General features: G+C 39.4%; 1 protein-coding gene, 2 long non-coding RNA genes and 2 pseudogenes across 4 annotated transcripts in view; 3 read left to right on the top strand and 2 right to left on the bottom strand.

Annotated features, from left to right (window-relative positions):
* Positions 1-15,799: 15,799 nt before the first annotated feature.
* LOC148652289 (uncharacterized) lies at positions 15,800-18,843 on the top strand. The gene is made up of 2 exons (XR_015925272.1): positions 15,800-17,189; positions 18,477-18,843. It is a non-coding gene; the product is annotated as an uncharacterized LOC148652289 (long non-coding RNA).
* A 2,441-nt stretch (positions 18,844-21,284) lies between these two features.
* On the bottom strand, positions 21,285-26,567 carry LOC148652288 (deoxyribonuclease-2-alpha-like; annotated as a pseudogene). Its single transcript, XR_015925016.1, has 4 exons — positions 25,907-26,567; positions 24,490-24,650; positions 23,735-23,926; positions 21,285-22,056 (listed from the first exon to the last, which is right to left on the bottom strand). The product of XR_015925016.1 is annotated as a deoxyribonuclease-2-alpha-like (transcript).
* A 7,751-nt stretch (positions 26,568-34,318) lies between these two features.
* LOC148652287 (deoxyribonuclease-2-alpha-like) lies at positions 34,319-43,542 on the top strand (annotated as a pseudogene).
* Positions 43,543-45,143: 1,601 nt separating this feature from the next.
* Positions 45,144-48,232, bottom strand: LOC148652286 (uncharacterized). Its single transcript, XR_015925051.1, has 2 exons — positions 46,793-48,232; positions 45,144-45,510 (listed from the first exon to the last, which is right to left on the bottom strand). It is a non-coding gene; the product is annotated as an uncharacterized LOC148652286 (long non-coding RNA).
* A 22,664-nt stretch (positions 48,233-70,896) lies between these two features.
* The window catches only part of LOC148652285 (uncharacterized), a 5,125-nt gene continuing 3,932 nt past the window's right edge, over positions 70,897-72,089 (top strand). The window contains exon 1 of the mRNA XM_088597525.1: positions 70,897-72,089. This exon is cut by the window's right edge and continues 1,330 nt beyond it. Within this exon, the coding sequence (XP_088453651.1) occupies positions 71,014-72,089 (1,076 nt within the window). The 5' untranslated portion in view covers positions 70,897-71,013.

Genomic DNA, 72,089 nt, shown 5'->3' with positions numbered 1-72,089 from the left:
CTCATTCTCTCATTCATAGTCATGGCCTACACTATATTGGTCTAAATACGTCAAAAACTTTTAAAAGATACAACAGATAGAAAATCAAGGTACTGTATATTTATATACAGTCACTACAGTTTTTAACTTGTACTTCATAGCAACTAAAATGTTAATACACTTTTAAATGATTTGATTTGATTTCCTTCTTACCTTGATTTTCACTCTCTTCAGGCTCCATTGATAAATCACATGCAGCAGACAAAACATCCATGACAGACTTTACAAGCAAGCTGGAAAGCTGATTAATTGCATCATGGTACATCTGTGAACTGGGCACTGATGGTTCAGTACTTTTCTGTGGTCTGTGATCCTTGACAGTCAGAGACACTTTCTCTGAAATCCTTTGGGAAGACTTCAATTCCGTATTTGTATCACAGTCTTGAAAAAGTGAAACATCCTTCTCATTTGTGTCAAACGTTGGAGAATCGGGAAAACTGAGGCACTGCTTCAACAGCCTTTTCACTGATTTCTCAGTAAATGAATACAACAACTGCACAGAAAGCTCCGGGGACTTTGGATGGGATAAATCCTGAACTACTAGGGGGCTCTTTAAAATTGGATCTGAATTAGATTTGTGAGCTGTGCCCAATTGTACTGCAATTCCCGATTTCAAAATTAAATGGAAAACATTTTTGACAAGTTCTTCTGAAAATACACGCAGAGATCCACTCGAGACAAGTTGTTCCACTTTCCTTTCAATAGGACTCATTGTAGGACTCTCTGTGGAGGTCCTGACTTGGTCCTTAGGCTCGTCTGAAACCCTTGTCTGCAGTGGGGGGAGATTGTGCTTTTCTGTGGCTCCTGGTACTTGAGATGCCCAGGACGCCTCTTCAGCTGAAAGCTTTTCAATGTTCAAATTAACATTATTGGAGTGGGTTTGAAATGCTATATTCTCAGTGACGAGACCAGCAGCACACTCCGATTTCTTTTGGCTTGCTCTAGACTTGCTTTTTGTATCTGAGGCCACCGTTACATCAAGTTTGCCCATAATAATGTCAACAATACCCATGGCAACAATTTCAATGTCAGACACTGCACACTCTGCACGGGCTATGTGTTCTGCTGAGAAGTCAAGCTTTGGTGAAATGAGAGGGCTTGGCTGGTCTCCTTCCTCAACATTGTCAACTGTTGTTTTCTCTGAGCCTCTCTTTTGTTCTGCAGCATTTAAGTTGTTTTGAGCTGTAAATGAATCATCTATCACATTGCTTCTGCAAGGAAGTTCCATGAACTCTTGTTCACCTAGTCCCATGTCATTTGCAGTAGAGGGTTTCTTCCAAACACGGGACCGGGGAACTCGATTGCTTTTACATGTCAATTCATTTTCTTGTTCTGCTGTAGGTGTAGGTTGATCCTGAAGCTTTGATGAAGCATCAGTCAAGGGTCTATAGGGAGTGTCCCGAGTCATGACTTCTGTGTCATCTGTATAAGAATCAATCACCATCCCAGGCACATTTATGGGTGGGAAACGTTGAACAGAATATTCTCTACGGTTACTTTTAGTGTATTCTTTATGGACAGTGTCTTCTGCACTAGACATCCTGTCTTTCCCATATTGTTCACCAGAGAGGTGCATTGTTTCATAATCTGGCTTTAAGACCACATCTGAAACTTTAAGATTTTCAAATGTAGATAAAACAGAATCCACCAGTTCACTTGCTTGAAGGGTTTCTTCTGAGGGTTTTGCTCTTGCTCCTGAGCAACATCCTTTGTCATCACCCCTATTTATTTCACTCCTGATTGTTTGCAATATCTGACTGCCAACATCCTTGGCACAGATGATTAAATTTGCCTGATTTTCCTGAGTAGTCCTGCTTTGCCTTGAGAAATCAACGTTCATTAACACACCTAAAGGTTCTGAATCTTCACTAAGATGCTTACGGGGTGCCGAGTTTGTTACTGACATGCTTTTCTTAGTCAAGTGTGGTTCACTAAAGCTCAGGTGTGAAACCTGGACTGAAGGAGGAAACATCTCAAGTGAATCTGCTGATCTCTGCTCTTTAGCAGATAAAACTTTCCTTGCTTTGAACAAAGACAGGCTCTTCTGATTCCAAAAGTGTTTCAGTTTGTTCTTCACAGTTTTGAAGAGTTCCTCAGTCATTGTCCTAAGGTGCTCAGCTCTTCTAGTATCAGTTTTAATTTCTGATGTTCCTGGTAACAGGGCTGTATCAGAACTTTCTATTTTATCTTTGTAGTCTGTTGAGAAAGAAATCTTCTCAAAGCATGTAGCGTAATGTAGTTTTTCTAAAACATCAACAACAATATCTGAAGCCAGTTCAGTGGTTTGCACATGAGAAGAAGAGTCTGAGGACATTGCTTCTTGAGCATGTTTTGTTGCATCCGGTGTTTTACATACATCATCAGCTGTACTGTTTGGTTGCTCTGGGAGATGGGCAAGTCCAGAAGATATAAATTTTGCAGCTGCTTTTTCAATAATTTCACTTATTATCCTTGTTGCTGTACGATGGAATACAGAGCTGGAGGTCCTCGGCATCTTCTCTGATCCTTCACCTTCTCCATCTGATATGATGCTCTCTCCAGAAGAGGAAACACTCAAATTGTCCTCAACCAAGTTCATGTCCATTTGCCCAATTTGCTGTTTTGAAGAAATGTTCTCAGATGACACCACCTTTGGAGGATATCTACAAATCTCCATTGTAATTTGATTAGGGACTTGTCCTGTTGCCTTATCAATATCAGATAATATGATTTCTTCAACAGGAGATATCTGGGATTTTGATTGATCTTGAATACTCTCCTCTCTTATAAATGTAGAAGCATCTCTCTCCCAGTCTTTAGGATATGGTGAAGGGCTTTTAATGGTGTCTAAAATATATTGCTCTTCAAGGTACTCCAAAACTGAAGTAACAACCTCTCTAGCCAGAAGGCTTTCATCTGAAGCCTTCTTTGCCACTGTTGTGCAATAAATCTCCTGGTCTAACTCTTTTTTCATTGCTTCACAAATGGCTCCAGCAGTTTCTACTGTATAGGTGCACAAATCTGAAATATCTGACACAGAATCAGAAAACACTGAAGTTTTTGATGAAGAGCTCACGCTTGAGCTCTTTGCATTGATTTGAGCAGGAGAACTGGAACTAGATACATCTTCTTTAGTCTGGGTGAGTAAAGATTTGAGCTTTCCAAATATAGTCCTTACGATGCCTTTTGCAACTGAACTAAAGTCAAAAGTATGATCAATGGATCCTCTTTCTGTGCTGCCTCTAGAAGTTTGAGGATCAGCAGCAACATTTTTATTGGATTCTTGCAGATATTTATTTGTTTCAATACAATTCAGTGCAAACAAAATATTTTCAAAAACAGAATTTACAATGTCCTTGGCAATAACAGTGACCCTATTGTTGGGAATCTGAGATTTTGGACTTCTTTTTTCCAAAATGGAGATTTCTGCAGCTTCTGGGAGCAATAATGACTGTTTTGAGTTACTCTCATGTAAATTGTTACCCACAGGGGTGAAATCCCACTTTGTTTTTTCAATGATCTGAGATACTATCTGCTCAGCAATTTCAATGATTTTGGCTTTAGAGATCCCAAAAGCAATATCACTGTTTGCTCTTTTCATTCCCACACTTGATTCCGAGGAGTGAGACTTTAATTTGAAAGATGGGGGGCTACTGCCATTTGTTCTTTTCTTAGTCACTTTTGCCTCATCTCTCTCATTCTGCAGGGCATCAGGACTCTGAAGAAGGTAGTTCTTCTCCACAGATAAGCTGGAGGAGGGTGAAATCGTTTCTAAATTTTTCAGAATTGCTGACACAAAGTCACTCATTGATTGGTTATCGCCTGAATATGTTTCTTTCACGTCACTCATCTTATTTTCAGTATTTGCTTTGCAGAATTCACTCTTGACTTCTTGTAAGACAGTACTGATTATTTCTGTTGCCGTGACAGCTAACTCCGCCTCATCATATTGTTCTGAGTGGAGTCTCTGGGATTGTCCTATGGCATGTAGGTCACCACCATGGCCACCCAGGAGTCTACAGGTTGACCCTGACTCAACAGCGCTTGTGAAAAAAGGCTGGAGTCTTCCAGAGACAACTTGTATAATCTCACTGGCAACCTCTGAGGCTACAGATTCTGTCTGTGCTTCTAGATTAACACGCACAGTCTTAGGGGTGGGAATTCTTTGCTTATTTTCTGACAAGGCAGAGATGACAAGTCCAAGAACACCATCCACAAGTTCAGTGGCAAGGTTATTCGATCTGCAGCGGGTAATCAAGACACCTAACGCACAACACTGGGGTTCCATCAGCTGAGCAGGAAGCTGTGCTTCAGTGAGGGCTCTGCTAAGGACATCCTGTACTATACGTTCTGCTTTTGTAATTATACTTGACTTAGTGATTCCAAAAAGGTCCTTCAAAGGTTCTGAGAGGGGCTTTCCAGCATCTTCTCCTCCATCAGCAACCACAATCTCCTTCGAGGGTGTTCTGGATTTAAAGCAGGGTGTATTTTTCCCTGTTTCTTCTCCTGAACTACCCGAGGACGAGAGGGGTGAAGGGAAGGGAGTGGAGATCCTGCATCTCGTTGACCAGAAGCTACTGCTCCTACTCTGGGACTGCCATGTGGACCCTGACTCAGTACCAAGCAGAGAATGAGAACTCAGGGTGGCCTCCTCACTACTGCTGAAGTAAACCGGGGACTCAAAGGAGCAGTGAGACACGCTCCTGCTCCTCTCTTCACTGTAAAGCGAGATGGCTGGAAGCAGCACTCTGATGATAGACGCTGCCACCCACACCACTATATTCTCCGCCATTTCGTTAAGCTCTTCGGTTGTTATCTGTTTTAAAGCAATAGTACAAAAGTAACCACAGAGCACGAAAAATGTTCAGTATACAGTACACCTATCAATATAAGACCTACTTTTACTTACTTGTCAGGGTTCATTGTTTCCCATGTTAACATTTAGAAATTTGCAACCAAATTTTGAATGCCAGCACAGACGCAACTAATACAAATATACTGTTGTCTATACAGTATAGTAAAAATCTATTATAGATATACTGTTGTATGTCTAGAAAAATATATACAGTACAGTATTTCTAATATATAAATGAAGCAAGAACAACAGAATACCAGTCTAACCAAAGAAATAGAATGGTCAGTATTGCACATTTTAAGTGGATCCCTTAATTTATAAATAATTAAATGTGCAGACCCCTGTTTCATTCCAGAGGAGGCAGTGTCAAAGGGTTCTTTTGGCATCGAGTCTATGGTAGAAAGTGAAGTCACCCCCTTGGAACCTTGACAGCTTAATATTCTCTGGCAAAGAGGCGCAGACCTTTGGCATAGTGGAATATCTCTGCTCTGAGGAGTGGCTATGTGGCTCTAACGCCAGGGCAGCCACAATCAAAACCTAGTGGGAGCTGAGCTGAACATGTCAGGGAAGGAACCACTAAGCAACAGCTAGGTGGACTACATTTCAGGATTTACTGTACTGAAGGAACAAATTAACATATTTCTTTACATTTGTTCTTTAGTTATGACACTGTGCATTTTAACCTCAAGGAGCTATCTGGAAAAATAAAATGCATCCATTACATTCAGATAAGCAGTGTACCTTACCTGTCCATATAAACTTTTCTCAATCACCTTCCTTTCACTAAAAAACATTATGATAAAAATTAATTAGTGTGACATTGCTACTACATGGACAAAATACGAACTATATTTTGCAATAATAAAAAATGGTGACTAATTAACAATATATAGGCATCTTTTCTAGTGGCAGAACAATTAATCTATTTTAAAGCATATTCCTGTGTAAAAAAGATGGCCTCCTAACCACGATTGTGTTCGTACTTTTTCAATTTACCTACTGGATGTCTAAAACTTGCTTAGGTTTTTACTTTAATATGAGAGGCTTATAAAATAAAAATCACCACAACAAAATAGCACATTGGAAATGATAAATCTTAAACTTCAAACTGCAACTGTTCCATAACACTTTAGCGAGTATGGTACAATCGTGTTCCTATGTGAAGCAAGATCACTGGTAATTTACATCATTGTGTTTTCAACAACAACTACTTGGTCAGGCGCAATGTATCTAACCAGTTTCATACTGGGTACCTCATAATTGACACATGACAAATACAGTTAAATTCAGAAAATAAATAGTAATTCTGCATTGAAATGTGCAGAAATATGTCATGTTTATGTTTGTACCCTGTTAACTTCATAGAGATTAGACCTTAGAGAATTTAAAGATTCTGTGAAACAGGAAGTTTGACCAGAGGTGCCCAAACGTTTGCATACAACTGTATGTTGTTGCTGCATCTTTCAGGACAAAGCCCAAAATGCGTTTCCAACACATTTGATGACTTAGTGTTACTTAGTTGTTACTGCCCTCTGGTGGTTGTTGATTGAAACATAACATCCATTCAAACACGACCAGACATTTCTCCCACTGTCAATACTTCAGCAAAACTTCACATTTTATACCGGTGCCACAACAAATTGTTATTATGATAGAAATTTGTTTTAATATGACTAATATATTATTGTTGTAATGCAGTATGATCAGAGTTATACATAAGTACAATACAACAGTTTATTTTTGCGAAGGTTCAGTGTTCAATGTCAATGTTCTAGTCATTACAACAAAGTCAGTCTATGGTAAACTATATCTAGGATTTGGAAAAATGCACATGAGCTAACACAACAATATGCACATGTTCTGTACTGTTAACAGACTGATTCATGCATTCGCAAAGAGAGAAAAAGCAATTTCACGAACTCAGCTTGGGAAGTGAGCTCAAAATAGAAAACAGTTGCTCTTTAAACATTTACGTATCACCATACTTAAAATGCTTAAAATAAAAACTTTATGTAAGCACTGATGCTTAACATACCACAACTGCAGAATGTAGGACTTACCCATCAGACAGCTGACTGATCAGAGGGACTTCATGAAACCATTTGGAATCAGTAGTCACCTCTTCAGTGGAGAGAAAAGAATTATTGTCGCATTAGAATTCTCATGGCATGCATAAAAAAGTGATCAATCCAATTAACATCCAAAAAAGGCAAAAAACATGTATTTATTCATAGATACAATTAGGATGCTGATTAAGATTTATTTATCTGTTTACCCATATAATTTAAATCATTTTCACACCTTAGCTCACAACACTTTTACTGCACCAGACTGTGGCACAATGGCTGCCCAGAGATCCCCAGACTTAATTGGAACCTTTTTCAGCCTTAACAGTAGATGTTACCAAAGCTTTCAAAACCCAACACTTGTGAATTAATCATTGACATGTTTTTATCTGAATTAGCTATACAAATAAAACTGAATTGAACTAAACTGATTTTTTGGATTATATGTTCCATTGTCTTTCACAATATCTTTCAGTATCTCAGCACCCACTGAATTTCTCTGCAGCTGCATTGGAAAATTTGTCAAAACATAACTTTTTTCAAAACCTTTATTTTTTCTAGAAACAAATGAAAATACTGACCTTTGGTGATTTTAGAACTTTTCTCATTAGCAATGGTAACATCTCTATTCTCCGTGCTAATGATCTCAGTAGAAGCTGTGCCACAAAGAAAACATCCTTTTAGTTGAATAGTTATTTCAGATAGTTTAGATCAATAGATACTGTAAATGTTTTTATAACAAAATGTGGATTACAGAAATGTTGAATATAATGTATGTACATGTTGTGGCTGGAAATTAAACAATCTGAAGATAATGAAGGATTCCTTCTTAATGTATTATTTTATGATACCTGCAACTTATTGCGTGTTTCCCTTTAAAAAGTTTTGATCTCAGTACATACATATTATTCTTTTCATACAGCCATATGATTGAAAAGCTTTGGAATTTTGTAATTGTAGGTGTTTATTAAACAAATTCTACAGTTCTGTAATCAGTAGTAAACCTGAAGATGGTCAACCTGCATCATTCCTTCTAGCCAACAAACTAAAACACATTAAATTGTGAACTTAATCATAGTTGCACCACTGCAAATTATTGGATCTAGAAGCTTACCCTGTTTTCCAGACTGAAGTATTTCATTAAAATATTGCCTTTTAATACGGTCTTGCATTTCTCTCTCAAAATCCTTCCTTTCCTGTAAACTCTCATTTAGCTTTTGCTGCTGGAGAGCAACCTTCCTTTTATAATATTCAAATGCCTGAGAATGACAGAAAACCTTTCACAAGTGGCTATTGTTTAATGAAAAAGGAAAGCCTCTCAACAAAAGATGAAAAGGTCCATCTCATTGTTGAACATCTTGTTAGCAGTAGAAAACTTCCCATCCATAAGGTCACTACAGGAGACTCCAATCTCATCTCAATCTACAGCACCTGAAGCTGGGAAGCTGGGTCTGGTCAGAGCTCAGAAGAAGAAAGGCTGGGTCCGACATTACTTGGATGAAAGACTCTGTGTGTAGTTCAGAACCTTGCAGGCTGGATATAAGAGATTGAAGCAGCAATGTCTCTCCTCTAATGCTTAGGTAATGAAGAGGAGAGATCATCAACCACCCTCTTGGATCCTCTTGGGGAGATACCCCTGAGGGATACTTTAGAACAGCCAATTATGCAAAGCAGCATGTCTCTGGGATGTTACTTGGAATTAAAACCCACAACACGCAGAATAAATGCCACACAGGGAGGTGCCCAAGGCTGGAGATAAACCATGGGCTTTGGAGATGCAGTGCTATAACCATGAATTGGAGGCACCAAACACTACCAGAATATGGTGTTTTGGCACCTCTGTAGCATATCTTGGCATAACCACCCTAGAGTAGATGCACAATATAAGAGGTGCCAACATACCATGATTATTGTGGTCACCGAGGATCCAAAGGTATTAGTTTAGGTTATTAATTTAAACCTATAGGTGCTCATCTTGGAAATACAACAAAATATAGCTGCAAGGTCAGTGTCAAGTCCGGAATTTGCATGAAGAAAAGTTCACCTTAAGAGGATGAATCCAAACATTCATTACTCCAGTACCTTTTTGTGCCTTCTAGCTCTGGTCTGATTCTTCAGCTGGGCCTGTCGCACCTCCCTCCGGGCATCTTCCTCTATTCTCATATGTAAAGCCCTTTCTCTGATTTTCCACATCTGTAGAGCCGTCAGTGAAAAGGCAAAGCCGATGAGAAACAGCAGAAAGCTAGATTGTGTTGAGCACAGAACAGCTACGCTACTAGATATTTATATTTATATGTCACCTGCTTATAGGTGGTACATTAAATATTGAGGAATCTGTTAGATCATGTGGAGCTGAATCTCTCCCCTTTTTACAATTTAGCAAATGAGGCCTTTGGGCATTTTTCAGCATATTAGGAGCATTCAGCAGCTGAATGTGGTCTGGGAAGCCCAAAGACAAAATAACTGGGAAAATAACATACCATACAGCAATGTACAGTGAGAATGTGAAAAAAAAACAAGAAACATGATTAAGCTGATGTAGAAAACCGATGAGGCTAAATACTGTATATTGATAATGCCGGTGATCTGAAAGCTGATAAATCAATGAAAGGGGTGAATAAACTATGTGTTTCAAAAGTGAGTTAAGCTACAGTGTGAAATGTAGGATTCATAAAAGCGTATGAAAAGTGTCTGAAGTCTAAGTGTGACAATACAGTAACATGATTCACTAAGGGTATCCACTCTGCAGAAATCTGTTCGGCTGGAAGAGGCGTATACACTATAAGGTGAGATAATTTTTTTAATGAGCATTTTGCAACATAAATGCTTAATTACTTGTCAGAAACACAACATCTTTTAAAACAGTTATGCTAGAGATCCTGTTATCTTTTGCTTGCTCCCCAATCATGCTGTATTTACAGAGGTGTCACAAGGTCACTTGCCAGAGTGGATATAAATGTCTCTAATCAGTTTAAGATGCAGAAGGAAACCAGCTATTAAAGATCTCCCATCCAGGTGATGACCAGGTGCAGCCCTGGGTCAAAATAAATCAAACTGTATTCTCATACCTCAGCCTGTCTGCATATCTCCTCTGTTTTCGGAGCTCCTGCCTGGTGCCTTCATAAACAACAACAGCAAAGAAAGCTTCATCCACAAGGCAATGTCAGACAGCAGCAGAGGAATTTGTGAATGTGGTATTTCCGTAGAGCAGATGTTCATCTTTTGGAAAACTTTGACTCAGTCAAGACTTCCACTTGCTTGCACAATTAATTAACTTAAGGCAAACCTTTACTTACAGTTGTATTCTTGACATCTAATGTTTCAACATAACAGTAAAATATTTACACATATTTACAGCGAAACAAAAAAAAATGTGATACAAATACAACAAATCAGGAATCCAAAAGGCAGGAACTTGCTGTTAAAGAGTGAGGAGCTTCCGTATGTTATTACCTGTCTCTGTTAGCCATAAACTGGTCTGAAATATTCTTGGATCCTTCCTCAAGGAGCCATTCCCTCACATCGGTGAAGCTGATATCCCTGGGAATCTCGTTCTGCTCCTGGAGCTCCAAGAACTTCTTCACTATTGTTTTCTGAAAGCCAGCACAGCCTTTTAATAGAGTGCCACACTCCCTTCATTGCAAGGTTCTCCTAAGCACTATTATAGCCGAGTGTGCACTTCAAAACCAACACTGACTTTTTCCATTAGATTTTTAATTTGAACTCACACCGATAGAATGTGTTTGCATATGTATAAGAGTGAAGGCTGAGCTACTGTAGTTTGTTGATCTAAACATTTCAATTTAAGATGTATATCTTGGATACAGTGGTTAACCTTGTTATCTCGCAACACTGGTGCCAGAGGCTCTATTCTGAGCCTGAGGTGATTTGTCTGTGTGGAGTTTGTATGGTCTCCCCATATTCACATGGGTTTTTCACGGTTTGCTCTGGTTTGCTCCCACAGTCAAAAGCCATACTATACTGGTAGAAAAAAAGGTTTCTAGGAAAATTGGTTCTAGAGTGAATTTGTGTCTGTGTGTGTCTTGCAATGGACTTAATTCTGGTCAAGGGTGTATATCGTCTTAAGCCCGTTGCTTTCTGGGATAGGCCCCGGCTCCCTGCAGCCCTTAGATGAGGCGGTTAGATTAGATGACGTGGATGGAAAGGGATGGATGGAAGTTCAAGTCGTTTTTCAGCCTTGTCTGGCAAAGAAGACTTATAAATTCTGTTTTGGACTACACACAAAAGCTGCCTGTATTAACATGTGTTTGGAAAAATACATTTTTTTGCACTGAAAATGGATTAAAGTCTACAGAGCAGTACAGATAAGCAGTGAATGCTCCGATTCGGGTGGTACAATTAGTGGTTTTCCACAAAGAAAAACATCCAGATATATTGCCCAGCCTCAATGAATAAAAAAACTATCTTTTTTTAACTCTGTTATCGTGAACAGAGAAGACTACAAGGCGACCTGTTTCAAATATTCAAAATCCTCACAGTCAAGTCTGCTTGTTGAACGCTGACTTCTTTCAAGAAACAGCTGGATGAGACTCACAGACCAATTAGCAAGTAATTACCAAACAGGCTAAAGAGCTTCCTCTCATTCGTAACTTTTCTTATGATATGAAACCCATATCCTGCATGCTGAAAGGACTATATGGGCTATAAACAACACAAAGTATCATGAAAAGATGTACAGTATGGCTGAACTAACAAGAAGAAGCTAAAATAGGCTAGAGCAGTGACAAACATAAGCAACAACATCGTCAGCGTCAAAACACTAAAACAGAAATGAGCTTCATAGCAATTAGAGAAGAAACTGAAAGAAAACATTGAAATTGATCCTTAGAATACAAACACAGTCAAGGTAGAGACTTCCTTGAAGATGACATGATGACAGCAGTATATTCAAAAGTGCATAATGGAGAGATCTTATGGAAGCCTTCATCTAGAAACGTTACTGATTGAGAGCTGGATAAAGGCAGAAGTCTATGATGAAGAGTCAGAATCAGATGGACGGTTGTTTAAAAACATCACACTTACCTGTTTAGTCACATAATTTTTGTCATACTGCAACTTCACATTGCTAAGGTAGTTATGATATTGATTGTATTCTTTCAAAGAGCAGAGGACCTGAAAACAGACAAAACATGTTTCAAGTACTGTCTAGGAGGTTAAATGTTTTTATTTTTATTTTACAAATCTAGAGCACAGTCAAGTACTCTGTGTTTGAATATTTATTGAGCATAAGGACTTTAGCACAAACCATAGGCCTGCTTTGATTACATCTACTATTACATGCTTTGATTACAACCAAAGGCCTGCCCACCGAATAACTCTATGCTGGAGTGCAGACATGAGTTAAATCACGCTACTGGAAACTATTACAGCTAAATGAGCTAGAACCTGGTCTATTTTTTTTTGACAACACCTCACTCCTTCACCATACCAAAAAAGCCTCATTCTTTGCACAAACTCCAAACAGCCTTACTTTCTCCTGCTCATTGATTAAGCCTCTGTTCTGCAGAGACTCCTGCATGCCCTTGCGATGGTAATAGGTGCGCAGGTGGGGGTCATGGAGGCTGTTGTACTTCGAATCCAAAAGGAAACCGTGGGGATCAGTCAGAGTGAAGTCAGGAGATGGCTGGTGCAGCTGAAATAGAAGGTAAGTATTTTATTAAAACATGATATGTACAGGTAAACACAGATATGTATCCCCCTATGTTTCTGAACATAAAAATGAGAATGTTTTTTTTCTCCCCCCTCCGAAGGCTGTCGCCAGTTTCTTGGAAGACTACTCCAGAATCGCTGTTATCATTTTTTTCTATGTTCTTGAAAATCAAATTCCAATTTCTCAGTCATTGTAGCCAACTAAAAATGACTACATTGCAAAAAGACAGTAAGCACAATAAGCTTTAAGGCATACAGTACAGCTGAATTTCAATAATGTGATCAATATACTGCGTCTAGAAAAATATATAACCTTACTCCTGATGTTATATGCACAAAGATGTCAAGGGAAGACAGTTTGCTTACAGTTTTATCATTACAGCAACCACATTATACTAACACACACAGAAATGTGTTAATGTGTCCCAGGTATCATTTCATATTATACAATTTTACATGTTGGTTTACCCTTAAAAAGAAAGAAAACCATGAATAAACATGTCATTTTTTACAATTTAAATGTTTGGATTTAAATAAGAATAAATGTATTCATGCTTTTCATTTTAGGTTACACTTACTTTCTCCGAAAGAGCAGTCCTGCAAAATTGAGGTTTAGACCCTGGGATTAACGGCAGTTTAGTGCCGATGGGTCTCTCCAACAGCTGCTGCTCTCCCTGCAGTGCATACAGCATGGTATAGCAGCCCTGAAACACAGAACATAGCTATCGTACCTCACAGAACCACAGCCAAAACGCCAGAAAAAACAAGCAGAGCTGATGGCAGAAATGATTTCATCTGTCACAGAGTGAAATAAAATGGGTGTGGGGGCAACAGCAGGTATCAAGGACAATGTTGACTTTGCATAGAAGTTTGTATAGAATGACCAGTGACTTCAATGAGGGTGGTAATATGTGTCTTTCTTTGTTCTGGGGCTTCCTACTGATAAAGATGCTATTGCAAACATTGTTAATTACCACACAGTTCAGAGAAGACACATGGCATGTCAAAACTGGCCTAGCCGAGCCTCAGACTGAGGAGGTGGATCTAGAACATAACAATTCTAGAAAATCTAGAATGTTCTAGAGCAATCTTACACCTGGCCATCTGTATATAGCCATTTGATCAATGAGCCCCAAGAAGTTAGCTCTGCTTACACCCAAAACTATCAACCCCCCCCCCAAAGAAAGGTAGGGGGGCTTTAATAACCCCAGTGACAGAGCCAGAGCACACAGAAACAGAAGAAAAAGGAATAACCAATTTGTACCACAGCACCCAGGAGAGGGTTTGGACACCAGGGACTCTCTACAGTGAGCAAGGGAGGAAGGCTTTAGCATTGTCTTCCCCCCCTCTCTACTCAAAAAATTGACTCAGAGACAAATGGGGGGGGCATATTAAAAAACAGACTCAGCCAGGACTGAGGAGGATCCCTAAGACTACACAGAGTTTCTTTGCTATGACAGAAGCAGGCACACCAGGTCTCCAACTGGGGCTGGGTTTGGGAGAATATTTGCAGCTGGACTTTTCCTTTGGAACTCTGGTTTTGGTAACTGGGGTCAAATGGGGCTCTTGAGCTGGTCTGCAATATGTTCTGTGAGTAAGTAAGTACCTCTGGTGGATAAGTTGTAATATTTGTTCTGTGGATTAGGCTATGATAGATACTGGAATTGCAAAGTACTGTAATACAAATGGAAATTATGTAGGATGACTTCTGGTCTGTGGATGCACTAGTGGTTCTGGAAGATAAAAATAACTTGTTGCTGGGGGAAAAGGTCTTTAGAATTGCTAGGTGGCATAATCAGCTACAAAACTAACTTTTAAAAGCAGTCCCTGCATTTAAAGGCCACGGTTCCTGACATATCTTTTTATAGATAGGTAAGAAGAGTTACCCTAGGGTGTTCAGAGGGCTAAATCAGTTCATAACATTCTTTTTTTTTTCTTCTGCACAAACGAGTTGATTCTCTAAGTCTGTTTAGAGTTTTAGATTGGGAAGGCATATTCTCACCCAAGACATCTTAAGAGAACAAAAGAAAAGTACAGTACGTATATTCCCATAAAATACAGAAAGGGTTAACAATAAATTATTAACCCACGATTTCAGAAATAGAACACATAGCTGGAATTTTAAAATCATGTTCCATTTATTTTACCTTCTAGAGCTTTTAAAACAGTATTAGAAATATTACTACGAGGTGTACGTTTTTACTGTTTTACAAAACCTTACATTTTAAAGCTAAACTAATGCTGATTTTTTTTTTAAATTCACTACCTAAAAGTTAAAATATATAAACGTATGGATAGTACACTCACAGCTCCAGATCCCGGTTTCTTTCTCTCCATTTTTATCCCTGATATCGTTCCATTAATCCATTAATTAATTAATCTATTTTGAAAACAAATCCGTCGTGTTCGTGAGCGGTAAAACTTTATTTTGTATAATACGGACTTGAGCATAAACCACGGTATAACCAAAATGTTGTCTATTACGTCAGATCTGCAAAGCAGTTGCCTTATCTGACGTATCCAGCGTGTACAAGTAAAGACGTCATTAAAAGCTGCAGCAGGGAAGCTACAGTATTCGTCCCAGGACGGACTTGTTTTTTTATATATATATTAATAATTAGGTTTTAATGAGAAAATCCACACAAAAGGGCGATGTCCGATTTAATGTTTAATTTGAATGTCGCCATTCTAACTCAAAGCCTTCACGGTATCAAACCTGTGTGGTCACACGTCCCAAACAGTCTGGCTCTGCCAGTGGAGCCGAGAGACCCCAAAAATATAACACACGGTTTGCCTTTTAATAATTTACACCTCTAATCCTTTGGGATGGAAAAGAAGTGTAGAAATGCAATTTTAATTATGGTCAATTCTGGTATTGTAGCCATATATAGTTATACAGGTCTTGTCCTCAACAACTCAGGAGCTGGGTTCGAGCCAATGCAGTGAGGTACGAACTAGGGTGGGAGCGGCGAGGGCACAAGCCCTAGAACCCGAATCCGTTACAATAACAAAAGGACAGACAATGAAATATGGGCTATTTCGAACTCGCAAATGTGAGATATAAAGAGTTACTAAGTCAGAATTCAGAGTTGCTAAGTTGCAATTCTGAGATACCATAGCGCTTTTTTTTTTACTCCCTGGCGGAAACGGGCTTCCATAGAAAAGCCTGGAGTGCAAGTGTAATCCTTACTTAAGGGGAGCCGGCTTTTAGAACTGGCTATAGTTGCTCACGGACATAGCGTTGGCTTTATGAACTACAACTCCCATAACGCACTACTCAAGTTTACGTCACAGTCCCTATTCTGCCTGGCTGTGGTGACCTCTAGCGGGTCCCTCTCAGTTCTGGCAGCTTTACCGTTGATCTTGTGCACTCACCGGCGTGCGCAAGAGGAACTCATACACGGCTCCCTTTTTTAAAGTTTATTTTCTAAAAAATAGAAGAAAATAAGGGAGCGTTTCCAGAAATACGTACAAGTCAGGTTTACAGCAGGCTGGTAGCAAGAGTCTGACTCCTACCCTCGTACATGTTGTTTTCCCCTGTTTACTATAACACCATTTAAACGCGACACAACATAACAACTCAACTCACTAAGAAATTAACTCACAACACACAGACAGTTTTCATCTAGCGACTTAACACAGTTAGCTAACGAAGTTCAATTTCGTCTCTGAGAACCCGCAGAGCCCGAATACACTTTTGATACTCTTAAAACAAATATAAACGAGTAAACCTTAAACCGAAACTATGACATCAGTAAACATAAATTTACAGACCTTTTAAAAAAGCCTTATTACTTCAGATCTTACCTAACAAATTAGAAAGAACCATGGGAGAGAAAGTCAGGCGGACAGCAGGCTGGAAGCGAGGGTCTACCAGCCCGCACGAGGCGCTGTTCCCGATTCCCGTGCCCAGCTGCACATCACCTGGTTGCACAAGCTTGACTTTTCATTTTCATTACTATATTTTCAGGTTGTGTTTTTCATACCACTACCGAATAAAAAACATATTTTAGAGGAAGATGTCAGCTTGATTAAAAAATATTGCTCCTTAAGCCTAGTCCCTTACTGTACTAATTCTGCCACCTACTGGACAAGGTAATAAATAAAACAAGAAGAAAATCATAGAATATAACACCCACATTACAGGCCAGCCAAGTAAAGGGTGTAAGATGACCAGGGGAAGGGTCATTCATAACAGGTATTTTCAGAATGACCTAGTTAAAATACTAGATATGGACCTGAGCAAAATGGCTGCCAAAAAGAATAAGCTGACCCGTATATGGAAAGGGTCTACCCTGAGAAACAATGAGACACAGCTGAGCCGCATCAGGAACCGAAATATAAGTGCCCCGGAGGCAGTGAACAGGGAGAAAGATAGAGAGGAAAGAGGTTTATGTGAAAGGTCGGACTAAGGAATAACGGACTACTGGAGGGAGAAAAGGTTTATGGTTTATGGATTGGGTTTATTACGGACTTTTGGAACTCGGATCGGAACAGGATTAAGAGAGCGGATTACGGACTGGATTTGGAAGATAGTTGGAGGAAGAAACGCCACGAAACTCAGGAAAGAAAAGTGTGGTGTGAGTACTTCTCTCATTTGCATAAACTTTCCCCCGGAGACACCACAAGGGATATCTGAAGGACTGAAAAGTGCACTGATTGTCACATTATCTAAGGTTGTCTTTTAAAATGTACTTGTATTCCATTAATAGCATCTATTGCATTGCCCGAGAAAATCAGAAATTACTGTATGTAATTTGTTGGAATTGGGTTCCTATGAAAAAGACTTGTGAAGAAACCCAGCTGGGACTCAAAACCCTTGGTATCTCTTCAGAAGAAGAGAATGCAATGTGCCCCAAGCAGTATGATTTTCGAAACACGGATTTAGTACCAGAAACCAATTTGTAGCTATTTTGTGACCCAGTGGTGAATAGCGGAGTTATTCCAAATCCACTAGATGGCGGTTCCTGACGGTTGAGTCCAGCGTTCTGCGCATGGGCAGTAGGGACTAAGAAGCAGTGAGTTACCGTTAAAAAGAACCCGTAACTTCTACAGAGTCGTAACGGTAAATACGGTGTCATTTCCCTAAATGAGTATAGAGGGGTATTTCATAGGATTGAGACAAGATTAGCAAGACGGATATTGGATTTTAACGGAGTACACTGAAGCAGTAGAGTATTTAGGCAACTACTCGGGCTGGGGATATCTGTTTATTGGTTTGTTAGTAATGGGTTTCACATGCTCCTTGTATTTTCTCTTCCTTCATTCTTTACAGGGACTTATGTTTAGCACCGTTTAAGTGTTCGCAATTCTAGGTATCGTACTAATTATCGTAATGTAGTTCTCGGTGAGGGCTGAGAGGTGAGCGGCTTATTTCTGAACGCGCTGCGTGAACCACTGCCGTATTTTGTGTATATAGAAATATCGTTATGTCTTTTTTTATTTTTTTTAAACCAGGAACATATCAGACCACATACTCGCCTAGAAATAAAGAACCCAAAATGTGTCCTGTGCTAATTATTCTTTGCCAGGCTACATTTATAAGAATCTTTCGTCTTGTGTTTTAATTGTAATACAGTGTATTAAAATGTACAATGCTTTGGTTTTGGGAGAGAGGTAAGAAGGGAAAGCAAATGGAAGAAAAGTCCAGAATAGGCTTCTAGGCTGTAGAAAAAATGAGAATAGAATATGACGTATTCCAAGGAGAAGTCGGGGAAAAATAAGACCTTAAAAGAAATCAGCCTATCACTGTTTGCTTGGAGAATGGATGAATCCTGTCTAATGCTCAGCTGACACCCTGTTAAAAGCAATAAAAGACAATGTTAGTCCTCTGTGGTTAACCTACATTTGTTGTTGCTTTAAAACAGATAACGATGGAAGAACTGAATGACATGGTGGCGTGGGTGGCAGTGTCCATTATCCGAGTGCTGATCCCAGCCATCTCCCTGTACGATGAAAAGAGGAGATGGAGAAGAGTCTCCTAATCACCTTGCCTCTGAATTGTGGATGGTGTTCTTGAATGTGTCAACTCTCCCTTGTCGGCAAATAAGCCAAGAAGAAAGAATTCCCACCCCAGAGACTGTGCATCTTAATCATTCTGCAGACTCGGAGACTGACACTGAGACTCTACAGGTTGTCTCTAAAAGCTTGAACCACTTTCACTGGATGTATTGAGTCAGTGTCAGTCTATAGTCTCCATATTAAATGAGATGTAAAGTCTCAAATTGTGCTTAATGAGTGTTTTCTTTAGTGTTTTAATGATCCTTTCTGGTAACCGAATGGATGTAGTGTTTTTTGCATGGAATGCGCAGCAGCACTGTTTCAGAGGGGTATACAAAAGGTAAAATAGTTCATAGCTGAATGGATATGACTTAAAATTGCAGTGGTTTCCAGTACTACAACTAGTGGTAAAAGGAAATAATTCTATAAAGGTTATGAAGGCTTGAATCCATCCATTTTCTAACTGCATTATCCAATACAGGGTTGCAGGAGAGCCAGAGGCAGGATTCACTCACACCAGGGACAATTTTCACAAAAGCCAATTACTTGAAGACAACCCAAGCAAACACTTGTAGAACATACAAGCCCCACGTCTGAGGATGAACTCATGGCCCCAGTGCTCTGAGACGGCACCACTGTGCCACTTCTTATGCTACTATATTCCAGTTAAATACCAGTGTTTACTGTTGCTTATTTTAGCCAGGAAGAGATGCATTATGATCATTTGATACTGGCAAATATTCTTGTAGCACAAGGAAAGCGGTGCAAACATATTTCCACTAGGGGGAACTGTCCAGCTTTGGCAACACAGTAAATTTATGGTATATACATTTATTATTTCTGGATGACCACTGTAAATATAATTTGTCTTCTATTTCCTAAAACAATTCAATATTTCCCACTGTACTGCACACAGTATTTAGCCTTTAGAATTTAATTTGCTCAATGTTAGTACGGTAGAGGTACTATCATTTAACAGCATTCATGAGATACATTCAAACAGAATATTAATTCCATTGGAAGAGGGCCAGGGGAAGGGTCATTTATAACTGGTATTTTCGCAACGAAACGCTGTCTATACTACTGTATAGACCTAGGCAAGATGGCCGCCACAGATACCCGGCTGACCCGCTGTTGGAAAAGATATATACGGCGAAACAATGAGACACAGGTGAGCTCCGTCAGGAAACGGAATAGAAATGCCACAGAAGCACTGAGCCGGGCGGAAGCTGGTAAGGTGAGAGCGTTTTGGAGGAACGAGAGATTTAGGAGTGTACTGGAAGGAATTTCAGAATAACGGACTATTGGATATGGGTTTTGTATACGGCGCGGAGAAGTGTGGACATACGCATTTGGGAACTTAAGGATACTGGCAACGGATTGCGGAACGGATTTGGAGAGACATACGGACGAAGAACACAGAGGTTCAGTGTGGTGTGAGTTAAATCTCTTTTACACCTATTTCCCCCGGCGATGCCACACCATATATTCAATTGAATCTTTCAAAGAGAACAACCATTTCCCTGCAAAACTAGGCTTTTCTCTGTCACTTCTCAGGTGGCTCTGACAATCGGCTGCCGTTAAATTGTGGCTGGGGGCATCTGTTTCAATGGAGTTTGTACTCCCTCTTTAAGTGCGATATTAGAAATACATATATTTTTTTGCTAAAAAACTGCTTTTTACAAATTAAAGATACGGCTATAAACTAATATGACGTTTTGGCTGTGAAGCCTTCTTCAGGTGTGTGGAGACACGTATATTTTTAGACGCATTTATTTAAAAAGTAAGAGCTTTTTTTTAAATGGTAAGAATGGTAAATTGTGCCATGTGAAGTTCATTTTTCAGTTTCCACTGTCTACATTCCCGGGCATGGCTTATATGTGGTTTAATATTTACCTATCGGATTAGCAAAGGTTAAAATAACACAATTGAAACAGGATGAGGAAATGTGCACACACTCCTCTGACATACTCATGAGAGAGAGTCTTTCCCCGCTTGACATGCTTTGAGCTTATAAAGAGAGATCACCCACTGGAGAAGAACACGACTGTGAGTGACATCACTGTGAGGTCACAGGCATTGAGCAGGTCAGAAAATCAAGACTTCAAGGGGAAACTCAATCCTACCCGACATTAGAGACATGTATGGCCTTTGACTTAAAAATCAGTAAATCATTAAGGAATGCTGGAAGGTTTAATAGACTTAAGATATTCTTACCAGGTCGAAACACCAGCACGACACTGTAACCTTATTCATTATAAAAATGTGACCATAAACTCTTTTAAACTGTACAGGCCTATTACAAAGCCAGTCGAAGTGGACAGCTCCACAGAGTAAACGGTCATATAATCCAGTGCTTCTAGTTGATCAATAATGTAGTAACTGTACTGTATATGAAGATGTGGTGATTGTTTTTATTTAACCTTATCCACCTGTTGCATAGGTTGTCTTGTGTTTTGCAATACGTAGTCTGTGGTGTTATTGATTTAGCTAGTAAAAATATATATATTATTCATCCATTGTGTGGTTTCTGCGTAAAAAAAAAAACCCCGCATCCACAGAAACAAAAATCACAGATATGTGCCGAACAGGACTACTAGTATCAAAATGTCAGCGTCCATTTTTGTGCTTGATATGAACTGCCTAATGGGGCCACAGGAATAATGGAAGGCAGGTCATATCCAGCACTTTTATTACAAACAAGCCTTTAAAGAAACACAAACAGAATGTACTTTTATGATTTGAAATATTTGTATATCGCCTCAGCAAAAATAATTTGACTTCCCCCCCCTATTTTCAGTACATATCCTTTCCAAATACATTTTACTTTTGCTATTAAGGTCAGTAGTGAATAGTTTAGGAACATGTAAAGGTTTATTCCATGCTGAAAAAAGAAAAGAAACATTTCAGCTGTAGAGTCTTCTTCAGGTGTCCGTTCCCGTTTCTTTTCTTCTCCTTTGCGGCCTACGCGTGTTGACGCACTACCTACTTGAGCTACTGCAGAGTTTTCTTACATATTACTTACCACCATTTGCTTTGACTTGGAAAAACTATGCAGTATCTTTTGAAAACAGCCCTTTCTTGTTTGTCTATTTCTGCCAGCCACGTGTTACTGGCAGTCCTCAAATGTGTCAACTACCGCGAGGAAGGCCTTCCACACTCCAGGCCTGCTTGTGCACACAGCCCCGCCTCCTCTTCTCCTTTGACTGATCTCTCGGTTCGTGTCCGCGATGCAGGTCCAGTGCGGACCCCCGCCCTTCATCACACACCACTTGGAGTGGTCCACCATGATGCCGAAAGGCCTGGCCTCTGGCAGCTGCATCGTCTTCACGTTGTACACCTTGTGCGCCACAGAGCAATTCGACGGCAGAGGCCGATGAAGCTTCCCCCAGCTTTCGGCAAAGAAGTCGTCTCCTAAATAGTTAACCAGCAAACCTGAGTAGAGATCTGAAATGGAACAGTGTCACAGGTTCCCTGTAAGAATCTGTCCCAGACACACTTTCTACCCAACCAAAAACAGGAAGTGCACTTGCTACCAAAACGTCAAACTGGAACCGAGAACAAGTGAATGTGTATTTCTTCCCCCCCTCTCTGAATGCTGTACTGTATTGGTTGCTACCCAGAACGTTCTTTTTTAAATCAGCACCACCAATATACAGTAGATCAAGTGTGAAGTGTGACATATTGCTTTTGAAGGGCAGTGTTTGAAACTTACTGGATTGTTCCTTTTCTACATAACCTTTTTTTAAATGTATTTAAATGACAACCGTTTCCAATAACCTTTAAAGTAACAGCAGAATGAGATCCTTGGATCAATTAATCAATTTCTTTTCAAAACTAGTTGAGATTAATGGAACAAACTGCACATGTTATTTAAGTCCTGGTTCCTTTCAAGAAACAGCAGGATGAGATCCTTGAATTAACTACTAAGAAATTAGCTAAATGGGCCAAATGTAACCTCTCGTGTTCTTAGGTATTAAATGGTATCTAAAGAAGCTACACAAGTTATATTTTTATCCTTTCTTATGTTTAAATCAACATACCAAGAGAAAAACATTTGATTTAAATTGTTGTATAAATAAAAGATTGAAATATTCTATTAATCAATTTGTTCAAGAATTGGGCTTTACAGGATGTTAATAAAGCACCTACAAACTACCTCAGACACAAATCCTAAACCTAAATTACTACTGAATATAAATTGATGCTTTACTAACATCCCATAAAATCTCTTTTGAAAGAAAGCGATGCTATGAAACCTTAAATCTAAAGTGTAACCGCAGAAACATGTAGGAAAGTTCAGTTGCCAGCTGGCAGATTGAGAAAGTTTCACCAAAACAAAGTATGCTTTTTTATATAAATACATCTTCAATTGGGAAAGGCTTTGAGTAAAAATAAACTGGATATTGTTCCACAAAATCTTTGTGAGAAAGTGGGTCTTGCTGGCTAGAAACAGCCAACATACAATAGAGTTAGACTTTGTAAAAATTAAATAAATTCAGATTCTGAGAGGCTCAATAAGTGCTTGTTCAGAGTAAATCAGACATTGTTGTCCAAGTTTCAGCAGTGATACATAATTCACTGAATACCAACACCAACAGGGTTGGACACTTTGGGATATCCAAGCGATCTCAAACGCGTCCGATAACTGCAACCTCTATGACCAGCTGGGCACCAGTGCTCTTGTACTGTTGTCAGTGAAAGAAAAACCATTAGTACAACTTATGCCAACTCTGACACTTAGCATCACTGTGGGGCTGTTAAGCACATATTTTGAAGAAATAAGTACATTTGTCATCTCTTCCAAGCTGGTACAGGTCTGGAACTGTGATAATTAATTTGTGATTTTAAAATATAGAGGCATGCAAAAAATTAACTATTGATCCCAAATATCTAAAATGAGAAAAATAGCTGATGTGACATTTTCACTTCCCAGGAACAAACTGCAATAATGAAGCACAGAGATTGTTTATGGATCATGGCAACTGTGTTGTTCAATATTGTTTCTGTATTTTGAATTGGAGAATAGTTTCTAAAGAAGCGATCAGTTGGGAAACAAACGTGATCAATAGACTTTACTGATTTTTTTTCTGAAGACTCTAGCTCTGCCTTGAGTGGTGCTCACCGTCATTAAATCTAGAGTATTTTGCAAAGCTGGTGAAAGTTTACCCTGCTAAAGATGTCAGGGGCAGCTGCTTAAACCAAGGCTCTTTCCTGGGATAGCATGTTCTCTGAGCCACACACTGAAGGTCTCTGTGGAAGGTTTGGGGGACGTGATAGTCAAAAGAGTAAACATGGATATACTGGAGTTGCACAGCTGTAGAGACAAGAATGAAAAATAACCAAGAGTAGGCATGGCATTTTCATACATCCAGGTCAAATGCCCCCTTTCTTTTTCCATTAGTCTGGAGAGTTTCCTTTATTTATTTTCACTTGTTAAACTATCCTCCAAGTTCTAAAATGTTGACATACATTTTCAGCAGCCACAATACACATCATTTAGATTTAATTAGAAAGTCTAAGACTATTTTGGTATTTATTTTCATCTGTATACACAATGAGGTGTAAGTCTATTAGTGTCCACCTATTCTCAGGGTTATATTAAGCTTGCATATGAAATTGAACCACCAACAGAAAATAACAGAATAGACTGGTTTTTGCCCACAGGTAAATTTAGAATAGGAAAAGAAAAGGTGCTCCAAACCAGAACAAGAATGCAAATAACCAATACTTGAATCTTAAAATCTGGAAAAATTGTACCAAAGGCTTTCAGAAAGTGATAGACAGCTGTGATGTCAATGCCATGGACATACTAAAGCTCAGCTATCAAACTTGTTCAAGAAAAGGTTCACACAGCTGTATGTACATGTGAACGCCTACCTATGTCCTTGAAGGTGCTGTATGTGTAAGTCCCGCAGAAGAAGGTCTGTGCATTTTCATGCCCACTGGAGGGCAAGAATGATGTAGAATGATTTTTCACATCTGGAAGTTCTGGGGTGCTGTGAACCAGCCACACTCCTGTCTGTCTAACATCACAATCCCTGAAAAAGGTCACACAAGATATATTCAAATCTCTTATCGTTTTTGATCCGTCTGGTTTTTCAGTTTCAATGTTTTTAAAGGACAAGTCTGCTCTTTTTGAACAGAGTCCATTATCAAGCCTGCTTCCAGCTGACGAAGTCAATTAATCAATTAAGTTCAAGAATCAAACGAACTGTATAATTGATCAAACTAAACAAAAAATCTTCTATTTTGGGCTAGTTTTCAGTTCTCTTAATCTGACTTTTGGCTTTTTTGTCCAACCGAATTAAACTGAACATACTTCATGGCCAAAAGTCAGATTAAGAGAATTGAAAACCACAGTCCAAAATAGGACTATTCTTAATCCTATTAATTGTTTTCATTTCTTTTCAACTGACAATTGGCCATGAAGTATGTACATTTATCTCTTAATCTCAACAATTTAATTTACTGTATTCATTTAGAAATGGGCTACTGTAAATTCAATTCAATAGAGCCCACAACAAGCATCTTTAGTTTTGTTTTACCCAGCAGATGAATTTATTATAAACATCAGTATTATATTGACTTACAGAAGTGTTTTTAAACTCAGTGATTTTCACCAGGAGAAAAAGCTTTGAAGGCAACAGATTAGTTCTTAGCTTATGTGATGCCTCAGTCAAAGAAATGTAAAGGGGAAAAAAAATAATGAACAAAAACAAGATGGAAATATATACTTTAAAGCTTTATGATTCAAGTTTTAAAACCAGAAAACACAGAAAGCTGGTGTTGGTATTCTAAAGACACAGTATATACTTCAGACGTGCCATCATGTCTTGACCATACACAGTAAATCCTAAAATAAATGTTTTCTACTGAATCAATGATTTGGACAACATCTGCAGAATCACACGTGTAAATGTTCTACCCTGAAATAGTGTAAATGTTAAAATATTTTATTTTAGATATATATAAAATGAACAATTCACATCCTGCATATGTAGCAAACATTGCACTTGGCTTTAATCATAGGAATAAGCAAGCAAACCCAGCAAGTATTACAGATACAATTCTATTGTTTGTTGTGTTGTCTATGATGTTTTTTCCCCCCCATTTTCTGTGTCCTTCTGTCTTGTACATTATAAAATGTTACTTACCTTAAAGTTTGTATTTGTATTGCACAAAAGGCTTTTGAATTATGAGAGAAACCTGTGAAAATAAACAAATCGAAAAGACAATGTATATCCTGACCTCACTTTCTGGGAGATGACACAAATAATAAATAAAGGTTTCTTACCTTTTTATGAATGTAGGACAAAAAAGGCTGCAAAGTCTGCCCCACTGCACTCTTGGAGTCATTCACCAATTTCTTCCCATATACCCAGCCATTGGTATGGTCATCCATGTAGAGGTATCGCAGACCTCTTCCTTCATCGTGGTCTGGCAGCTTATACAGAAGAAACCTGTATGATTCCAAAAACACATAAAAGAGTATCACATCCTGTATACTGCTCTAGAACTGTGACACTGTACAATGTGTCCTGGGTGTTGGACAGTGTTAACTGTTGAGATCACTAGAAAATAAAAAGGGCACTTAAACAATACTAGTGTCTGTTGCCAGTCTGTGGGTGCACTGGTGCTTCTGGGAGATGAACAGAACCTGTGGCAAGAGAAGAAGGGTCAAGCAGCCTTGATCATTTCTAGGTGATGTAGTGGCCTACAAAGCAAAAATAGCTCTTGTTTTTAGGGGTCCCCCATGTTTGACATGAGCATTGTGGCAAAACTGGAATAATCTTATGTGATTAGAGCTCATTTTCTGCATTTTAAACCAGCAGAGCTCTGTAGAACTGAACTGCAGCAGTTGACAAAGAGTCAACAGTTGACTAAAAGAAGCGAGGCAAGGCAAGCATCTCACAAACATTACTCTCCTCAAGAATACATTCTGGTGAATCGTTTCAAAACGAACTATTGAAAGGAAAAAAAAAAACTTTCAAATCCAATAGTAATTTTTTTATGACAAAAAAATCAGACGTTGTACCCTGGATTTACAGATGCAGCCATTCAAAGTGCGCGGCACAGGCACGTACCGGGGGTAATTGGCTACGTCATCGCGCATCGTGACGCGAGATGATGCAAAATACCGCGGTACGTGATTGGTTGACCGACGGGCACTCGTGGTACGTTGATCGGTCGTAGAAAGATTTAAATGTCTTTACTGTGCCAGTTTAAGTATTGAATATTTATATGGAATTTTACCACTGAAGGGAAATCTTAGTAGCTGAGCATAAAAAGAATAGGAGCATACTGTAACGTGTGTGAAGGCCATAAATGATATTAATTTTGGAACATAAACATACAGTATATGGCTGGTCTCGGTACTAAACAATACACACCAGTATTTTTTCTCCCTAAACATTTTAAGCTTCGAAGTCTAACTAATGTGATACTGGAGTCAACAAGCATACTTTTAGAATTTGATTAAAAGGGAATATAATATGGAATTGTGTATCTAAAGAAATTAATAAAGATATCATTATATTCATATACCGCAACACAAGAATAGTACACACTGTACATTGTCTGTTGATAATGTTTCTGTAGTGCTTTTTCAGCACTCTGCATATGACCTTGCCGGTGGCGCTGTGGGTTAGGTTCCTGACTCCCACTCTGATCGAATTTAAGTAATTTTAATAACAATGAATAGTCACCTATGCGTTACAATATAAACATTTATATTGATTTAAATCACGTTTTGATTTAAATCGCAAACACGGGTTTAAATACATGTTTTTTGATTCACAATCAGACAAATGCAACATAAATTGATATCTTTGTCTTCTAAGTATCTTAATAAACTTTCAGCATAGCTTTCTCCCCGTTTAGATTTATTTTTTCTTGGGACCTTGGGATCAAATGTGGAAAGATTATATTGTAACCATTTTTATTTTTTAAATACATTTTAGAAAAGTGTATTCTATACTAAAAAGCTGTACACCACCTCCTATAAAGATACATATTGTAATACTTTCGGGTTCGGATAGGACAGACACAAGAACTCAGACTTGCGGAGTCAAAGCAAGTTAAAGCCTTGATTTTATATATCACCTTTAAAAGTGGCATCTCAAAGCAAAGTAAATACCCAACACTGATTGTACCCATCTGTCCCCATTGTACCCAGAGAGCACAGCCAGGACAGACAGGCAAATAAGATACACTCCACAGACATTCACAACAGCGAAATATCATAAAACGTTTGCACATGTAGTTTAATTATTTGTTTTTCAGGAAGTTAAAAAAACACTTGAATTACTTATCCAGTCTCTCGAAATAAAATTATTTTTCAAGCAATGCAACTAACGTCAGGCAACGTGTTTTTTTTAATCCAACATTGACAGCCACATCTTAAATCTTGTCAGTCAGTTCTTTTTTCTCTATTTGAATTGTGGCGATTCAAACAACCTGGGATAACAAGTGGTCTCAAAGTCACCTAGCTCACAGAGCTTCAACAACAGATGACAATTCCCTTAGTCCTTCCTTAGTCTTCCTGAAATTGTCAGATTATGAGTGAATAAGAGCATTTTATTAAAAACGTTTTAATCGCGTATCTAAGGAACTAGCAGTATAACCTTGTTCATGCACAAACAGTGGCATGTGACATTATTAATTTGGGTGTCTCCTCTTGCCAGAAAGCTCTAAATTGCATTTTGAGTGCGGTTTTTGACTTTTTTTAAATTGCAACCCATAAATAAAGCTGATACTGTTTAGACTTTTAATTATTTTAAACTGTATTACAGCAGCACAATGCACAATGCAACGTAGATCGCTATCTTTGTCTTCTGCGTAATAATGTTCACCTCTCTGTCCAGCAAATTAACAATAGTAATAATAATGAACTTTATTGTATATGGCGCCTTTAAAGGTGGCTCCTCAAAGCGCTTTACAGGATAAAAACAATAACAACAATAGTGTCAGGCTGGGCAAACGATTTTTTTATAGAAATACAAAATGAGATATAATGATGTGTTCCGGTTTAGACATTAACGAGTACAGCCCCCCTCTCTGCGGGAGTGCTGGCTGTGACGAATTAAACCGGTTTCACAGGTATTTTCAAAGTAGAAGGGGACAAGATTTCCAGCGAAAGACACCTCCCCCCCTCCAAAAGTACAGTACTTACTAGTTAAGAAAGCTAGGCTACTCAATGAAATCGCTTTAACATGCTAATACGTTGGTGTAACAGTCCGGGCGTGGCAAGCTTGTAATGTCAACCCGACATTTACGGCGAAAGGAACCCTTCTTTCACTGGAAGACAATGAACATATTCTAGCCCTAAATGAATTAATAGCAAATATGGTTTACATAAAAGACATTTTTCCAAGAAAGTTTAGCCTTTGTCACTAATGAAACCACTAAATAAAGACATAAATATAGAAATCTTAAGATTTTTAAAATACATGACTTTGCTAAACTTATTTAAAAATAAAAACGATTACAAAGGCCAGCGGAGAGAGACAACAGGGGAGGGATGTTGGTTTTACATAAGGGGCGGGGCTATGGAAATTAGGTCTGTTTGGGAATGTGGAGTTACATGTTCTGGCTGTTTGTGAATTATCGTTATTGAGTATAGAGTGTTGATGTATTGATTTTGTGTAATGTTTTGCATAAGGGGCAGGCTATGCTAATTGTAGGAATTTGAGAGAGTTTTTGGTTTGTATTACAAATAATTCGTACTAGATATTGAGATTTGTTGTTGTTTTGTTGAGATTTAACTCCGCAAATCTGAGTTCGTGTCCGTCCTATCTGAGCCCGAAAGTATTACAATATGTATCTTTATAGCAGGTGGTGTACAGCTTTTTAGTATAGATTACACTTTTCTAAAATGTATTTAAAAAATAAAATGATTAAAATCTAATCTTTCCACGTTTGATCCCAAGAAAAATAAATCTAAACAGAGAGAAAGCTATGCTGAAAGTTTATTAAGATACTTAGAAGACAAAGATATCAATTTATGTTGCACTTGTCTGATTGTGAATAAAAAAACACATAAATTTAAACCCTCGTTTGCGATTTAAATCAGTATAAATGTTTATATTGTAACGCATAGGTGACTATTCATTGTTTATTAAAATGACTTAAATTCGATCATGTTGTGATATTTAGAAATATAAAAGTCAATTAATTGTCCATAATATTGCTATTCTATTTTTTCAAAGAAATGTCGCAATACACGAATATAATCATATCGTTACATCAGAAATTGAGAACAGTTCTTCTGAGGAACTGAAAAGAGACTCCCATCTTGAAAACAGTTCTGAAATCAAACCACTCAGTGTCCCTGTAGAACCGTTGAATATTGAACCGGTTTCCTCAGTTGGGCTCCAGGAAATGTCTATGGCTAAATCAACAGAATCACTTAATATGACTTTAGTGTGTACTGAGACTGTGGAAAACATCATAACACAGCTGCTATTGCAGATATACCCTACTTTGATAAAAGAGGAAACGTCTACAGAAATCCCAGGGAAGATGTCTGTGTCTTTGCTGAGTCAGATAGCTGTGGACCTCTTTGACAGTGTGTTGCAGGACTTGTCCGAAAACCAGGAGATAACAGTTGTGAAACAGGATAATGATGTGTTTCATGAACCACACAAGATTCAGCAGGTTGCTAGCTCTGTTCACAATGAATTGCTGTGCCAAACTGGATCCCAACAGGTTCTACAGAAAGCTGTAGCCACCAGAAATGAGACAGTGGTCAAAACCATAATCAGTTCTATGGTGACCAACATTTCCAAGCTGACACATTCAGCTTCCCGATGTTCATCCCTTTCACCAGAGACCAGTATTAGCAGAGAAGCAAGTGAGATCGTTGATGAGGTGAGGGGTGATACTAACATAACTAGTGAGCACAACAAAGAGGCAATACCCAGTCCTCAGTTTTCTGAAGTTTCTCTTGTTTCTTCTGAAATAGTACATGGAATCACACATAATCTGCTAAAGGAAATTCAGCTAAACTGTTCCAGCCCTGAGTCCAGTACTCCTCAAGCTGCCATTGATATGGAAACCCGGAGCACTGAGCAGCTCATGTGCACCAAAATGGACCAGTTAGAACCTTCACCTGTTATTTGTCGAACAGTCAGAAGTAAAAAACGACAGTCTTCTATGACAAAGTTTCCAAAAGGCTTTTCTCCAACAGTCCCAAGTGGTTTTGAAAACAGTTTCCAGCCAGAAGACACTATGGATAAGCCCTGCTCATCACGTTCCCTAGGAGAAGCTGTTGGTGTGACACCTTGTTAGCTTCTGAGACACGAGAGAAGCCTGGAGATTATCTGGTTCAAAGAGTCCAGGATCTAGAAGGAGTACAGCAGTGTAAGGCTTTAGGGAAGAAAAGCTCCTCGAGGCCAGACTGTATTAAAACACGACTTCTGGAGTCCTCTTAGCATGATGTGGTTGATGAGGTATGACCAACAGTTCCAAACCTGTAAAAATTTCTCTTATGAAAGTAGGATGGACCTGTTCTGTACCTAATTAACAGACATTTGTGTAGAAAGTACTGGAAAATGGAACTTTTATTTTGTAAATATGATGATAGTTATGTTGTGCATTTTCCTTTACAATAAAACTACAAATCCAGATTTGTTTTCCCTAATACTGTGTAACATCTCAGAAATATCCCTACTGTCAGTTCATAGCATACGTTCTTAACTCACGTGTCTGTGGATGTCAGCTTTATCACTTTCTTATTCAATTAGTACAAGAGCAATCAGGTGAGTTAATGCTACTATAGAGAGACTTGCTCAAAGTATTGTCTACATTTCCAAACTGATGTCTGCATCATAAAAAAAACTGAGATGCATTATTTTCTATACATGCAATTGTAAACATTCACATTGGTTTATTATTTTATATTTCATTGTCTGCCTTTATTCCAGTGTTAACGTCAGTGCTAAAAACATATACACACCCCATAATCCTTATCTTCTTTTCAGTAAGAGAAGTGTTACTTGTTTTGATTTACACTGAACAATCACTGAACTGTAACTTTTTGTTTTTTTGTGACAGGAGTTGCCCGGACACTCATCTTGGTATGTGTACAATCCCAGCCTTAATAAGGATAAAAATCTCAGTCCAGCCCAAAGCAAGAGTGGTCTGCGCATTGACATAGCAAAACATTACAGGACCCCAATGCAACTGACCAAAACTCTAAGAGCGAAGGGCTTCTCTCGCACAGCAACATCCCCTTTGCAGTTAATATGCCGGATGAAGATGTGAATGTGAGCCAGAAAGTCAAGAAACATCCTTTGAAAAAGTTTGGCTCCATGATAAAGCATAAGATCATGGGTAATAGGTCAAAAGACGTCAGAATTCAGAATGAAACAAATCCATCTTTGGAAAAGTTAAGAGCCCAGGGAACATCCAGTGGACGTGGGAGCTGTGAAAGCTTTGGACCATTTAAAGTGCCTGATGAGTACAACAAGCCTCAAAAACACAAGGTATGGATTAGTTACCCAAACTTTAATTATTAATTTGGACATTGTATTTTTAATATTAGCACTACAGAAATTATTTGAATAGAATGCTCATTTGTACATCAAATAACATTCTAGAAGACATTCCTATTAATTGCAATCAACAAGAATAGCAACTGCTACTGTATGGTGGCCAATGCTGAATGTTCTGTATGAATAATGACTACAAATTTATCAAGATCAATACAGTACGTAACAGTTCAAGTATAATAGCTGTGGAAGAAATATTCCTAAATTGTTTTCTTTGTGTGCTCATAGTTCTTCAAAAAAAGTTTTTAGTTTGGACAGATTCAGTAGGAATAAGCCTCAGAACACTCCATATGGCGAGTATTTAGTTTGTGACTTGGATTTTATTTTGTGTAGCACATTAGTGACAAGTGTGGTTCAGAATTAGACATTGGATGGAATTTATGTAGAATGGGGGAATTCATCCTAAATTTAGAATCCTTTAAAAAACAAACTGATTTGTATACAAATTGGCCTTGGTGTTCTGCAAACGTCAAGTTTTATTGACTCTGCTACCTCCATAGGAATGGTGAGGCAGAACTCTAAACTCCACTCTGATCAAGTGGTTACCTGTGCACCTCTACTCTTACCTGATCTCTCTTCTTCTAAATAGTCCATTGTCCAGTGCATCAATCTTTGGCAGTCCTCTTCAACAGTACTCTATTTTCTCCATTTTCAGTGCCCTCCCTCATTCCCTTCTACAGTATCTCTCGGTATAGTAAATATGACTAAATGTGACTTATATGATAGATATAAGATTTAAGCTAATACGTCTTCCTTCTTTTACAAGTAAAGTTATGAAAACCACTTTAGAACTAAACAACAGGATCGCTCATATGAAAATAAGACCCTAGCAGTAGTCAATATGGTTTTAGAAAAGGTCATTCTTCCTTTACCATCTTGTTAAAATTCTTCAAACAAGTCACAGCAGTAAACACACACAGAACGTACAAAATGATATGATTAGATTTTAAAGATGCTTTTGATAATGTTCTTCTTAAATTAAAGGCAATAGGCATTTAGGGAAATTCATGTATTGAACTGGTTAAGGGACAGGTAATAGTACAGATCAGGGGTGAATAGTCCAATAGAAGATGACAGGAATAATAGTTATGAATGTGATTGAAACGACTGAAAAACAGTTGTCTAATAGCCAAATTACCACACACCTTTAATCAAATAGCTTCTTATTGAATAAACCTGACATTCAGATGCCTCTGGGTAGAACTGTATCCAAAGTCTATCTGACCTGCTGCCATGGAATAAAGAAACTCGAACAGTGACATGTCAAACCACTCTGTGTTTCCAGGGATCCCTGTAATTCCAAATTCAGGAAGATGCCAAAAAAAACATCTTTGCTGTCGAAGATGTCGACTGCTTTATCCAGAGCCTTCCTGTAATAATCCATCTGCCATCATCAAACATGTTTAACATGGAGGGGAAACTCCTTGCAATGAAAACTCAAAAAAGGAGTTCTAATGATGGGAACCTCATTTGCCTAGCTGATCTACTGTTTCTGAAATAAAAATAATCGCATTCATGTTTTTGTATAATGTTGAGTTATTCAAATAGGTGAGCACACTACCACATGCATGACCAGACACTTTTCAACTAAATCACAAAATGGTTTGTTAGTTGTCTGTAAATATCTTATTGGTGTACTATACCATTAAAAAAATAAAACAGTCTTGGCCTTCATAATTCTATTCATAGTTATAGCAAGACCTGATTTACTGTAAGTATTCAAAATCCTCAAAGCTACTGACCTACAGTAGTGCACTTCATAAGATTTAGTAGTGCAGCACGAACTATTTGGATTTAAAAAATATAAGAGGTTTAAATAATCTACCAAACAGGGAAATGCATATTTTTATTCAAAGGGTTTGGGGCCTGGAACAAACATCCCAACTGTGATGTGGACGCCAATATCCTGACGTCCTTGAGGAAAGGGTTAGACTAGATACATGAATGAATTGGCTACTGAAAAACCAGGCAAGCCAGATGAACTATCAACGTTCTACTGTGCACCAACAAGTGCACCTAATGAACTTTCGTGTGATTGGCAAGTTGCAATGCCTCACTGCACAAGCTGTATTGCCGGTCAGAGGGCTTAAAACAAATTGGCAATTTATCTACTCTGTGTTTTTGGTTTCCCTTCGGACCGCTTAGGGGAGCGAACAGTTAACGGACCGCGGTGAGCAACAAGTCCCGAAACGGTTAGCCAGCATCTTGATACTGTCTGCAGGAGAGAGTAATTTTAATATAATTTGTGTTCCTGGAGATCGATTTAGATTATTCGGGAAATACAAACCACGATCATAACATTTATATTTATAGACATACTCCAATATGGCGTCTCGCTCTCCATTGTCTTCCCCCGACTCTGCTACGGGTTCAGGTACCGACCCGGCTCGGCCAGACACAGGAGAGCCGCTCGGTGGGTCAGATTCGGATTCAGACTTGGGTCTCGGGGAGGAAGGTTGCGGTGCTGGTGACCTGGGGTATCGCCTGGAAGAGACGGAGCTCGAAGCCGAGTTTGAAGCGGCAGCTGAGCGGCTCCGTGGACTGGTGCAGACAGCGAGCAGAGAACAGCTGCTTTACCTGTACGCCAGGTATAAACAGGTAAAGCGACCCCAAACCTTTGGCAACTCTTTAATAAACTGAAGCAAAGACGTGTTTGATGTGTTTTCGGGCTCAAGATCAATTAGTTTGAAACCTTAAAAATGTGCACTCAGCATGTGCATAATCAGCTGCTGTCATGTAGTTGGTGACCTTCGTGTTTATAAAGTACTGAGTACGTTTGGATGAAGAAACCACTAGCAATATTTTCTAGTTCCCCAAGGGATCGTTTTAACTGACGAATGTTGAATAGAAGTGTACAAAACGACTTTTCTGCTACTCTCCAAACATTTTGTATTACTGACAAACCTACTGGCCACGTATACTGAGTTATATACATTATTTATATGCAAAATTTAGAAATAAGCAGTTGGCATAAATGAACAGGGTAATAAAATATATATCAATATATATATATATCATATCTAGCACATTTAAAAAATAAATTGAATCATTTTCCACACAGTGAGCATATTGCCACTGTGAATTTAAAATAGGAATACAGTTAAATTCCAGTGGATTTGCTGTTTGAAACAGCCATTGTTATCCTGTGTTCACATGATGACTAGCTAATCATATTCTTAAAGTTTGCTTCTTCTCATTGATACCTTTTCAGTTGTTGAATATGTATTCCTTTTAGAAAGCGATAGCTAAAGTATTGTGCACAAACTCATTTTAAGTTACACAAGGCAAGAGACAAATCTGTGCGACTCCACAAACCCACACTAAATATAGGTTTCAGTGTTGTCCAGAAAAAAAGAAAGGTAAATGTGTGAACTTTCACAGATATTGTAAGAAACCCAACAGACCAGGGAGTGTAAGTAGGATTTCAGTTGTTAAAGGGTAAATAACATCCTAGGCAAGTAAGATCTGTCAGTCAACTTATGGGATAGACTATGACTAAATTACATACCCGAGAAGCTGAGTTCTAGCATTCACAGTCTCCTTGCCGAACTGTATTAAAAATAAAAAACAAAACATTTGCCCTACTGAAAAGCGGTTAAGAGTTTCTACCAGCTGGGCTCTGTAAGGCTGCTGATGGGTTACACATTGTGCTGTGATGCTGCAGGCAGGCCTGGAAGCAGCTTGGGGACATGAGCAAAGAACAGGCCATGCAGGAGTATGTAGCGTGTGTGCATTCGCTGGACCCAGAAGGAGGCCAGAAGGTAGGGACTTCTGACTCAATTTCACTTAAACCTGCTATTTGTTTGGTGTCAGCTTATGGGCGCCAGGATGATGTCATGCATTGAGAGGGCGAACTGTCTCTGGGACAAGCTGTCAGATTTGTTCTAGAGATAAACCTGTTCCTGGGATTCCTACAGTACAAGAGACAGTTTCACATGATTCATCAGTAAACTACTAGCTACTAGCAACCTAATGAATACGGTCACTTGAGCAGCCCACTTGTGTCTGTAACCTCTCTTGCGTTTTTCAGTTCTTGGCAGTTTGTATACTGAAGTAATTCTGGCAGTAATTTGTAACATTAACCTCTCTCAACACAGCACCGTCATCTTACCTAAACAAAACATGAATATTAATGATCAGAAACTAAGGCCCACTTTAAAAATCACAAATATGCTCCTTAAAAAAATCACAGAATCGGGTTCCAGATAGCTGCATGTTTTGCTTACTCAAAGAGCAAAAGGTCTGTTTTCTACCAAATGTTACCAAAAACATCCCTGCCCACTTGCAGCTGACAGGACTTGGCTGTTTCCCCATATATACTGTATGCCATATACAGTGCCTTGCGAAAGTATTCGGCCCCCTTGAACTTTTCAACCTTTTGCCACATTTCAGGCTTCAAACATAAAGATATAAATTTTTTATTTTATGTGAAGAATCACCAACAAGTGGGACACAATTGTGAAGTGGAACGAAATCTATTGGATTTTTGAAACTTTTTTAACTAATAAAAAAATGAAAAGTGGGGCGTGCAAAATTATTCGGCCCCCTTGCGTTAATACTTTGTAGAGCCACCTTTTGCTGCGATTACAGCTGCAAGTCGCTTGGGGTATGTCTCTATCAGTTTTGCACATCGAGAGACTGAAATTCTTGCCCATTCTTCCTTGCAAAACAGCTCGAGCTCAGTGAGGTTGGATGGAGAGCGTTTGTGAACAGCAGTTTTCAGCTCTTTCCACAGATTCTCGATTGGATTCAGGTCTGGACTTTGACTTGGCCATTCAAACACCTGGATACGTTTATTTGTGAACCATTCCTTTGTAGATTTTGCTGTATGTTTGGGATCATTGTCTTGTTGGAAGATAAATCTCCGTCCCAGTTTCAGGTCTTTTGCAGACTCCAACAGGTTTTCATCCAGAATGGTCCTGTATTTGGCTGCATCCATCTTCCCCTCAATTTTAACCATCTTCCCTGTCCCTGCTGAAGAAAAGCAGGCCCAAACCATGATGCTGCCACCACCATGTTTGACAGTGGGGATGGTGTGTTGAGGGTGATGAGCTGTGTTGCTTTTACGCCAAACATATCGTTTTGCATTGTGGCCAAAAAGTTCGATTTTGGTTTCATCTGACCAGAGCACCTTCTTCCACATGTTTGGGGTGTCTCCCAGGTGGCTTGTGGCAAACTTTAGACGAGACTTTTTATGGATATCTTTGAGAAATGGCTTTCTTCTTGCCACTCTTCCATAAAGGCCAGATTTGTGCAGTGTAAGACTGATTGTTGTCCTATGGACAGACTCTCCCACCTCAGCTGTAGTTCTCTGCAGTTCATCCAGAGTGATCATGGGCCTCTTGGCTGCATCTCTGATCAGTCTTCTCCTTGTCTGAGCTGAAAGTTTAGAGGGACGGCCAGGTCTTGGTAGATTTGCAGTGGTCTGATACTCCTTCCATTTCAAGATGATCGCTTGCACAGTGCTCCTTGGGATGTTTGAAGCTTGGGAAATCGTTTTGTATCCAAATCCAGCTTTAAACTTCTCCACAACAGTATTACGGACCTGCCTGGTGTGTTCCTTGGTCTTCATGATGCTCTCTGCGCTTTCAACAGAACATTGAGACTATCACAGAGCAGGTGCATTTATACAGAGACTTGATTACACACAGGTGGATTCTATTTATCACCATCAGTCATTTAGGACAACATTGGATCATTCAGAGATCCTCGCTGAACTTCTGGAGTGAGTTTGCTGCACTGAAAGTAAAGGGGCCGAATAATTTTGCACGCCCCACTTTTCATTTTTTTATTAGTTAAAAAAGTTTCAAAAATCCAATAGATTTCGTTCCACTTCACAATTGTGTCCCACTTGTTGGTGATTCTTCACATAAAATAAAAAATTTATATCTTTATGTTTGAAGCCTGAAATGTGGCAAAAGGTTGAAAAGTTCAAGGGGGCCGAATACTTTCGCAAGGCACTGTACATTGTCTTTTCGATTTGTTTATTTTCACAGGTTTCTCTCATAATTCAAAAGCCTTTTGTGCAATACAAATACAAACTTTAAGGTAAGTAACATTTTATAATGTACAAGACAGAAGGACACAGAAAATGGGGGGGAAAAAACATCATAGACAGCACAACAAACAATAGAATTGTATCTGTAATACTTGCTGGGTTTGCTTGCTTATTCCTATGATTAAAGCCAAGTGCAATGTTTGCTACATATGCAGGATGTGAATTGTTCATTTTATATATATCTAAAATAAAATATTTTAACATTTACACTATTTCAGGGTAGAACATTTACACGTGTGATTCTGCAGATGTTGTCCAAATCATTGATTCAGTAGAAAACATTTATTTTAGGATTTACTGTGTATGGTCAAGACATGATGGCACGTCCGAAGTATATACTGTGTCTTTAGAATACCAACACCAGCTTTCTGTGTTTTCTGGTTTTAAAACTTGAATCATAAAGCTTTAAAGTATATATTTCCATCTTGTTTTTGTTCATTATTTTTTTTCCCATTTACATTTCTTTGACTGAGGCATCACATAAGCTAAGAACAAATCTGTTGCCTTCAAAGCTTTTTCTCCTGGTGAAAATCACTGAGTTGAAAAACACTTCTGTAAGTCAATATAATACTGATGTTTGTAATAAAAAATTCATCTGCTGGGAAAAACAAAACTAAAGATGCTTGTTGTGGGCTCTATTGAATTGAATTTACAGTAGCCCATTTCTAAATGAATACAGTAAATTAAATTGTTGAGATTAAGAGATAGATGTACATACTTCATGGCCAATTGTCAGTTGAAGAGAAATGAAAACAATTAATAGGATTAAGAATAGTCCTATTTTGGACTGTGGTTTTCAATTCTCTTAATCTGACCTTTGGCCATGAAGTATGTTCAGTTTAATTCGGTTGGACAAAAAAGCCAAAAGTCAGATTAAGAGAACTGAAAACTAGCCCAAAATAGAAGATCTTTTGTTTAGTTTGATCAATTATACAGTTCTTGTTTGATTCTTGAACTTAATTGATTAATTGACTTCGTCAGCTGGAAGCAGGCTTGATAATGGACTCTGTTCAAAAAGAGCAGACTTGTCCTTTAAAAACATTGAAACTGAAAAACCAGACGGATCAAAAACGATAAGAGATTTGAATATATCTTGTGTGACCTTTTTCAGGGATTGTGATGTTAGACAGACAGGAGTGTGGCTGGTTCACAGCACCCCAGAACTTCCAGATGTGAAAAATCATTCTACATCATTCTTGCCCTCCAGTGGGCATGAAAATGCACAGACCTTCTTCTGCGGGACTTACACATACAGCACCTTCAAGGACATAGGTAGGCGTTCACATGTACATACAGCTGTGTGAACCTTTTCTTGAACAAGTTTGGTTGTTGAGCTTTAGTATGTCCATGGCATTGACATCACAGCTGTCTATCACTTTCTGAAAGCCTTTGGTACAATTTTTCCAGCTTTTAAGATTCAAGTATTGGTTATTTGCAGTTCTTGTTCTGGTTTGGAGCACCTTTTCTTTTCCTATTCTAAATTTACCTGTGGGGCAAAAAACAGTCTATTCTGTTATTTTCTGTTGGTGGTTCAATTTCATATGCAAGCTTAATATAACCCTGAGAATAGGTGGACACTAATAGACTTACACCTCATTGTGTATACAGATGAAAATAAATACCAAAATAGCCTTAGACTTTCTAATTAAATCTAAATGATGTGTATTGTGGCTGCTGAAAATGTATGTCAACATTTTAGAACTTGGAGGATAGTTTAACAAGTGAAAATAAATAAAGAAAACTCTCCAGACTAATGGAAAAAGAAAGGGGGCATTTGACCTGGATGTATGAAAATGCCATGCTTACTCTTGGTTATTTTTCATTCTTGTCTCTACAGCTGTGCAACTCCAGTATATCCATGTATACTCTTTTGACTATCACGTCCCCCAAACCTTCCACAGAGACCTTCAGTGTGTGGCTCAGAGAACATGCTATCCCAGGAAAGAGCCTTGGTTTAAGCAGCTGCCCCTGACATCTTTAGCAGGGTAAACTTTCACCAGCTTTGCAAAATGCTCTAGATTTAATGACGGTGAGCACCACTCAAGGCAGAGCTAGAGTCTGTAGAAAAAAAATCAGTAAAGTCTATGGATCACGTTTGTTTCCCAACTGATCGCTTCTTTAGAAACTATTCTCCAATTCAAAATACAGAAACAGTATTGAACAACACAGTTGCCATGATCCATAAACAATCTCTGTGCTTCATTATTGCAGTTTGTTCCTGGGAAGTGAAAATGTCACATCAGCTATTTTTCTCATTTTAGATATTTGGGATCAATAGTTAATTTTTTGCATGCCTCTACATTTTAAAATCACAAATTAATTATCACAGTTCCAGACCTGTACCAGCTTGGAAGAGATGACGAAATGTACTTATTTCTTCAAAATATGTGCTTAACAGCCCCACAGTGATGCTAAGTGTCAGAGTTGGCATAAGTTGTACTAATGATTTTTCTTTCATTGACAACAGTACAAGAGCACTGGTGCCCAGCTGGTCATAGAGGTTGCAGTTATCGGACGCGTTTGAGATCGCTTGGATATCCCAAAGTGTCCAACCCTGTTGGTGTTGGTATTCAGTGAATTATGTATCACTGCTGAAACTTGGACAACAATGTCTGATTTACTCTGAACAAGCACTTATTGAGCCTCTCAGAATCTGAATTTATTTAATTTTTACAAAGTCTAACTCTATTGTATGTTGGCTGTTTCTAGCCAGCAAGACCCACTTTCTCACAAAGATTTTGTGGAACAATATCCAGTTTATTTTTACTCAAAGCCTTTCCCAATTGAAGATGTATTTATATAAAAAAGCATACTTTGTTTTGGTGAAACTTTCTCAATCTGCCACCTGGCAACTGAACTTTCCTACATGTTTCTGCGGTTACACTTTAGATTTAAGGTTTCATAGCATCGCTTTCTTTCAAAAGAGATTTTATGGGATGTTAGTAAAGCATCAATTTATATTCAGTAGTAATTTAGGTTTAGGATTTGTGTCTGAGGTAGTTTGTAGGTGCTTTATTAACATCCTGTAAAGCCCAATTCTTGAACAAATTGATTAATAGAATATTTCAATCTTTTATTTATACAACAATTTAAATCAAATGTTTTTCTCTTGGTATGTTGATTTAAACATAAGAAAGGATAAAAATATAACTTGTGTAGCTTCTTTAGATACTGTACCATTTAATACCTAAGAACACGAGAGGTTACATTTGGCCCATTTAGCTAATTTCTTAGTAGTTAATTCAAGGATCTCATCCTGCTGTTTCTTGAAAGGAACCAGGACTTAAATAACATGTGCAGTTTGTTCCATTAGAAATTGATTAATTGATCCAAGGATCTCATTCTGCTGTTACTTTAAAGGTTATTGGAAACGGTTGTCATTTAAATACATTTAAAAAAAGGTTATGTAGAAAAGGAACAATCCAGTAAGTTTCAAACACTGCCCTTCAAAAGCAATATGTCACACTTCACACTTGATCTACTGTATATTGGTGGTGCTGATTTAAAAAAGAACGTTCTGGGTAGCAACCAATACAGTACAGCATTCAGAGAGGGGGGGAAGAAATACACATTCACTTGTTCTCGGTTCCAGTTTGACGTTTTGGTAGCAAGTGCACTTCCTGTTTTTGGTTGGGTAGAAAGTGTGTCTGGGACAGATTCTTACAGGGAACCGGTGACTCTGTTCCGTTTCAGATCTCTACTCAGGTTTGCTGGTTAACTATTTAGGAGACGACTTCTTTGCCAAAAGCTGGGGGAAGCTTCATCAGCCTCTGCCGTCAAATTGCTCTGTGGCGCACAAGGTGTACAACGTGAAGACTATGCAGCTGCCAGAGGCCAGGCCTTTCGGCATCATGGTGGACCACTCCAAGTGTGTGACGAAGGGTGGGGGTCAGCACTGGACCTGCATCGCGGACACGAACCGAGAGATCGGTCAAACGAGAAGAGGAGGCGGGGCTGTGTGCACAAGCAGGCCTGGAGTGTGGAAGGCCTTCCTCGCGGTAGTTGACACATTTGAGGACTGCCAGTAACACGTGGCTGGCAGAAATAGACGAACAAGAAAGGGCTGTTTTCAAAAGATACTGCATAGTTTTTCCAAGTCAAAGCAAATGGTGGTAAGTAATATGTAAGAAAACTCTGCAGTAGCTCAAGTAGGTAGTGCGTCAACACGCGTAGGCCGCAAAGGAGAAGAAAAGAAACGGGAACTGACACCTGAAGAAGACTCTACAGCTGAAATGAATTTTTGAATTAAGTACTGAATATATGGGGGGTGGGGGGGGGAGAGTCAAATTATTTTTGCTGAGGCGATATACAAATATTTAAAATCATAAAAGTACATTCTGTTTGTGTTTCTTTAAAGGCTTGTTTGTAATAATGGATGGATATGACCAGCCTTCCATTATTCCTGTGGCCCCATTAGGCAGTTCATATCAAGCACAAAAAAGGACGCTGACGTTATATTGATACTAGTAGTCCTGTTCGGCACATATCTGTGATTTTTGTTTCTGTGGATGCAGGGTTTTTTTTTTTACGCAGAAACCACACAATGGATGAATAATATATATATTTTTACTAGCTAAATCAATAACACCACAGACTACGTATTGCGAAACACAAGACAACCTATGCAACAGGTGGATAAGGTTAAATAAAAACAATCACCACATCTTCATATACAGTACAGTTACTACATTATTGATCAACTAGAAGCACTGGATTATATGACTGTTTACTCTGTGGAGCTGTCCACTTCGACTGGCTTTGTAATAGGCCTGTACAGTTTAAAAGAGAGAGTTTATGTTCACATTTTTATAAAGAATAAGGTTACAGTGCCATGCTGGTGTTTCGACCTGGTAAGAATATCTTAATTCTATTAAACCTTCCAGCATTCCTTAATGATTTACTGATTTTTAAGTCAAAGGCCATACACCTAGCTGAAGTTAAAAAATATCTAAGGAACTTAAACCATTATCAAGCTGGCACTTGCAAAAGTAGGCATGTCTCTAATGTTGGGTAGGATTGAGTTTCCCCTTGAAGTCTTGATTTTCTGACCTGCTCAATGCCTATGACCTCACAGTGATGTCACTCACAGTCGTGTTCTTCTCCAGTGGGTGATCTCTCTTTATAAGCTCAAAGCATGTCAAGCGGGGAAAGACTCTCTCTCATGAGTATGTCAGAGGAGTGTGTGCACATTTCCTCATCCTGTTTCAATTGTGTTATTTTACCCTTTGCTAATCCGATAGGTAAATATTAAACCACATATAAGCCATGCCCGGGAATGTAGACAGTGGAAACTGAAAAATAAACTTCACTTGGCACAATTTACCATTCTTCCCATTTAAAAAATGGCTCTTAGTTTTTTAATAAATGCGTCTAAAAATATACCCGTCTCCACACACCTGAAGAAGGCTTCACAGCCAAAACGTCATATTAGTTTATAGCCGTATCTTTAATTTGTAAAAAGCAGTTTTTTAGCAAAAAAATATATGTATTTCTAATATCACACTTAAAGAGGGAGTACAAAATCCATTGAAACAGATGCCCCCAGCCACAATTTAACGGCAGCTGATTGTCAGAGCCACCTGAGAAGTGACAGAGAAAAGCCTAATTTTGCAGGGAAATGGTTGTTCTCTTTGAAAGATTCAATTGAATATATGGTGTGGCATCGCCGGGGGAAATAGGTGTAAAAGAGATTTAACTCACACCACACTGAACCTCTGTGTTCTTCGTCCGTATGTCTCTCCAAATCCGTTCCGCAATCCGTTGCCAGTATCCTTAAGTCCCCAAATGCGTATGTCCACACTTCTCCGCGCCGTATCCAAAACCCATATCCAATAGTCCGTTATTCTGAAATTCCTTCCAGTACACTCCTAAATCTCTCGTTCCTCCAAAACGCTCTCACCTTACCAGCTTCCGCCCGGCTCAGTGCTTCTGTGGCATTTCTATTCCGTTTCCTGACGGAGCTCACCTGTGTCTCATTGTTTCGCCGTATATATCTTTTCCAACAGCGGGTCAGCCAAGTATCCGTGGCGGCCATCTTGCCTAGGTCTATACAGTAGTATAGACAGCGTTTCGTTACGAAAATACCAGTTATAGATGACCCTTCCCCTGGCCCTCTTCCAATGGAATTAATATTCTGTTTGAATGTATCTCATGAATGCTGTTAAATGATAGTACCTCTACCGTATTAACTACATGCTTCAAGACTAACATTGAGCAAATTACATTCTAAAGGCTAAATACTGTATGCAGTACAGTGGGAAATATTGAATTGTTTTAGGAAATATAATTTGTCTTCTATTTACAGTGGTTATCCAGAAATAATAAATGTATATACCATAAATTTACTGTGTTGCCAAAGCAGGACAGTTCCCCCTAGTGGAAATATGTTTGCACCGCTTTCCTTGTGCTACAAGAATATTTGCCAGTATCAAATGATCATAATGCATCTCTTCCAGGCTAAAATAAGCAACAGTAAACACTGGTATTTAACTGGAATATAGTAGCATAAGAAGTGGCACAGTGGTGCTGTCTCAGAGCACTGGGGCCATGAGTTCATCCTCAGACGTGGGGCTTGTATGTTCTACAGGTGTTTGCTTGGGTTGTCTTCAAGTAATTGGCTTTTGTGAAAATTGTCCCTGGTGTGAGTGAATCCTGCCTCTGGCTCTCCTGCAACCCTGTATTGGATAATGCAGTTAGAAAATGGATGGATTCAAGCCTTCATTACCTTTATAGAATTATTTCCTTTTACCACTAGTTTTAGTACTGGAAACCACTGCAATTTTAAGTCATATCCATTCAGCTATGAACTATTTTACCTTTTGTATACCCTCCTGAAACAGTGCTGCTGCGCATTCCATGCAAAAAACACTACATCCATTCGGTTACCAGAAAGGATCATTAAAACACTAAAGAAAACATACTCATTAAGCACAATTTGAGACTTTACATCTCATTTAATATGGAGACCATAGACTGACACTGACTCAATACATCCAGTGAAAGTGGGTCAAGCTTTTAGAGACAACCTGTAGAGTCTCACTGTCAGTCTCCGAGTCTGCAGAATGATTAAGATGCACAGTCTCTGGGGTGGGAATTCTTTCTTCTTGGCTTATTTGCCGACAAGGGAGAGTTGACACATTCAAGAACACCATCCACAATTCAGAGGCAAGGTGATTAGGAGACTCTCCTCCGGCTCCTCTTTTCATCATACAGGGAGATGGCTGGGAGCAGCACTCGGATAATGGACACTGCCACCCACGCCACCATGTCATTCAGTTCTTCCATCGTTATCTGTTTTAAAGCAACAACAAATGTAGGTTAACCACGGAGGACTAACATTGTCTTTTATTGCTTTTAACAGGGTGTCAGCTGAGCATTAGACAGGATTCATCCATTCTCCCAGCAAACAGTGATAGGCTGATTTCTTTTAAGGTCTTATTTTTCCCCGACTTCTCCTTGGAATACGTCATATTCTATTCTCATTTTTCCACAGCCTAGAAGCCTATTCTGGACTTTTCTTCCATTTGCTTTCCCTTCTTACCTCTCTCCCAAAACCAAAGCATTGTGCATTTTAATACACTGTATTACAATTAAAACACAAGATGAAAGGTTCTTATAAATGTAGCCTGGCAAAGAATAATTAGCACAGGACACATTTTGGGTTCTTTATTTCTAGGCGACTATGTGGTCTGATATGTTCTTGGTTTAAAAAAATAAAAGACATAACGATATTTCTATATACACAAAATACGGCAGTGGTTCACGCAGCGCGTTCAGAAATAAGCCGCTCACCTCTCAGCCCTCCCCGAGAACTACATTACGATAATTAGTACGATACCTACAATTGCGAACACTTAAACGGTGCTAAACATAAGTCCCTGTAAAGAATGAAGGAAGAGAAAATACAAGGAGCATGTGAAACCCATTACTAACAAACCAATAAACAGATATCCCCAGCCCGAGTAGTTGCCTAAATACTCTACTGCTTCAGTGTACTCCGTTAAAATCCAATATCCGTCTTGCTAATCTTGTCTCAATCCTATGAAATACCCCTCTATACTCATTTAGGGAAATGACACCGTATTTACCGTTACGACTCTGTAGAAGTTACGGGTTCTTTTTAACGGTAACTCACTGCTTCTTAGTCCCTACTGCCCATGCGCAGAACGCTGGACTCAACCGTCAGGAACCGCCATCTAGTGGATTTGGAATAACTCCGCTATTCACCACTGGGTCACAAAATAGCTACAAATTGGTTTCTGGTACTAAATCCGTGTTTCGAAAATCATACTGCTTGGGGCACATTGCATTCTCTTCTTCTGAAGAGATACCAAGGGTTTTGAGTCCCAGCTGGGTTTCTTCACAAGTCTTTTTCATAGGAACCCAATTCCAACAAATTACATACAGTAATTTCTGATTTTCTCGGGCAATGCAATAGATGCTATTAATGGAATACAAGTACATTTTAAAAGACAACCTTAGATAATGTGACAATCAGTGCACTTTTCAGTCCTTCAGATATCCCTTGTGGTGTCTCCGGGGGAAAGTTTATGCAAATGAGAGAAGTACTCACACCACACTTTTCTTTCCTGAGTTTCGTGGCGTTTCTTCCTCCAACTATCTTCCAAATCCAGTCCGTAATCCGCTCTCTTAATCCTGTTCCGATCCGAGTTCCAAAAGTCCGTAATAAACCCAATCCATAAACCATAAACCATAAACCTTTTCTCCCTTCAGTAGTCCGTTATTCCTTAGTCCGACCTTTCACATAAACCTCTTTCCTCTCTATCTTTCTCCCTGTTCACTGCCTCCGGGGCACTTATATTTCGGTTCCTGATGCGGCTCAGCTGTGTCTCATTGTTTCTCAGGGTAGACCCTTTCCATATACGGGTCAGCTTATTCTTTTTGGCAGCCATTTTGCTCAGGTCCATATCTAGTATTTTAACTAGGTCATTCTGAAAATACCTGTTATGAATGACCCTTCCCCTGGTCATCTTACACCCTTTACTTGGCTGGCCTGTAATGTGGGTGTTATATTCTATGATTTTCTTCTTGTTTTATTTATTACCTTGTCCAGTAGGTGGCAGAATTAGTACAGTAAGGGACTAGGCTTAAGGAGCAATATTTTTTAATCAAGCTGACATCTTCCTCTAAAATATGTTTTTTATTCGGTAGTGGTATGAAAAACACAACCTGAAAATATAGTAATGAAAATGAAAAGTCAAGCTTGTGCAACCAGGTGATGTGCAGCTGGGCACGGGAATCGGGAACAGCGCCTCGTGCGGGCTGGTAGACCCTCGCTTCCAGCCTGCTGTCCGCCTGACTTTCTCTCCCATGGTTCTTTCTAATTTGTTAGGTAAGATCTGAAGTAATAAGGCTTTTTTAAAAGGTCTGTAAATTTATGTTTACTGATGTCATAGTTTCGGTTTAAGGTTTACTCGTTTATATTTGTTTTAAGAGTATCAAAAGTGTATTCGGGCTCTGCGGGTTCTCAGAGACGAAATTGAACTTCGTTAGCTAACTGTGTTAAGTCGCTAGATGAAAACTGTCTGTGTGTTGTGAGTTAATTTCTTAGTGAGTTGAGTTGTTATGTTGTGTCGCGTTTAAATGGTGTTATAGTAAACAGGGGAAAACAACATGTACGAGGGTAGGAGTCAGACTCTTGCTACCAGCCTGCTGTAAACCTGACTTGTACGTATTTCTGGAAACGCTCCCTTATTTTCTTCTATTTTTTAGAAAATAAACTTTAAAAAAGGGAGCCGTGTATGAGTTCCTCTTGCGCACGCCGGTGAGTGCACAAGATCAACGGTAAAGCTGCCAGAACTGAGAGGGACCCGCTAGAGGTCACCACAGCCAGGCAGAATAGGGACTGTGACGTAAACTTGAGTAGTGCGTTATGGGAGTTGTAGTTCATAAAGCCAACGCTATGTCCGTGAGCAACTATAGCCAGTTCTAAAAGCCGGCTCCCCTTAAGTAAGGATTACACTTGCATTCCAGGCTTTTCTATGGAAGCCCGTTTCCGCCAGGTAGTAAAAAAAAACGCGCTATGGTATCTCAGAATTGCAACTTAGCAACTCTGAATTCTGACTTAGTAACTCTTTATATCTCACATTTGCGAGTTCGAAATAGCCCATATTTCATTGTCTGTCCTTTTGTTATTGTAACGGATTCGGGTTCTAGGGCTTGTGCCCTCGCCGCTCCCACCCTAGTTCGTACCTCACTGCATTGGCTCGAACCCAGCTCCTGAGTTGTTGAGGCCAAGACCTGTATAACTATATATGGCTACAATACCAGAATTGACCATAATTAAAATTGCATTTCTACACTTCTTTTCCATCCCAAAGGATTAGAGGTGTAAATTATTAAAAGGCAAACCGTGTGTTATATTTTTGGGGTCTCTCGGCTCCACTGGCAGAGCCAGACTGTTTGGGACGTGTGACCACACAGGTTTGATACCGTGAAGGCTTTGAGTTAGAATGGCGACATTCAAATTAAACATTAAATCGGACATCGCCCTTTTGTGTGGATTTTCTCATTAAAACCTAATTATTAATATATATATAAAAAAACAAGTCCGTACAGGGACGAATACTGTAGCTTCCCTGCTGCAGCTTTTAATGACGTCTTTACTTGTACACGCTGGATACGTCAGATAAGGCAACTGCTTTGCAGATCTGACGTAATAGACAACATTTTGGTTATACCGTGGTTTATGCTCAAGTCCGTATTATACAAAATAAAGTTTTACCGCTCACGAACACGACGGATTTGTTTTCAAAATAGATTAATTAATTAATGGATTAATGGAACGATATCAGGGATAAAAATGGAGAGAAAGAAACCGGGATCTGGAGCTGTGAGTGTACTATCCATACGTTTATATATTTGAACTTTTAGGTAGTGAATGTAAAAAAAAAATCAGCATTAGTTTAGCTTTAAAATGTAAGGTTTAGTAAAACAGTAAAAACGTACACCTCGTAGTAATATTTCTAATACTGTTCTAAAAGCTCTAGAAGGTAAAATAAATGGAACATGATTTTAAAATTCCAGCTATGTGTTCTATTTCTGAAATCGTGGGTTAATAATTTATTGTTAACCCTTTCTGTATTTTATGGGAATATACGTACTGTACTTTTCTTTTGTTCTCTTAAGATGTCTTGGGTGAGAATATGCCTTCCCAATCTAAAACTCTAAACAGACTTAGAGAATCAACTCGTTTGTGCAGAAGAAAAAAAAAAGAATGTTATGAACTGATTTAGCCCTCTGAACACCCTAGGGTAACTCTTCTTACCTATCTATAAAAAGATATGTCAGGAACCGTGGCCTTTAAATGCAGGGACTGCTTTTAAAAGTTAGTTTTGTAGCTGATTATGCCACCTAGCAATTCTAAAGACCTTTTCCCCCAGCAACAAGTTCTTTTTATCTTCCAGAACCACTAGTGCATCCACAGACCAGAAGTCATCCTACACAATTTCCATTTGTATTACAGTACTTTGCAATTCCAGTATCTATCATAGCCTAATCCACAGAACAAATATTACAACTTATCCACCAGAGGTACTTACTTACTCACAGAACATATTGCAGACCAGCTCAAGAGCCCCATTTGACCCCAGTTACCAAAACCAGAGTTCCAAAGGAAAAGTCCAGCTGCAAATATTCTCCCAAACCCAGCCCCAGTTGGAGACCTGGTGTGCCTGCTTCTGTCATAGCAAAGAAACTCTGTGTAGTCTTAGGGATCCTCCTCAGTCCTGGCTGAGTCTGTTTTTTAATATGCCCCCCCCATTTGTCTCTGAGTCAATTTTTTGAGTAGAGAGGGGAGGAAGACAATGCTAAAGCCTTCCTCCCTTGCTCACTGTAGAGAGTCCCTGGTGTCCAAACCCTCTCCTGGGTGCTGTGGTACAAATTGGTTATTCCTTTTTCTTCTGTTTCTGTGTGCTCTGGCTCTGTCACTGGGGTTATTAAAGCCCCCCTACCTTTCTTGGGGGGGGGGGGGTTGATAGTTTTGGGTGTAAGCAGAGCTAACTTCTTGGGGCTCATTGATCAAATGGCTATATACAGATGGCCAGGTGTAAGATTGCTCTAGAACATTCTAGATTTTCTAGAATTGTTATGTTCTAGATCCACCTCCTCGGTCTGAGGCTCAGCTAGGCCAGTTTTGACATTCCATGTGTCTTCTCTGAACTGTGTGGTAATTAACAATGTTTGCAATAGCATCTTTGATCAGTAGGAAGCCCCAGAACAAAGAAAGACACATATTACCACCCTCATTGAAGTCACTGGTCATTCTATACAAACTTCTATGCAAAGTCAACATTGTCCTTGATACCTGCTGTTGCCCCCACACCCATTTTATTTCACTCTGTGACAGATGAAATCATTTCTGCCATCAGCTCTGCTTGTTTTTTCTGGCGTTTTGGCTGTGGTTCTGTGAGGTACGATAGTTATGTTCTGTGTTTCAGGGCTGCTACACCATGCTGTATGCACTGCAGGGAGAGCAGCAGCTGTTGGAGAGACCCGTCGGCACTAAACTGCCGTTAATCCCAGGGTCTAAACCTCAATTTTGCAGGACTGCTCTTTCGGAGAAAGTAAGTGTAACCTAAAATGAAAAGCATGAATACATTTATTCTTATTTAAATCCAAACATTTAAATTGTAAAAAATGACATGTTTATTCATGGTTTTCTTTCTTTTTAGGGGTAAACCAACATGTGAAATTGTATAATATGAAATGATACCTGGGACACATTAACACATTTCTGTGTGTGTTAGTATAATGTGGTTGCTGTAATGATTAAACTGTAAGCAAACTGTCTTCCCTTGACATCTTTGTGCATATAACATCAGGAGTAAGGTTATATATTTTTCTAGACGCAGTATATTGATCACATTATTGAAATTCACCTGTACTGTATGCCTTAAAGCTTATTGTGCTTACTGTCTTTTTGCAATGTAGATATTTTTAGTTGGCTACAATGACTGAGAAATTGGAATTTGATTTTCAAGAACGTAGAAAAAAATGATAACAGCGATTCTGGAGTAGTCTTCCAAGAAACTGGCGACCGCCTTCGGAGGGGGGAGAAAAAAAACATTCTCATTTTTATGTTCAGAAACATAGGGGGATACTGTACATATCTGTGTTTACCTGTACATATCATGTTTTAATAAAATACTTACCTTCTATTTCAGCTGCACCAGCCATCTCCTGACTTCACTCTGACTGATCCCCGTGGTTTCCTTTTGGATTCGAAGTACAACAGCCTCCATGACCCCCACCTGCGCACCTATTACCATCGCAAGGGCATGCAGGAGTCTCTGCAGAACAGAGGCTTAATCAATGAGCAGAAGAAAGTAAGGCTGTTTGGAGTTTGTGCAAAGAATGAGGCTTTTTTGGTATGGTGAAGGAGTGAGGTGTTGTCAAAAAAAATAGACCAGGTTCTAGCTCATTTAGCTGTAATAGTTTCCAGTAGCGTGATTTAACTCATGTCTGCACTCCAGCATAGATGTATTCGGTGGGCAGGCCTTTGGTTGTAATCAAAGCATGTAATAGTAGATGTAATCAAAGCAGGCCTATGGTTTGTGCTAAAGTCCTTATGCTCAATAGATATTCAAACACAGAGTACTTGACTGTGCTCTAGATTTGTAAAATAAAAATAAAAACATTTAACCTCCTAGACAGTACTTGAAACATGTTTTGTCTGTTTTCAGGTCCTCTGCTCTTTGAAAGAATACAATCAATATCATAACTACCTTAGCAATGTGAAGTTGCAGTATGACAAAAATTATGTGACTAAACAGGTAAGTGTGATGTTTTTAAACAACCGTCCATCTGATTCTGACTCTTCATCATAGACTTCTGCCTTTATCCAGCCCTCAATCAGTAACGTTTCTAGATGAAGGCTTCCATAAGATCTCTCCATTATGCACTTTTGAATATACTGCTGTCATCATGTCATCTTCAAGGAAGTCTCTACCTTGACTGTGTTTGTATTCTAAGGATCAATTTCAATGTTTTCTTTCAGTTTCTTCTCTAATTGCTATGAAGCTCATTTCTGTTTTAGTGTTTTGACGCTGACGATGTTGTTGCTTATGTTTGTCACTGCTCTAGCCTATTTTAGCTTCTTCTTGTTAGTTCAGCCATACTGTACATCTTTTCATGATACTTTGTGTTGTTTATAGCCCATATAGTCCTTTCTGCATGCAGGATATGGGTTTCATATCATAAGAAAAGTTACGAATGAGAGGAAGCTCTTTAGCCTGTTTGGTAATTACTTGCTAATTGGTCTGTGAGTCTCATCCAGCTGTTTCTTGAAAGAAGTCAGCATTCAACAAGCAGACTTGACTGTGAGGATTTTGAATATTTGAAACAGGTCGCCTTGTAGTCTTCTCTGTTCACGATAACAGAGTTAAAAAAAGATAGTTTTTTTATTCATTGAGGCTGGGCAATATATCTGGATGTTTTTCTTTGTGGAAAACCACTAATTGTACCACCCGAATCGGAGCATTCACTGCTTATCTGTACTGCTCTGTAGACTTTAATCCATTTTCAGTGCAAAAAAATGTATTTTTCCAAACACATGTTAATACAGGCAGCTTTTGTGTGTAGTCCAAAACAGAATTTATAAGTCTTCTTTGCCAGACAAGGCTGAAAAACGACTTGAACTTCCATCCATCCCTTTCCATCCACGTCATCTAATCTAACCGCCTCATCTAAGGGCTGCAGGGAGCCGGGGCCTATCCCAGAAAGCAACGGGCTTAAGACGATATACACCCTTGACCAGAATTAAGTCCATTGCAAGACACACACAGACACAAATTCACTCTAGAACCAATTTTCCTAGAAACCTTTTTTTCTACCAGTATAGTATGGCTTTTGACTGTGGGAGAAAACCAGAGCAAACCGTGAAAAACCAATGTGAATATGGGGAGACCATACAAACTCCACACAGACAAATCACCTCAGGCTCAGAATAGAGCCCCTGGCCCCAGTGTTGCGAGATAACAAGGTTAACCACTGTATCCAAGATATACATCTTAAATTGAAATGTTTAGATCAACAAACTACAGTAGCTCAGCCTTCACTCTTATACATATGCAAACACATTCTATCGGTGTGAGTTCAAATTAAAAATCTAATGGAAAAAGTCAGTGTTGGTTTTGAAGTGAACACTCGGCTATAATAGTGCTTAGGAGAACCTTGCAATGAAGGGAGTGTGGCACTCTATTAAAAGGCTGTGCTGGCTTTCAGAAAACAATAGTGAAGAAGTTCTTGGAGCTCCAGGAGCAGAACGAGATTCCCAGGGATATCAGCTTCACCGATGTGAGGGAATGGCTCCTTGAGGAAGGATCCAAGAATATTTCAGACCAGTTTATGGCTAACAGAGACAGGTAATAACATACGGAAGCTCCTCACTCTTTAACAGCAAGTTCCTGCCTTTTGGATTCCTGATTTGTTGTATTTGTATCACATTTTTTTTTGTTTCGCTGTAAATATGTGTAAATATTTTACTGTTATGTTTAAACATTAGATGTCAAGAATACAACTGTAAGTAAAGGTTTGCCTTAAGTTAATTAATTGTGCAAGCAAGTGGAAGTCTTGACTGAGTCAAAGTTTTCCAAAAGATGAACATCTGCTCTACGGAAATACCACATTCACAAATTCCTCTGCTGCTGTCTGACATTGCCTTGTGGATGAAGCTTTCTTTGCTGTTGTTGTTTATGAAGGCACCAGGCAGGAGCTCTGAAAACAGAGGAGATATGCAGACAGGCTGAGGTATGAGAATACAGTTTGATTTATTTTGACCCAGGGCTGCTCCTGGTCATCACCTGGATGGGAGATCTTTAATAGCTGGTTTCCTTCTGCATCTTAAACTGATTAGAGACATTTATATCCACTCTGGCAAGTGACCTTGTGACACCTCTGTAAATACAGCATGATTGGGGAGCAAGCAAAAGATAACAGGATCTCTAGCATAACTGTTTTAAAAGATGTTGTGTTTCTGACAAGTAATTAAGCATTTATGTTGCAAAATGCTCATTAAAAAAATTATCTCACCTTATAGTGTATACGCCTCTTCCAGCCGAACAGATTTCTGCAGAGTGGATACCCTTAGTGAATCATGTTACTGTATTGTCACACTTAGACTTCAGACACTTTTCATACGCTTTTATGAATCCTACATTTCACACTGTAGCTTAACTCACTTTTGAAACACATAGTTTATTCACCCCTTTCATTGATTTATCAGCTTTCAGATCACCGGCATTATCAATATACAGTATTTAGCCTCATCGGTTTTCTACATCAGCTTAATCATGTTTCTTGTTTTTTTTTCACATTCTCACTGTACATTGCTGTATGGTATGTTATTTTCCCAGTTATTTTGTCTTTGGGCTTCCCAGACCACATTCAGCTGCTGAATGCTCCTAATATGCTGAAAAATGCCCAAAGGCCTCATTTGCTAAATTGTAAAAAGGGGAGAGATTCAGCTCCACATGATCTAACAGATTCCTCAATATTTAATGTACCACCTATAAGCAGGTGACATATAAATATAAATATCTAGTAGCGTAGCTGTTCTGTGCTCAACACAATCTAGCTTTCTGCTGTTTCTCATCGGCTTTGCCTTTTCACTGACGGCTCTACAGATGTGGAAAATCAGAGAAAGGGCTTTACATATGAGAATAGAGGAAGATGCCCGGAGGGAGGTGCGACAGGCCCAGCTGAAGAATCAGACCAGAGCTAGAAGGCACAAAAAGGTACTGGAGTAATGAATGTTTGGATTCATCCTCTTAAGGTGAACTTTTCTTCATGCAAATTCCGGACTTGACACTGACCTTGCAGCTATATTTTGTTGTATTTCCAAGATGAGCACCTATAGGTTTAAATTAATAACCTAAACTAATACCTTTGGATCCTCGGTGACCACAATAATCATGGTATGTTGGCACCTCTTATATTGTGCATCTACTCTAGGGTGGTTATACCAAGATATGCTACAGAGGTGCCAAAACACCATATTCTGGTAGTGTTTGGTGCCTCCAATTCATGGTTATAGCACTGCATCTCCAAAGCCCATGGTTTATCTCCAGCCTTGGGCACCTCCCTGTGTGGCATTTATTCTGCGTGTTGTGGGTTTTAATTCCAAGTAACATCCCAGAGACATGCTGCTTTGCATAATTGGCTGTTCTAAAGTATCCCTCAGGGGTATCTCCCCAAGAGGATCCAAGAGGGTGGTTGATGATCTCTCCTCTTCATTACCTAAGCATTAGAGGAGAGACATTGCTGCTTCAATCTCTTATATCCAGCCTGCAAGGTTCTGAACTACACACAGAGTCTTTCATCCAAGTAATGTCGGACCCAGCCTTTCTTCTTCTGAGCTCTGACCAGACCCAGCTTCCCAGCTTCAGGGTGCTGTAGATTGAGATGAGATTGGAGTCTCCTGTAGTGACCTTATGGATGGGAAGTTTTCTACTGCTAACAAGATGTTCAACAATGAGATGGACCTTTTCATCTTTTGTTGAGAGGCTTTCCTTTTTCATTAAACAATAGCCACTTGTGAAAGGTTTTCTGTCATTCTCAGGCATTTGAATATTATAAAAGGAAGGTTGCTCTCCAGCAGCAAAAGCTAAATGAGAGTTTACAGGAAAGGAAGGATTTTGAGAGAGAAATGCAAGACCGTATTAAAAGGCAATATTTTAATGAAATACTTCAGCCTGGAAAACAGGGTAAGCTTCTAGATCCAATAATTTGCAGTGGTGCAACTATGATTAAGTTCACAATTTAATGTGTTTTAGTTTGTTGGCTAGAAGGAATGATGCAGGTTGACCATCTTCAGGTTTACTACTGATTACAGAACTGTAGAATTTGTTTAATAAACACCTACAATTACAAAATTCCAAAGCTTTTCAGTCATATGGCTGTATGAAAAGAATAATATGTATGTACTGAGATCAAAACTTTTTAAAGGGAAACACGCAATAAGTTGCAGGTATCATAAAATAATACATTAAGAAGGAATCCTTCATTATCTTCAGATTGTTTAATTTCCAGCCACAACATGTACATACATTATATTCAACATTTCTGTAATCCACATTTTGTTTAAAAACATTTACAGTATCTATTGATCTAAACTATCTGAAATAACTATTCAACTAAAAGGATGTTTTCTTTGTGGCACAGCTTCTACTGAGATCATTAGCACGGAGAATAGAGATGTTACCATTGCTAATGAGAAAAGTTCTAAAATCACCAAAGGTCAGTATTTTCATTTGTTTCTAGAAAAAATAAAGGTTTTGAAAAAAGTTATGTTTTGACAAATTTTCCAAAGCAGCTGCAGAGAAATTCAGTGGGTGCTGAGATACTGAAAGATATTGTGAAAGACAATGGAACATATAATCCAAAAAATCAGTTTAGTTCAATTCAGTTTTATTTGTATAGCTAATTCAGATAAAAACATGTCAATGATTAATTCACAAGTGTTGGGTTTTGAAAGCTTTGGTAACATCTACTGTTAAGGCTGAAAAAGGTTCCAATTAAGTCTGGGGATCTCTGGGCAGCCATTGTGCCACAGTCTGGTGCAGTAAAAGTGTTGTGAGCTAAGGTGTGAAAATGATTTAAATTATATGGGTAAACAGATAAATAAATCTTAATCAGCATCCTAATTGTATCTATGAATAAATACATGTTTTTTGCCTTTTTTGGATGTTGATTGGATTGATCACTTTTTTATGCATGCCATGAGAATTCTAATGCGACAATAATTCTTTTCTCTCCACTGAAGAGGTGACTACTGATTCCAAATGGTTTCATGAAGTCCCTCTGATCAGTCAGCTGTCTGATGGGTAAGTCCTACATTCTGCAGTTGTGGTATGTTAAGCATCAGTGCTTACATAAAGTTTTTATTTTAAGCATTTTAAGTATGGTGATACGTAAATGTTTAAAGAGCAACTGTTTTCTATTTTGAGCTCACTTCCCCAGCTGAGTTCGTGAAATTGCTTTTTCTCTCTTTGCGAATGCATGAATCAGTCTGTTAACAGTACAGAACATGTGCATATTGTTGTGTTAGCTCATGTGCATTTTTCCAAATCCTAGATATAGTTTACCATAGACTGACTTTGTTGTAATGACTAGAACATTGACATTGAACACTGAACCTTCGCAAAAATAAACTGTTGTATTGTACTTATGTATAACTCTGATCATACTGCATTACAACAATAATATATTAGTCATATTAAAACAAATTTCTAGCATAATAACAATTTGTTGTGGCACCGGTATAAAATGTGAAGTTTTGCTGAAGTATTGACAGTGGGAGAAATGTCTGGTCGTGTTTGAATGGATGTTATGTTTCAATCAACAACCACCAGAGGGCAGTAACAACTAAGTAACACTAAGTCATCAAATGTGTTGGAAACGCATTTTGGGCCTTGTCCTGAAAGATGCAGCAACAACATACAGTTGTATGCAAACGTTTGGGCACCTCTGGTCAAACTGCCTGTTTCACAGAATCTTTAAATTCTCTAAGGTCTAATCTCTATGAAGTTAACAGGGTACAAACATAAACATGACATATTTCTGCACATTTCAATGCAGAATTACTATTTATTTTCTGAATTGAACTGTATTTGTCATGTGTCAATTATGAGGTACCCAGTATGAAACTGGTTAGATACATTGCGCCTGACCAAGTAGTTGTTGTTGAAAACACAATGATGTAAATTACCAGTGATCTTGCTTCACATAGGAACACGATTGTACCATACTCGCTAAAGTGTTATGGAACAGTTGCAGTTTGAAGTTTAAGATTTATCATTTCCAATGTGCTATTTTGTTGTGGTGATTTTTATTTTATAAGCCTCTCATATTAAAGTAAAAACCTAAGCAAGTTTTAGACATCCAGTAGGTAAATTGAAAAAGTACGAACACAATCGTGGTTAGGAGGCCATCTTTTTTACACAGGAATATGCTTTAAAATAGATTAATTGTTCTGCCACTAGAAAAGATGCCTATATATTGTTAATTAGTCACCATTTTTTATTATTGCAAAATATAGTTCGTATTTTGTCCATGTAGTAGCAATGTCACACTAATTAATTTTTATCATAATGTTTTTTAGTGAAAGGAAGGTGATTGAGAAAAGTTTATATGGACAGGTAAGGTACACTGCTTATCTGAATGTAATGGATGCATTTTATTTTTCCAGATAGCTCCTTGAGGTTAAAATGCACAGTGTCATAACTAAAGAACAAATGTAAAGAAATATGTTAATTTGTTCCTTCAGTACAGTAAATCCTGAAATTTAGTCCACCTAGCTGTTGCTTAGTGGTTCCTTCCCTGACATGTTCAGCTCAGCTCCCACTAGGTTTTGATTGTGGCTGCCCTGGCGTTAGAGCCACATAGCCACTCCTCAGAGCAGAGATATTCCACTATGCCAAAGGTCTGCGCCTCTTTGCCAGAGAATATTAAGCTGTCAAGGTTCCAAGGGGGTGACTTCACTTTCTACCATAGACTCGATGCCAAAAGAACCCTTTGACACTGCCTCCTCTGGAATGAAACAGGGGTCTGCACATTTAATTATTTATAAATTAAGGTATCCACTTAAAATGTGCAATACTGACCATTCTATTTCTTTGGTTAGACTGGTATTCTGTTGTTCTTGCTTCATTTATATATTAGAAATACTGTACTGTATATATTTTTCTAGACATACAACAGTATATCTATAATAGATTTTTACTATACTGTATAGACAACAGTATATTTGTATTAGTTGCATCTGTGCTGGCATTCAAAATTTGGTTGCAAATTTCTAAATGTTAACATGGGAAACAATGAACCCTGACAAGTAAGTAAAAGTAGGTCTTATATTGATAGGTGTACTGTATACTGAACATTTTTCGTGCTCTGTGGTTACTTTTGTACTATTGCTTTAAAACAGATAACAACGGAAGAGCTTAACGAAATGGCGGAGAATATAGTGGTGTGGGTGGCAGCGTCTATCATCAGAGTGCTGCTTCCAGCCATCTCGCTTTACAGTGAAGAGAGGAGCAGGAGCGTGTCTCACTGCTCCTTTGAGTCCCCGGTTTACTTCAGCAGTAGTGAGGAGGCCACCCTGAGTTCTCATTCTCTGCTTGGTACTGAGTCAGGGTCCACATGGCAGTCCCAGAGTAGGAGCAGTAGCTTCTGGTCAACGAGATGCAGGATCTCCACTCCCTTCCCTTCACCCCTCTCGTCCTCGGGTAGTTCAGGAGAAGAAACAGGGAAAAATACACCCTGCTTAAAATCCAGAGCACCCTCGAAGGAGATTGTGGTTGCTGATGGAGGAGAAGATGCTGGAAAGCCCCTCTCAGAACCTTTGAAGGACCTTTTTGGAATCACTAAGTCAAGTATAATTACAAAAGCAGAACGTATAGTACAGGATGTCCTTAGCAGAGCCCTCACTGAAGCACAGCTTCCTGCTCAGCTGATGGAACCCCAGTGTTGTGCGTTAGGTGTCTTGATTACCCGCTGCAGATCGAATAACCTTGCCACTGAACTTGTGGATGGTGTTCTTGGACTTGTCATCTCTGCCTTGTCAGAAAATAAGCAAAGAATTCCCACCCCTAAGACTGTGCGTGTTAATCTAGAAGCACAGACAGAATCTGTAGCCTCAGAGGTTGCCAGTGAGATTATACAAGTTGTCTCTGGAAGACTCCAGCCTTTTTTCACAAGCGCTGTTGAGTCAGGGTCAACCTGTAGACTCCTGGGTGGCCATGGTGGTGACCTACATGCCATAGGACAATCCCAGAGACTCCACTCAGAACAATATGATGAGGCGGAGTTAGCTGTCACGGCAACAGAAATAATCAGTACTGTCTTACAAGAAGTCAAGAGTGAATTCTGCAAAGCAAATACTGAAAATAAGATGAGTGACGTGAAAGAAACATATTCAGGCGATAACCAATCAATGAGTGACTTTGTGTCAGCAATTCTGAAAAATTTAGAAACGATTTCACCCTCCTCCAGCTTATCTGTGGAGAAGAACTACCTTCTTCAGAGTCCTGATGCCCAGCAGAATGAGAGAGATGAGGCAAAAGTGACTAAGAAAAGAACAAATGGCAGTAGCCCCCCATCTTTCAAATTAAAGTCTCACTCCTCGGAATCAAGTGTGGGAATGAAAAGAGCAAACAGTGATATTGCTTTTGGGATCTCTAAAGCCAAAATCATTGAAATTGCTGAGCAGATAGTATCTCAGATCATTGAAAAAACAAAGTGGGATTTCACCCCTGTGGGTAACAATTTACATGAGAGTAACTCAAAAGAGTCATTATTGCTCCCAGAAGCTGCAGAAATCTCCATTTTGGAAAAAAGAAGTCCAAAATCTCAGATTCCCAACAATAGGGTCACTGTTATTGCCAAGGACATTGTAAATTCTGTTTTTGAAAATGTTTTGTTTGCACTGAATTGTATTGAAACAAATAAATATCTGCAAGAATCCAATAAAAATGTTCCTGCTGCTCCTCAAACTTCTAGAGGCAGCACAGAAAGAGGATCCATTGATCATACTTTTGACTTTAGTTCAGTTGCAAAAGGCATCGTAAGGACTATATTTGGAAAGCTCAAATCTTTACTCACCCAGACTAAAGAAGATGTATCTAGTTCCAGTTCTCCTGCTCAAATCAATGCAAAGAGCTCAAGCGTCAGCTCTTCATCAAAAACTTCAGTGTTTTCTGATTCTGTGTCAGATATTTCAGATTTGTGCACCTATACAGTAGAAACTGCTGGAGCCATTTGTGACGCAATGAAAAAAGAGTTAGACCAGGAGATTTATTGCACAACAGTGGCAAAGAAGGCTTCAGATGAAAGCCTTCTGGCTAGAGAGGTTGTTACTTCAGTTTTGGAGTACCTTGAAGAGCAATATATTTTAGACACCATTAAAAGCCCTTCACCATATCCTAAAGACTGGGAGAGAGATGCTTCTACATTTATAAGAGAGGAGAGTATTCAAGATCAATCAAAATCCCAGATATCTCCTTTTGAAGAAATCATATTATCTGATATTGATAAGGCAACAGGACAAGTCCCTAATCAAATTACAATGGAGATTTGTAGATATCCTCCAAAGGTGGTGTCATCTGAGAACATTTCTTCAAAACAGCAAATTGGGCAAATGGACATGAACTTGGTTGAGGACAATTTGAGTGTTTCCTCTTCTGGAGAGAGCATCATATCAGATGGAGAAGGTGAAGGATCAGAGAAGATGCAGAGGACCTCCAGCTCTGTATTCCATCGTACAGCAACAAGGATAATAAGTGAAATTATTGAAAAAGCAGCTGCAAAATTTATATGTTCTGGACTTGCCCATCTCCCAGAGCAACCAAACAGTACAGCTGATGATGTATGTAAAACACCGGATGCAACAAAACATGCTCAAGAAGCAATGTCCTCAGACTCTTCTTCTCATGTGCAAACCACTGAACTGGCTTCAGATATTGTTGTTGATGTTTTAGAAAAACTACATTACGCTACATGCTTTGAGAAGATTTCTTTCTCAACAGACTACAAAGATAAATTAGAAAGTTCTGATACAGCCCTGTTACCAGGAACATCAGAAATTAAAACTGATACTAGAAGAGCTGAGCACCTTAGGACAATGACTGAGGAACTCTTCAAAACTGTGAAGAACAAACTGAAACACTTTTGGAATCAGAAGAGCCTGTCTTTGTTCAAAGCAAGGAAAGTTTTATCTGCTAAAGAGCAGAGATCAGCAGATTCACTTGAGATGTTTCCTCCTTCAGTCCAGGTTTCACACCTGAGCTTTAGTGAACCACACTTGACTAAGAAAAGCATGTCAGTAACAAACTCGGCACCCCGTAAGCATCTTAGTGAAGATTCAGAACCTTTAGGTGTGTTAATGAACGTTGATTTCTCAAGGCAAAGCAGGACTACTCAGGAAAATCAGGCAAATTTAATCATCTGTGCCAAGGATGTTGGCAGTCAGATATTGCAAACAATCAGGAGTGAAATAAATAGGGGTGATGACAAAGGATGTTGCTCAGGAGCAAGAGCAAAACCCTCAGAAGAAACCCTTCAAGCAAGTGAACTGGTGGATTCTGTTTTATCTACATTTGAAAATCTTAAAGTTTCAGATGTGGTCTTAAAGCCAGATTATGAAACAATGCACCTCTCTGGTGAACAATATGGGAAAGACAGGATGTCTAGTGCAGAAGACACTGTCCATAAAGAATACACTAAAAGTAACCGTAGAGAATATTCTGTTCAACGTTTCCCACCCATAAATGTGCCTGGGATGGTGATTGATTCTTATACAGATGACACAGAAGTCATGACTCGGGACACTCCCTATAGACCCTTGACTGATGCTTCATCAAAGCTTCAGGATCAACCTACACCTACAGCAGAACAAGAAAATGAATTGACATGTAAAAGCAATCGAGTTCCCCGGTCCCGTGTTTGGAAGAAACCCTCTACTGCAAATGACATGGGACTAGGTGAACAAGAGTTCATGGAACTTCCTTGCAGAAGCAATGTGATAGATGATTCATTTACAGCTCAAAACAGCTTAAATGCTGCAGAACAAAAGAGAGGCTCAGAGAAAACAACAGTTGACAATGTTGAGGAAGGAGACCAGCCAAGCCCTCTCATTTCACCAAAGCTTGACTTCTCAGCAGAACACATAGCCCGTGCAGAGTGTGCAGTGTCTGACATTGAAATTGTTGCCATGGGTATTGTTGACATTATTATGGGCAAACTTGATGTAACGGTGGCCTCAGATACAAAAAGCAAGTCTAGAGCAAGCCAAAAGAAATCGGAGTGTGCTGCTGGTCTCGTCACTGAGAATATAGCATTTCAAACCCACTCCAATAATGTTAATTTGAACATTGAAAAGCTTTCAGCTGAAGAGGCGTCCTGGGCATCTCAAGTACCAGGAGCCACAGCAAAGCACAATCTCCCCCCACTGCAGACAAGGGTTTCAGACGAGCCTAAGGACCAAGTCAGGACCTCCACAGAGAGTCCTACAATGAGTCCTATTGAAAGGAAAGTGGAACAACTTGTCTCGAGTGGATCTCTGCGTGTATTTTCAGAAGAACTTGTCAAAAATGTTTTCCATTTAATTTTGAAATCGGGAATTGCAGTACAATTGGGCACAGCTCACAAATCTCATTCAGATCCAATTTTAAAGAGCCCCCTAGTAGTTCAGGATTTATCCCATCCAAAGTCCCCGGAGCTTTCTGTGCAGTTGTTGTATTCATTTACTGAGAAATCAGTGAAAAGGCTGTTGAAGCAGTGCCTCAGTTTTCCCGATTCTCCAACGTTTGACACAAATGAGAAGGATGTTTCACTTTTTCAAGACTGTGATACAAATACGGAATTGAAGTCTTCCCAAAGGATTTCAGAGAAAGTGTCTCTGACTGTCAAGGATCACAGACCACAGAAAAGTACTGAACCATCAGTGCCCAGTTCACAGATGTACCATGATGCAATTAATCAGCTTTCCAGCTTGCTTGTAAAGTCTGTCATGGATGTTTTGTCTGCTGCATGTGATTTATCAATGGAGCCTGAAGAGAGTGAAAATCAAGGTAAGAAGGAAATCAAATCAAATCATTTAAAAGTGTATTAACATTTTAGTTGCTATGAAGTACAAGTTAAAAACTGTAGTGACTGTATATAAATATACAGTACCTTGATTTTCTATCTGTTGTATCTTTTAAAAGTTTTTGACGTATTTAGACCAATATAGTGTAGGCCATGACTATGAATGAGAGAATGAGTGAATATAGCCATATATTCAGAAGCCATATATAACGTATCTGTGAATATGGCTGCTTCTTTGTTTGTAGTTATCTGAGCTCCAAGATGAAATAGTTTTACAGGAACATGAAGCTTTATACTCAAATAATTTGTGATGCCTGTCATTCGTTACTTCTCAATATAATTTAGTTTTTGTTTCATGCTTTCTGATATTTTGCTTCACTATCATTAAATGAAAAGCTCTTTGTTAACATAGGTAATATACCAGCAGCCAGGGTGACATCAGAAATTGAGAAGAGTTCTTCTGAGGAACTGAAAAGAGACTCCCACCTTGAAAACAATTCTGAAATCAAACCACTCCCTGTAGAAATGTTGAATATTGAACCGGTTTCCTCAGTTGGGCTCCAGGAAATTTCTATGGCTAAATCAACAGAATCACTTAATATGACTTTAGTGTGTACTGAGACTGTGGAAAACATCATAACACAGCTGCTATTGCAGATATACCCTACTTTGATAAAAGAGGAAACTTCTACAGAAATCCCAGGGAAGATGTCTGTGTCTTTGCTGAGTCAGATAGCTGTGGACCTCTTTGACAGTGTGTTGCAGGACTTGTCCAAAAACCAGGAGATAACAGTTGTGAAACAGGATAATGATGTGTTTCATGAACCACACAAGATTCAGCAGGTTGCCAGCTCTGTTCACAATGATTTGCTGTGCCAAACTGGATCCCAACAGGTTCTACAGAAAGCTGTAGCCACCAGAAATGAGACAGTGGTCAAAACCATAATCAGTTCTATGGTGACCAACATTTCCAAGCTGACACATTCAGCTTCCCAATGTTCATCCCTTTCACCAGAGACCAGTATTAGCAGAGAAGCAAGTGAGATCATTGATAGGGTGATGGGTGATATTAAAATAACTAGTGAGCACAACAAAAAGGCAACACCCAGTGCTCAGTCTTCTGAAATTTCTCTTGTTTCTTCTGAAATAGTACATGGAGTCACAGATAATCTGCTAAAGAAAATTCAGTGTTCTAATAAGAAAAAAGATTGCTTAGCTTCTGAGACCCCAGAGAAACCTGGAGATTATCTGGTTCAAAGAGTCCAGGGTCTAGAAGGAGTACAGCAGTGTAAGGCTTCAGGGAAGACAGTTAAGAAGACTAAGAAGAGCTCCTCAAGCCCAGACTGTATGAAAACACAACCTCTGGAGTCCTCTTCGCATGATGTGAAGGTTGATGAACTGATGAGTGATATTAGAATTGCTAGTGAGCTTAACAAAGAGGCAACACCCAGTGCTCAGTCTTCTGAAGTTTCTCTTGTTTCTTCTGAAATAGTACATGGAGTCACAGATAATCTGCTAAAGAAAATTCAGCTAAACTGTTCCAGCACTGAGTCCAGTACTCCTCAAGCTGCCATTGATATGGAAACCCGGAGCACTGGGCAGCTCATGTGCACCAAAATGGACCAGTTAGAACCTTCACCTGTTATTGGTCGAACAGTCAGAAATAAAAAACTGCAGTCTCCTATGACAAAGTCTCCAAAAGGCTTTTCTCCAACAGTTCCAAGTGGGTTTGAAAGCAGTTTCCAGCCAGAAGACACTATGGATAAGCCCTGCTCATCACGTTCCCTAGGAGAAGCTGTTGGTGTGACACCTTGTTCTAATAAGAAAAAAGATTGCTTAGCTTCTGAGACCCCAGAGAAGCCTGGAGATTATCTGGTTCAAAGAGTCCAGGGTCTAGAAGGAGTACAGCATTGTAAGGCTTCAGGGAAGACAGTTAAGAAGACTAAGAAGAGCTCCTCAAGCCCAGACTGTATGAAAACACAACCTCTGAAGTCCTCTTCGCATGATGTGAAGGTTGATGAGCTGATGAGTGATATTAGAATTGCTAGAGAGCACAACAAAGAGGCAACACCCAGTGCTCAGTCTTCTGAAGTTTCCCTTGTTTCTTCTGAAATAGTACATGGAGTCACAGATAATCTGCTAAAGAAAATTCAGCTAAACTGTTCCAGCCCTGAGTCCAGTACTCCTCAAGCTGCCATTGATATGGAATCCCGGAGCACTGAGCAGCTCATGTGCACCAAAATGGACCAGTTAGAACCTTCACCTGTTATTGGTCGAACAGTCAGAAGTAAAAAACTGCAGTCTCCTATGACAAAGTCTCCAAAAGGCTTTTCTCCAACAGTTCCAAGTGGGTTTGAAAACAGTTTCCAGCCAGAATACACTATGGATAAGCCCTGCTCATCACGTTCCCTAGGAGAAGCTGTTGATGTGACACCTTGTTCTAATAAGAAAAAAGATTGCTTAGCTTCTGAGACCCCAGAGAAGCCTGGAGATTATCTGGTTCAAAGAGTCCAGGGTCTAGAAGGAGTACAGCATTGTAAGGCTTCAGGGAAGACATTTAAGAAGACTAAGAAGAGCTCCTCAAGCCCAGACTGTATGAAAACACAACCTCTGGAGTCCTCTACGCATGATGTGAAGGTTGATGAGCTGATGAGTTATATTAGAATCGGTAGTGAGCACAACAAAGAGGCAACACCCAGAGCTCAGTCTTCTGAAGTTTCCCTTGTTTCTTCTGAAATAGTACATGGAGTCACAGATAGTCTGCTAAAGAAAATTCAGCTAAACTGTTCCAGCCCTGAGTCCAGTACTCCTCAAGCTGCCATTGATATGGAATCCCGGAGCACTGAGCAGCTCATGTGCACCAAAATGGACCAGTTAGAATCTTCACCTGTTATTGGTCGAACAGTCAGAAGTAAAAAACTGCAGTCTTCTATGACAAAGTCTCCAAAAGGATTTTTTCCAACAGTTCCAAGTGGGTTTGATAACAGTTTCCAGCCAGAAGACACTATGGATAAGCCCTGCTCATCACGTTCCCTAGGAGAAGCTGTTGGTGTGACACCTTGTTCTAATAAGAGAAAAGATTGCTTAGCTTCTGAGACCCCTGAGAAGCCTGGAGATTATCTGGTTCAAAGAGTCCAGGGTCTAGAAGGAGTACAGCATTGTAAGGCTTCAGGGAAGACAGTAAAGAAGACTAAGAAGAGCTCCTCAAGCCCAGACTGTATGAAAACACAACTTCTGGAGTCCTCGTCGCATGATGTGAAGGTTGATGAGCTGATGAGTGATATTAGAATCGCTAGTGAGCACAACAAAAAGGCAACACCCAGAGCTCAGTCTTCTGAAGTTTCTCTTGTTTCTTCTGAAATAGTACATGGAGTCACAGATAATCTGCTAAAGAAAATTCAGCTAAACTGTTCCAGCCCTGAGTCCAGTACTCCTCAAGCTGCCATTGATATGGAAACCCGGAGCACTGAGCAGCTCATGTGCACCAAAATGGACCAGTTAGAACCTTCACCTGTTATTGGTCGAACAGTCAGAAGTAAAAAACTGCAGTCTCCTATGACAAAGTCTCCAAAAGGCTTTTCTCCAACAGTTCCAAGTGGGTTTGAAAACAGTTTCCAGCCAGAAGACACTATGGATAAGCCCTGCTCATCACGTTCCCTAGGAGAAGCTGTTGGTGTGACACCTTGTTCTAATAAGAAAAAAGATTGCTTAGCTTCTGAGACCCCAGAGAAGCCTGGAGATTATCTGGTTCAAAGAGTCCAGGGTCTAGAAGGAGTACAGCAGTGTAAGGCATCAGGGAAGACAGTTAAGAAGACTAAGAAGAGCTCCTCAAGCCCAGACTGTATGAAAACACAACCTCTGAAGTCCTCTTCGCATGATGTGAAGGTTGATGAGCTGATGAGTGATATTAGAATTGCTAGAGAGCACAACAAAGAGGCAACACCCAGTGCTCAGTCTTCTGAAGTTTCCCTTGTTTCTTCTGAAATAGTACATGGAGTCACAGATAATCTGCTAAAGAAAATTCAGCTAAACTGTTCCAGCCCTGAGTCCAGTACTCCTCAAGCTGCCATTGATATGGAATCCCGGAGCACTGAGCAGCTCATGTGCACCAAAATGGACCAGTTAGAACCTTCACCTGTTATTGGTCGAACAGTCAGAAGTAAAAAACTGCAGTCTCCTATGACAAAGTCTCCAAAAGGCTTTTCTCCAACAGTTCCAAGTGGGTTTGAAAACAGTTTCCAGCCAGAATACACTATGGATAAGCCCTGCTCATCACGTTCCCTAGGAGAAGCTGTTGATGTGACACCTTGTTCTAATAAGAAAAAAGATTGCTTAGCTTCTGAGACCCCAGAGAAGCCTGGAGATTATCTGGTTCAAAGAGTCCAGGGTCTAGAAGGAGTACAGCATTGTAAGGCTTCAGGGAAGACATTTAAGAAGACTAAGAAGAGCTCCTCAAGCCCAGACTGTATGAAAACACAACCTCTGGAGTCCTCTACGCATGATGTGAAGGTTGATGAGCTGATGAGTTATATTAGAATCGGTAGTGAGCACAACAAAGAGGCAACACCCAGAGCTCAGTCTTCTGAAGTTTCCCTTGTTTCTTCTGAAATAGTACATGGAGTCACAGATAGTCTGCTAAAGAAAATTCAGCTAAACTGTTCCAGCCCTGAGTCCAGTACTCCTCAAGCTGCCATTGATATGGAATCCCGGAGCACTGAGCAGCTCATGTGCACCAAAATGGACCAGTTAGAATCTTCACCTGTTATTGGTCGAACAGTCAGAAGTAAAAAACTGCAGTCTTCTATGACAAAGTCTCCAAAAGGATTTTTTCCAACAGTTCCAAGTGGGTTTGATAACAGTTTCCAGCCAGAAGACACTATGGATAAGCCCTGCTCATCACGTTCCCTAGGAGAAGCTGTTGGTGTGACACCTTGTTCTAATAAGAGAAAAGATTGCTTAGCTTCTGAGACCCCTGAGAAGCCTGGAGATTATCTGGTTCAAAGAGTCCAGGGTCTAGAAGGAGTACAGCATTGTAAGGCTTCAGGGAAGACAGTAAAGAAGACTAAGAAGAGCTCCTCAAGCCCAGACTGTATGAAAACACAACTTCTGGAGTCCTCGTCGCATGATGTGAAGGTTGATGAGCTGATGAGTGATATTAGAATCGCTAGTGAGCACAACAAAAAGGCAACACCCAGAGCTCAGTCTTCTGAAGTTTCTCTTGTTTCTTCTGAAATAGTACATGGAGTCACAGATAATCTGCTAAAGAAAATTCAGCTAAACTGTTCCAGCCCTGAGTCCAGTACTCCTCAAGCTGCCATTGATATGGAAACCCGGAGCACTGAGCAGCTCATGTGCACCAAAATGGACCAGTTAGAACCTTCACCTGTTATTGGTCGAACAGTCAGAAGTAAAAAACTGCAGTCTCCTATGACAAAGTCTCCAAAAGGCTTTTCTCCAACAGTTCCAAGTGGGTTTGAAAACAGTTTCCAGCCAGAAGACACTATGGATAAGCCCTGCTCATCACGTTCCCTAGGAGAAGCTGTTGGTGTGACACCTTGTTCTAATAAGAAAAAAGATTGCTTAGCTTCTGAGACCCCAGAGAAGCCTGGAGATTATCTGGTTCAAAGAGTCCAGGGTCTAGAAGGAGTACAGCAGTGTAAGGCATCAGGGAAGACAGTTAAGAAGACTAAGAAGAGCTCCTCAAGCCCAGACTGTATGAAAACACAACCTCTGAAGTCCTCTTCGCATGATGTGAAGGTTGATGAGCTGATGAGTGATATTAGAATTGCTAGAGAGCACAACAAAGAGGCAACACCCAGTGCTCAGTCTTCTGAAGTTTCCCTTGTTTCTTCTGAAATAGTACATGGAGTCACAGATAATCTGCTAAAGAAAATTCAGCTAAACTGTTCCAGCCCTGAGTCCAGTACTCCTCAAGCTGCCATTGATATGGAATCCCGGAGCACTGAGCAGCTCATGTGCACCAAAATGGACCAGTTAGAACCTTCACCTGTTATTGGTCGAACAGTCAGAAGTAAAAAACTGCAGTCTCCTATGACAAAGTCTCCAAAAGGCTTTTCTCCAACAGTTCCAAGTGGGTTTGAAAACAGTTTCCAGCCAGAATACACTATGGATAAGCCCTGCTCATCACGTTCCCTAGGAGAAGCTGTTGATGTGACACCTTGTTCTAATAAGAAAAAAGATTGCTTAGCTTCTGAGACCCCAGAGAAGCCTGGAGATTATCTGGTTCAAAGAGTCCAGGGTCTAGAAGGAGTACAGCATTGTAAGGCTTCAGGGAAGACATTTAAGAAGACTAAGAAGAGCTCCTCAAGCCCAGACTGTATGAAAACACAACCTCTGGAGTCCTCTACGCATGATGTGAAGGTTGATGAGCTGATGAGTTATATTAGAATCGGTAGTGAGCACAACAAAGAGGCAACACCCAGAGCTCAGTCTTCTGAAGTTTCCCTTGTTTCTTCTGAAATAGTACATGGAGTCACAGATAGTCTGCTAAAGAAAATTCAGCTAAACTGTTCCAGCCCTGAGTCCAGTACTCCTCAAGCTGCCATTGATATGGAATCCCGGAGCACTGAGCAGCTCATGTGCACCAAAATGGACCAGTTAGAATCTTCACCTGTTATTGGTCGAACAGTCAGAAGTAAAAAACTGCAGTCTTCTATGACAAAGTCTCCAAAAGGATTTTTTCCAACAGTTCCAAGTGGGTTTGATAACAGTTTCCAGCCAGAAGACACTATGGATAAGCCCTGCTCATCACGTTCCCTAGGAGAAGCTGTTGGTGTGACACCTTGTTCTAATAAGAGAAAAGATTGCTTAGCTTCTGAGACCCCTGAGAAGCCTGGAGATTATCTGGTTCAAAGAGTCCAGGGTCTAGAAGGAGTACAGCATTGTAAGGCTTCAGGGAAGACAGTAAAGAAGACTAAGAAGAGCTCCTCAAGCCCAGACTGTATGAAAACACAACTTCTGGAGTCCTCGTCGCATGATGTGAAGGTTGATGAGCTGATGAGTGATATTAGAATCGCTAGTGAGCACAACAAAAAGGCAACACCCAGAGCTCAGTCTTCTGAAGTTTCTCTTGTTTCTTCTGAAATAGTACATGGAGTCACAGATAATCTGCTAAAGAAAATTCAGCTAAACTGTTCCAGCCCTGAGTCCAGTACTCCTCAAGCTGCCATTGATATGGAAACCCGGAGCACTGAGCAGCTCATGTGCACCAAAATGGACCAGTTAGAACCTTCACCTGTTATTGGTCGAACAGTCAGAAGTAAAAAACTGCAGTCTCCTATGACAAAGTCTCCAAAAGGCTTTTCTCCAACAGTTCCAAGTGGGTTTGAAAACAGTTTCCAGCCAGAAGACACTATGGATAAGCCCTGCTCATCACGTTCCCTAGGAGAAGCTGTTGGTGTGACACCTTGTTCTAATAAGAAAAAAGATTGCTTAGCTTCTGAGACCCCAGAGAAGCCTGGAGATTATCTGGTTCAAAGAGTCCAGGGTCTAGAAGGAGTACAGCAGTGTAAGGCATCAGGGAAGACAGTTAAGAAGACTAAGAAGAGCTCCTCAAGCCCAGACTGTATGAAAACACAACCTCTGGAGTCCTCTTCGCATGATGTGAAGGTTGATGAGCTGATGAGTGATATTAGAATCGGTAGTGAGCACAACAAAGAGGCAACACCCATAGCACAGTCTTCTGAAGTTTCCCTTGTTTCTTCTGAAATAGTACATGGAGTCACAGATAATCTGCTAAAGAAAATTCAGCTTAACTGTTCCTGCCCTGAGTCCAGTGCTGAAGATTTGAAAAGACCTCTGCAAACCCTGAGTGAAATGGTTATAAGTATTACTGAATCTGTGATCATGCAGTTATCAGCTGTTCCAGGAATTACTATAGGCACACCTGACCATGACAGATGCATCTTTATTCAGCCTTTGGATGCAGACCAAATGATTGAAAAAGTGTACAATGACTTGCTGCAAGAAAGTGGCTCCCTTATTGCATTATACGATGCAATAATGTCCAAAAATCAGGAAGTGTCCAAAGCCATTATTGTATCTTTGGTTAAAGAGCTCTCAAAGCTCTACTTTTCAACAGCTGAGTCTTCAGCCTTAGGTCCTTCTCCTTCCTTCATTACAAACGAAGCCACTAATGATGTGAACAGCAGTGAAAATGACACCTTTAACCTTGGTTGCCAAGAAAAGGGAATGTCACCTCCAGAGCCCGCTTCTGATATTCAACCACTTTCTGATATTCCCCTACCATA

Source organism: Lepisosteus platostomus, chromosome 11 (assembly GCF_059453375.1).
Source record: "Lepisosteus platostomus isolate fLepPlt1 chromosome 11, fLepPlt1.hap1, whole genome shotgun sequence".
Taxonomy (NCBI): Eukaryota; Metazoa; Chordata; class Actinopteri; order Semionotiformes; family Lepisosteidae; genus Lepisosteus; species Lepisosteus platostomus.
This window is presented reverse-complemented; position numbering and strand designations above follow the sequence as displayed.